Source organism: Papaver somniferum, chromosome 1, assembly GCF_003573695.1.
Source record: "Papaver somniferum cultivar HN1 chromosome 1, ASM357369v1, whole genome shotgun sequence".
Taxonomy (NCBI): domain Eukaryota; kingdom Viridiplantae; phylum Streptophyta; class Magnoliopsida; order Ranunculales; family Papaveraceae; genus Papaver; species Papaver somniferum.
Window position 1 is genome coordinate 240,923,916 of NC_039358.1, and position 72,089 is coordinate 240,996,004.

At 36.0% G+C, this 72,089-nt stretch overlaps 5 protein-coding genes and 1 pseudogene across 6 annotated transcripts; 3 read left to right on the top strand and 3 right to left on the bottom strand.

The window, feature by feature from the left end:
- LOC113274470 overlaps positions 1-2,228 on the bottom strand; it is a 2,738-nt pseudogene extending 510 nt beyond the window's left edge.
- A 14,145-nt stretch (positions 2,229-16,373) lies between these two features.
- LOC113339468 (pathogenesis-related protein 1C-like) lies at positions 16,374-17,212 on the top strand. Its single transcript, XM_026584736.1, has one exon. The coding sequence runs from the start codon at positions 16,438-16,440 to the stop codon at positions 17,068-17,070; it is 633 nt and encodes a 210-aa protein (XP_026440521.1). The 5' UTR covers positions 16,374-16,437; the 3' UTR covers positions 17,071-17,212.
- Positions 17,213-18,839: 1,627 nt separating this feature from the next.
- LOC113274476 (zinc finger MYM-type protein 1-like) lies at positions 18,840-19,463 on the top strand. The gene has a single exon (XM_026523857.1). It carries the CDS (start codon positions 18,840-18,842, stop codon positions 19,461-19,463), a length of 624 nt encoding a protein of 207 aa, XP_026379642.1.
- Positions 19,464-19,522: 59 nt separating this feature from the next.
- Positions 19,523-20,065, top strand: LOC113274482. The gene has a single exon (XM_026523863.1). It carries the CDS (start codon positions 19,523-19,525, stop codon positions 20,063-20,065), a length of 543 nt encoding a protein of 180 aa, XP_026379648.1.
- A 1,044-nt stretch (positions 20,066-21,109) lies between these two features.
- Positions 21,110-32,458, bottom strand: LOC113321550. 2 transcript variants are annotated; one of them, XM_026569447.1, is made up of 35 exons: positions 32,073-32,458; positions 31,663-31,756; positions 31,390-31,481; positions 30,766-31,289; positions 30,465-30,666; positions 30,058-30,363; positions 29,787-29,937; positions 29,525-29,662; positions 29,282-29,363; positions 28,909-29,156; positions 28,681-28,794; positions 28,291-28,550; positions 27,879-28,118; positions 27,617-27,772; positions 27,215-27,352; positions 26,887-27,126; positions 26,434-26,561; positions 26,142-26,265; positions 25,502-25,666; positions 25,185-25,332; positions 24,967-25,067; positions 24,600-24,749; positions 24,188-24,235; positions 23,953-24,060; positions 23,768-23,842; positions 23,466-23,516; positions 23,235-23,381; positions 23,005-23,135; positions 22,833-22,920; positions 22,649-22,708; positions 22,397-22,580; positions 22,085-22,236; positions 21,940-22,010; positions 21,677-21,833; positions 21,110-21,485 (listed from the first exon to the last, which is right to left on the bottom strand). In XM_026569447.1, exons 1-35 carry the CDS (start codon positions 32,292-32,294, stop codon positions 21,309-21,311), a joined length of 5,472 nt encoding a protein of 1,823 aa, XP_026425232.1. In that variant the 5' UTR covers positions 32,295-32,458; the 3' UTR covers positions 21,110-21,308. The 2 variants fall into 2 exon arrangements, with proteins under 2 accessions (XP_026425232.1, XP_026425238.1); XM_026569453.1 differs by lacking the exons at positions 31,663-31,756; positions 32,073-32,458 and having other exon boundaries at positions 30,766-31,282; positions 31,390-31,475.
- A 13,357-nt stretch (positions 32,459-45,815) lies between these two features.
- LOC113274504 lies at positions 45,816-47,111 on the bottom strand. Its single transcript, XM_026523881.1, has one exon. The coding sequence runs from the start codon at positions 47,109-47,111 to the stop codon at positions 45,816-45,818; it is 1,296 nt and encodes a 431-aa protein (XP_026379666.1).
- Between the last annotated feature and the right edge of the window lie 24,978 nt (positions 47,112-72,089).

The following is a 72,089-nucleotide window of genomic DNA, read 5'->3' on the forward strand; positions in this document are numbered from 1 at the left end:
CAAGACATTCGAGAAACTGATGGAAAAACTGGTGCATACAGCCAAATCAATCACTAATAAACAAGACCCATATACTAGTTTATCAAAATAACAGAAGAGCTGGTTAAGACAATTTATCAAATAGCTAGCTGGTACGCAGCAATCCTCTTTCTCAAATTTCAGCAAGCCAATGTATCCACAATTCATATAATACACGATAGAAACATAGCAGAGAGTGATAATAAAAGCGAGGTACTCCTCTTTCCTGAAAATTTTAACTTCCCGTCACCGGTGCAAAACATATTTGCAAGCAAATCTAGCCAAGATATAACAATACCTGACTATCTGAATCATGAGCTACGTCGAGATTCAGTAGTCGAAGTATTTAGAGTGCCATGCGAGAATATGATCACTCAGAAACCCTCGTCGATCGGCATCTTCTGAAACCCTAACCTCTTTCTATATTTCTATACTCTACTTACAACATATTCTTAGTCCATCCTCAATAATACGCATGGACAATTTTTGTGCACGACATTTACTGTCCGTACGTGTTGCAGAACTTTCTAGGTTTCACGTGGAATGAACAAAAAAGGTTAATAATTAATGATGAGTTTCAAAAATGCATGACAAGATCTCTCCGTGGCATTAAAGCAATAGGCCAAACCCATGATTGTGGTTTCCGAATGGATGCCTACACACGACATGATGTTCCGTTTGTCTAAGGTTGAAAGCCTCGCCTGAATAAAATAATACTGTATCGGCAAACAAACGAACAACAAGAAAATAAATATAATACTCCAGGAAACAAATAATAAACAAAACAGGGAATGGGGTAATGCCACAAACATATAGAAACTTTTAATAAAGTGAGCTTATGAATTCCTCATCTGAAACCAGTGAGGACATAGTTTCAGGTGGAAGACAAATCTCTAAATCCACACTCCCTCCACCTTCACAACTTGGGTATGACCATATATTCCCACCGGAATCAAAAGCTGACCCGCTACGTAGAGCCAATGCCTTTCCCCAACCAAACTCGCACCCATACATATCAAATCTTGGTGAACTACCAATGGTGAGAACAGGCTGACCATAGAAACTTCCGATATGAAGAAACGAGGGATTCATTGACCAGTTATTCAGCCACTCACACACTTTATCATCTGTTCGACCAGCTACGGCCTCATGCAACAACCAAGCTGCCCATCCAAGCCCATGGTCAAGTAGCTCTCGCGTCTTGGTTGAACCCATCACTACTTCGGAAGAACAACCAAAGTAGTCCATGGACAAGGGTGGTTTCAGTCTTGACCTGTCGTTGATGAGCAGCCTGCAAGTCGTTTCCTGCTCTCCTGGCCCACAGCGTGCCCGTGTAACCGATCTCCAAACTAGCGCACTCAAGGCTTGTAGCGAAGAGATGTTATCAGTGCAGCATTCATTATTTGCTTTGGTTTTGAGTTGGGAGATGAACTGAGCTGAGAAATGAAATATCCTCTTATCAAGAAGTGGTGGCGTGATGTATCGGTCAATGAACTCATCATGGTGGGAATATGGAAGGTTGATGCCACAATACTCTGCTTGTTGATGTTTTTCCTCCGGAAACCAGCGGTTAATGATGGGAGGCCGTGTAATGGACTCGATGTTTCCGTTTGATTTACAAATTTTTCTGCCCATGAACTAAAGAAATGCCAGAAAGAGGTGCCGTCACCCACAACATGGTTAAAAGAACAACCAAGAAAAAAACCATCAACTAGCTCCGTAACCTGTACGACAAGCAAAGGCTCGGTGTGACCATCATGGTTTATGGAACCATTTAAAGCAAAGAAAGATTTCACAACTGGGGGTACATTGAGTGGGTTCAGAATATCTGCAACTGCGACACATTCTGCAATTGCGTAGATGAATTTAGCTCCTTGGGAGTTACTGCAATCTATAAAAACTTTATACGAAGGTGGATCATCTTGTTTTTTGGTTGCTAAACGGCCAGAAAGTGGATAGAAATGGTCAAGGGTGAGAGAAAGTGAGCTCTTGAGTTGATCAATGATTTTTCTCATAGGGTCATCTTCATGATCAGACAAAGGTGTGGGTTTGGCAAAGAGAAGACCCTTCTGCAATGAGTGGGAAGAAAGCATAGTTAGATCCCATGGAGATAAATGGATCTCTTTATGTGCTTCATCTGGAAGATGGTGCGGCTTTATCATGCATTTTGAGATAATACGAACAACTTCCTTTCTTGGACTATTACTCATTACTGAAACCAAATCTCAGCAGTTACAGGTCCAATTAGTTCCTGTTGTGAGTAGCAACAAAAAAGAGAAGGGCTTTTTTTCTTTCTTACAAACAAAGGGTAAAATTTTATTTAAAAACCGCGCATCTCGATTATAAATTAAGATAGAGACAAAGAGTAATCCTTGAACGTATCAAAATTGATAGTGATGTTATAGAGAGCACATTTACGTATCCTGAGATAGCCCAGGGAAAAAAAAGTATCTTGAGATCCGGAGATATGTAACCTATGGATTACTTAACCAAATAGTGTTTATATGAGACAGAAACTGCAACATCAGTATGCATCGGCAATTGCTATGGCGGGAATCATGGCAAGTCCCAAAAATGGAACATAGTCAAACGTAAAACCTGTATTGCACAAGTATTTTTCGCCCACAGTATTGCACAAGTATTTTTCGCCGTCAGCGGAACATGCGTGGCTAGAAATTAGTTCCTAAATGCAGACCAACAATCGAAGCCCTACGATTTGGGAAAGTGAACCTTTTGTGAGAACTCTATAAAAACTGAAGAAAATGATACCTTTTGATACCCCGAAATGCCAAACACAATCAAATGTTCAAGTTAAAAACTTAAGCAACTAGGAATTTTAGTCCACAAAAGTGTGTTAAATCAAAAATAAGTCAATGCCATTGTATGGATCTTAGAACAAATTTGCAGGCCGTCTTGTGGACAAGGCAGTCTAAGCATTCGCCTAGATCCCCAAACTGTTGGGGCCCAATTAATTTTTCAAGTGTTTTCTCAAACTTGGTCAAAAATTTTACAGTTTCAGTAGTACGTAACAACTACAAGCGTGACTGAATTTTTAGGTGTTGAAACCAAAAACCAATTTTTGGGGTACTTCATGACAAACTACCTGTTTAAAACCCAAAATCTAACCAAAGTTGCTGAAATTTTATTTTTGGCCTTCGCCCGCATAGCATAATACAAGTTGCCGCGCTAAAATCTAAAATCTTAGCTCTCACCCTGATTTGGTAACCCGTAAAAAGACCCTCGACTTTTGAGTTCGCAAACATGTAAGACGACCCAGATGATATGTTCTTATTTGACCTGTACAATGCATCTAAGCTCTTTAGAAAACTCCTAAAAGTCATACAGAGGAAAAAAACTGGTCACCGAATCATCACCTATTTACGTGCAAAGTAAGTCATTTTTTTCTCTTACAATTGGGTGTTGCATTTTTTTTTAAATATGCGCCTGCAGTAAGTGTGTTTAGCTAGCTAATCTGTTCTACCATGATTGATTACAGCAACTTATTTTGTTTTCTGTATTTCTTGCGTATTTATGTTGCTTTTGCTTTCACACCATTAAGATGTTATGTTGATCAGCACTACTAAGCGCTGGTAGATCTTGATTTCTCATGGTTTTCATTTTGAGATGATTGTAATTAATCAACTTGTGACCAGAACAACAATATTCACCCCACAGCATTCCACAATTTCCACCGACTGGAACATGCGTTAGTAGTACATGTTAAGAACAACAACAATCTTCATAGAGCTTATTCAAATTAAGGTGATGCAGCATCATTATCCTGAATTCTATTTTTAATTCAGCTTGGCATATTGAATGTTCGAATAGTGCATATATACAGCTCGACATGGCGCTCATGGTTACAACTTACATCATGCATGACATTGCACTAAAATTAAGTATACTGGCACAACGACTTTCAACTGAGTCCTTGTATTTCTATACGTAGAGAGGAATCCGATTCTTTTTGTTCTTACTAATATTTGTAACATGTATTAGATTAAATTACCGAAAGCATCCGACTATTGCATCTTTCAAGACAAGGAATACTCGCAAGATATTCTTATATGGAAGATCAAGTCACTGCTGCTTTACTGGAATTCTACCGATGTAGTGAATAGGTTCCACTAACTTTTGTTTTAGTATTCTTTTGCTGTTGTTGTTCTCACCTTTGTGCAATATGTGGGGTTTGTTCTCCTTTTGCTAGGGTGTTGATTCCCTTGGAATCTCCTTGGCTATTTCTATATATTCTTCCTTTTATCAATAAAAAAAATTGGTGTATTGATCAAAAAAAAAACAACAAACATTTGACTATTGTCGACAACACGATCAAAATAATCCATGTAGCTACCAAAGTATAAGCCGACACGTGGCCATAGGTAGGCGCGGGAATCTGGTGAAAAGATCTTACTTCAAGCATCGAGATTCGTCGTCAGGGACTTGTCAAATCAAGTCAGAATTATCCTTATCCGCACGGCAGTGAAGTAAAGTTGGGGACGAGGTAACTCGCCAAAGGGGGCGTAAAGCGCGAAAAGAACCAGACGTCCATTACGACATAACCACGAAATAATGTGACTTGGCTTGGAAGAAAAGCTACCTTCATGAAGTAGATAAATTATCGGGCAAGAAAAAGGACAGGTGTCCCGACTAGACCACGTGAAATCAGCGAAAAGTGGGGGAAAACTTTATGGAATATGCTTCAGGTGAAGCATAAAGTAACCTCGGCGAGATGATATGAGATGTTTGCCACTAGGGTTGTTTAGGCCTATAAATAGAGACCTTTGGACAATGTAAAGGAGAGAGATCTTTGGGAGAGGGAAAGGTCTAGAATAGGAGAGAGAGAGAGAGTTGGGGTTTGCTTGTATTTCATGGGCTTGGAGAAGGGATTAGGGTTTCCTAGTAACTCACGAGTGTAACTTGTATTTCACTGGAGTTCAATAAATAAATTTAAGTTCTTGTGTTTATTATGTCTTAGATCTTACTTACTCTCCATTTGGATGTGTTGCTGGATTTCCAGTAACCACGATCCTGTTGATCAACTATTTGAAAAATTGTTATTAATTAATATCAGTGTCCGCTATCAAGTATCATCCAACCCGGCCGTCATGTTTAACTAGAATAACTAACAACCAAAGGAAACTTCATTTTAATTTTCTTATCTCGTGTTTATAATTAGCACAGCATCTTAATCCAAGCTATATTATTTTCTACCAAAGGTGCCCGTAATTCAAAGGCATATGAAATGAATACTTCGTTGTATATTTAGCTAACATACCGTATAATGGTTAAGCGATCAAGACAACGAGATACGCAACTGTTATGAGACTTTGTTATTTTCCCGTCGGCTAACATTCGTACCTTTGTTTGGCCAACCGTATGAAAAATTTCTTCTGTTTGACTACCGATCCATATAGTCCTGGGACTCCTGGCACCACCTAACTTGGTTAACAAAATAATTTGTAGAAATTGACGTTTAGTCCCAGATTTGTTGGGCTTTGGACGCTCTAGTCCAACCCTCTCAGGCCTACTACCGGCTAGTCCTAATTTACGAAATTATGAACGGGTTAATCCTTTATCAAACGATTTAGTCCAAAACATACATTTTCGATGGGAAAACTGCCCATCAGCTTTTCATGAATTAGCTTAGGTTCTTTTCTTCAGTCCTCAGTCGATAAACATCTTCATTTCTCTACTTCTCATCCCCGATAAACTTATCTCTGCCTCTTTCGATCTGTTGAAGGAGACGGTGGAGTTTATTAGCGGAGGTATCAGCAATCATCGGAGGTATTGAAAACTCTAATTTCATCCCAAATTTCTTTTATGATTCGCAACCAGTATTTCGATATTTAATCTTGGGATTATTCTCATCATTTTGAGTTGAAAATCATGAAAAAAATTCTTTGTAGAAGCTTTGTAGGGCTCTTAATTGAATTTCGAGCTATCATTTTTTTCCTTAGTTTCAATCTAAAATTTAATTTTGGATCTGTAGTCAGCACAACTTAGTTCTATTACCCATGTAATCTTTTCAAAAATGATTTAGATTGGACTTTCGATCTAATATTAACCATCAAGCTAGTGTCAATGTCAACTACTTATTGAGTCTAAATTTTGAACACATATTATATAGATGAGTTTCTAACAACTCTCTGCAATAAGGCTAAGCAATGAACAAGACCACTCCAATCGCAAAAACCGTAATTGCTACTGTTAATGGAAGCATCGGAATGGAGCATAAGTGTATTGATGGTTGTAATTATGGCATTTTTCTTCTATAAGAGTACCAATTTGATGTTGTTTTCGTTAAAGAAAGAAAATGAGATGTACTACTGACTCCAAATGAATTTGTTAGATGTTGTTTTTTGTTGTTAATAGTCATCTCGCTCTCCCAATTAAGCTGCACTGTAATAACCAGCCCCCCATTGGCTTTTTGTTGTTGTATTGCTTGTTTTTGTTCCCTTTCAAATGAAAATTTTGCTCAATTGTTAGAATATGATTGATCCCTGTACAAACTACAACAATATTAAAGGGTTACAAAACCTTTATTTTGTTCCCTATTATAAATGATTGGTGTCTGTAATTAATTTTTCAGCTCTTGTTCATTGCTTAGCTTAGTAATATAAGACGACCACTCCACCAATCATCTAGAGAAAGAAATGATAACAATCGGGGAGTAGGAGGAGGAGATAGAGTTTCTAATAATAATCATAATACTCATAGAGAGGTAAATGCTATTTTCTCATTTTCTTTATAGTTTTTGATAAATTTTCATTTTGGGATGTCCTTTATTTTGCCATACTTGTGTTTGTTTGTTAATTTAAGAAATGGGCTTTTTTTTTTTATTCTGTTGTCTTTTTTAATGGGTTAGTCATGGATTTACCTCATTAAAGCTTTGTACCTTGTTTTATTTTGCATCCCATTTTGATAATTAACTCTTTTCTGCAGAATGTCTTGTTGTTCTTGGTAATAAGTATTTATAGTTTTAATGAATTAATTTAACATTTTGTAGTTTTAATTGGGAATTTATTTGCTTAGATTTGTTGTTCTGCAAGTAGTACTCTTTCTTTGCCTCTATGTCTCCTCTATAATGGGTTCGGAGGGATTCGCATTTCGAATTATTGTTTAGGATTTATGGATCTCGCCGTACATCATGTCATGTCAGAACTACAAACTGCAGAAATGCAATCTTGCGGCCATCTTTTCATATACAGTTGACAGACCATTTGAACTCCGGTTTTATATTTTCAAACTCCATACAGAAGATGAGAACTTATAATTTCCAGATTGGTCTGAAATTGGAATGTAGACATCTAAATAATTCCATAGTGTCCGTCAAATATAGGATGTCAGAAAATAAGTTTGATTATTAATTTGTACATACTCGTACACATGTTAATTGTTAATGTGTACATAGTTGTACACATGGTTCTCACTATATAAGAATCTTCTATTTTAGTTTTTTTTTTTTGAAATTCTTTGTCTGCATCTCTAATGTGATATGTGATGTTAACTCAAAAGAAAGATGGTGTTGATGACGACAGTGAGGTTATTGAGATCTCTAAATGCGAATGCATAATATGGCTTGCAAAGGGTAGTAATATTTTGTGAATGATACTTTCGCTAAATGTTGGTGTTAATGTTGCGCCAGATTACACTACTGCACCTGCACCAATTGAATCATTTACTTACAAAAGGAAACTATACGAGTTCTCCGCACTTACAATGAGAGGTATGTTTTATAATTATAATACGCAGGTCTCCTTGGTCTGATCTTAGTCAGTCTTACGTAATGCTCAGAGGAATAATATTGTGTAAGCCTTGTAGTCATTTTAAATGCAATAATGGATGCTTTTCTAGCAATGCATCGTTTGCAGAGTTGCTGATTTAGCTTGACACGGTCTCTTGACATTCATGTTACCATCCTTCTATAAGTGTACATGTTGGTGCACTTGTATTCAAGTGTACAAATTGGTGCACCTATAATACAAGTGTACGTATTGATGCACCTGTAACAAGATGAGTGCAGGTGGGTTTCACCGCCATTTTCATCCTAGAAACAAGCCTATTTAAGGAACTGAGGGGGTGGATGGAACTGAGATGCAGTTCATTGTGTCAATCCCTCTTCTTAAGCATATGTTTTCAGCCGAGGTTATCAAATGACACATCTAGCAGCACTCTGGTTCCCAATATACGTACCCCTCATAATATTGCCATATAATTGTGATGCATGTAAAATGAGATCATATCTTCATTACCTATGGTCCTAGATTTCCGCTGACATGTTTCGTCGGTGTTGTGTCTCTTCGGTAAATTTCACGACCTTGTCTCCTTTCTACTTTAAATTTCTCTCCTCAATTATTGAAATGATTTAATCTCTTATAGTTCTTTCACTTCTACTTTAATTCCATGGAAGTCGCATCAGTGATGCTATGAGCCACTAATTCTTGGTTACAACAGAAATTATACATGTGTACATATTGGTACACCTATAATGTAAGTGTACATTTTTGTACACATGTGACATAGATTACATGTTTTCTTAATAGCTCATGCTAGGACTCTTAATCAAATTTTAAGGACCAGTTTTTTTTCATTTCTTGAATTAGAATCAGTGATGCAATGAGCCACCAACTGTTGGTTATGATAGAAATTGTACATTTATACATATTGGCACACCTATAATATAAGTTGACATTGTTATACACATGTGACAAAAATTACACATATACATAAATAGATCCCAATAGGATTCTTAATCAAATCCTAGTGAATAATCTTTTTTTTTTCACTTTTTGGATGTCGAATCAATGACGCTATGAGGCATTAACTGTTGGTTAAGACAGAAATTACATGTGTACATAGTGGCACACCTATAACACAAACATTAGACTTGATAAGATCAATAGAAGACTTCTTTCATCATCCAGGACTTCAGATAAAACTTTAAAAGCAATATCTATTCCTTCCACGGTTTCTTTCGAAAGAGGAAAAGCCTCAGGTAGAGAAATGGCAGTGATAGAAGGTTGAGAAACATTCTCAATAGGAAGAGAAGAAGTTTCACTCATGGAAGGATCAACAAGGGGGATTTCAATCATTGAAAGTTCAGCTGAAGAAATGAAGTCTGAGGCAGCTTTTTCGCGAATGGGAGATAAAGGTTTATCTTGCGAAGATGTCGCAGGAGATTTAGAAGAGATGAGTAAGTGGAATGGAACGGAAGTTGGAACAGTTTTAAGGTGGCGAGATTTCTTGAGAGGTTTATTGACATCCTTATCACCCTGCGAATTATAATCCAGATAAGAAACAGAGGCAACAATATTGTTATTAGAAAAGGATAGTGTTTCTTACTACCTTCTCATTCGCAGACTTTCTTTTATGCGCAACAACCTTATGCTGCGATTTGGGAATATTAGGGTTCTGAACTGTAAATTTAGTATTGGAGGCGCTTTTGCTGAAATAACAAGAGTATGGGAATCACATAAACAACATCAAATAAGGCAATAAAAAAGATCAATTTCAGCAAAACCCATAAAGAAAAAAAAAAGAAAACTAACCTTGATGAATCCATGGAAAACAGTAGCAGGAAGATTATTTCGAAGAAAATTACGAACGATGAAGATCTGTAGAAGAAATAGTATGAAGATGAAGAAGAACTTAAAAAGATTGAAGAAGAAAGAAGAAAAATTGCAATAACGGATTTGAAGAAGAACGATGATGTTGCAGAGAAAATAAAAAGAAAGAAAAAGAGAGCGAGAAAGAATATATATATAGAGGGAATTTTTCCTCGAGAAGATAAACACGATTAATACGGAAAAATATAAACGGTTAAAAAACAGCGGTTACAAAAGACGTGTCAAGAAACAGGTGGAAGAAAGAGTACGTGTGACAAATGCAGAATATGAAGAAATGAACAGCTGCGGCATTTCTCACATCATTCTCTACTTCGCAGAAAATATATGAGAAGAGGCAAGATGTAGGATCAGAATCTCGCAACAGTAATATCTTAGCGAAATTATCAACAATACAACACAACAGCGTCGAAGAACAATTTCAGAAATGATATAATAAACGACGTCAGCTAAAATCATGAGAAAGATGTGATGGTCCTGCGAAAATTAGAGAGTTTGCGAGATTAACATTTGTAAGGTTGGGAGAATGTCGCAAGCCATATTCAAAAATAAAGGACAGATTAGCTGTCATCCACTATGTACTTCCCTATAAATAGTCGTTCAGTTGTAAAGGAAGAGGAGGAACATTTTTGAGTAAATAGGAGAGAGAAAGTCTAGAGCAGAGGTCATTCTTGATTCCTTTATCTTTTCTTGTAAGAACATTCCAAGATTGATCAATAAAATTAAGAGTGTAAATCTAAAAATGAGTTGAGTAATAATGAAATCATATGAGGGGTGTAGTGTAGGATTTCCTGCAACTACATAATCAGGCCTTAAATAGGGATATCTTAATGGTCCAGTGATGTCTTCAAAAGAAAGACAATTTCTGTTAACATTCATCCGTTCACATAAGTGTATACTAAACATGGATAGAAAAATAATTCAGAACGACATTAATAAGATCTCAAGAAGTGTTCATAAATAAGCACATAAATTAGCTGAATTCAATAATCAATTACTCCCACAGACCCAAGATTTTAATCTTTTCTTAAAAGGTCTTAAAAGGTAATTGTTCAATAAGTGCATCTCCGATGAAATTGTTCTTAAGTAATACATGAACAACTATTGTTTCTGGATTGCTTGATTCACGCATATATACTCAAGGTTCATGTGTTTTGTTCCTTTGGTGTCATATCGTGCTTTAATGCTGGGAAGCTAAGACAGTAAATTTCAGCAATGTGGAGACGAAACTTAAGGCCACAAGTCTCGCAGACATATATAAATATTCAAACTTAATTTTGGGACTAGTAGTAATGGATTCTTTCTTTATAGAATTCGTAAATCCACCAAAATTGAGGTGTGAAAATTCAATCAACTCTAATTGGATAGGATAAATAATTCAATCAACTCTAATTGGATAGGCTAAATAATTTTAAGACATAATTCAAGATTAGTATCTCAAGATTCTTGATAACTTTCCCATAATTTATTCTTCATTTCTGGCATTTAGTTAACATATCAACATCTTCTTATATGTTCCATATTAGAATTATAAGACATAATGAAAATTAAATTTATATCTTGTATCCAACATGAAACAAAATTTGTTAAATATGTTATTATCTCTAAATTCTTTAAATATTTGATATGTGTTTTATATGAGAGCTTAAGTAATCCATATGATATGTATTATCACATGGTAAGCTCCACGATATCTTTTAGAAATATGCATAAATTCAGGGTCACTACTCGTAAGTAGTATGTCTTAACATACAAGACCAAGAGTATGAATTTCTCCCACTGATCTTGAGGTATATGCATAAATCTGTAATAATTTCATCCAAAACTAGAAACATTTATAGTTTTGTTGAATTTCATATACCATTAACGGAAGCTGCTTAAATTTCATACTTTGATTTCTAAAATTTGTAGACTAAAATTTATCATTAATAAAGACCATTTTCACATTTAGTTAATGCAACTCTTAGGTACTGAGCTACAAATAACACTATGACAATTCTGAATAAATCTTTCCTTGACATGAGAGAAAAACTTATTTATAATCAATGAATCATTTCAGAGTATTGGCTACAAGTCTTGCTTTATACCATTTAACATTGCTATTACAGTCGTGTTAGGTCAGAAATACCCACTTTCATACAACTGATTTTTCCTTCGAGCAATTAAACAATATCCGAGACTTGACTTTCAACCATTGATTTTCGCTCACATAAATCAATCCATTAATCAAAATTATTACACATAATATTTGTGAACCGGAAACCGAGTCTTTTCCATTCCATATCAAAATGAAATAATTCTTATAAGAAAATTACTGAAACAAAACTTCATTTCAATCTCTTTTGAGACCTTCTTGATGCCGGTTAATGTTGTTATCAAAAAATTTCTTTATTGGAAGTAGTTATATTATGGAGTATTGGATCAGTAATTTGTGGTCTTTCATTATCTATCATTTCGACAATGAGAAGATTCACAACATCTGTAAAAGTCTTAGATAAAGGGATTATTATCGTGGCTTCTCAAACAGATATATCCATGTACTCCCACATATTAATGCCATCACTAATGAATTTACATTTTCGGTTTCAATAAATCTCATCATACTATGGATAAAACATTAAAATATACCCTTGGGTTATTTAGGAAAACCAATGAACTAGTAATAGTTTTAAAATCCATTCTTGAGAATGTAAGCCCTCAACTCCAACCGAACAATCATAACTTATAGGTAGTTTGAACTAGGTTTCCATCCTTTCACAGTCCAAAGTGTGTCTTTGAAACTGCTTTACTGGAAATCTATCTAAATTACACAGTTGTCGAAAGAACAAACATTCATAAATGTATAGCCGTTATGCATGGCTCATCATGATTTAGCCTGTTGATATACACCATTATGCCAAGGATATGTTGGCCCTGTGTATTGAGCAATAATTCCAAACTTTTGGAGATACTATGCAAAAGATTTAGGATATTATCCTGTTTTGGCATACCTTTCACAATATTCACCACCTTTATCAGACTTTATGATTTTAACTTTATCTATAATTTCCTCTCAATTTCAATAATGAATGTTCGAGAAAACATCCACGAATTGAGATTCATAATGCAGTCGGTAGATTTACACAGTAACGCGAAAAATCATCAGGTGATAAATTAACAATTTTATCTTCCAAAATTTGGACCATTAAAAGTCTACAAAATAATTATAATCAACAATTAATAAGAACAAAAGATGAAATGTATAATAGAGATAAATGACAATTAAGCTTACAACAGTTTCATACCTTCAATAGGATTCTCATGTGGGTAAAACCTTATCAAGGAACAATGTGAGACATGAGAAAACATCAGTATATATTTTACCTTCTCATCCACACAACATTATGTTTGTTTAATACCACAACTAGAGTCACCTGTGGGTGAATCACGTTCTAAAATGTATTAACAAACTCAAATAATTCTAAATATGTTCATCCTAATATAATGTGAATTGTAGTCACCTGTGGGTGGCTATTATTTCACATGTATTTGAAACATTTAGATAACTTTAATGTTTAATGAAACGTGTGAACCAAGACCACTTGTGAGCAGCATTGTTCTAATCGTTAATTCAAACTAAAAGGACTCAAAATACACACACTTACATGATAAAAGTTTAGTATCACTGTGGTGATAACTAAACAATCCAGCAAAGATATACAATTGCAAATACCACACTAACTTTTCTTGTGATATTGCACAGTCCCACTCAATGTATGTGCATACTTGATCTGATCATAAATTTAGTCGATCATAGACAATTATGAGTATCCCTAAAACATTAATCACAACCATTTATTCAAAAGCATGTCATGTATAAATTATGAAAACATCAACACCCCTTAATTGAAAATATCCAAACATAGCGAACCTTTCTTAACCCAAAATCAAGTATTAAGCAAGTCTATAAGTATGTTTCAATAATGAAATCTCATTGAAGAAAAAGAAATTCTTTAATGCATCACTAGTTCAAATGCAAGTTTGAAAAACAAATCGTGATGAATATGGGATATAGTGTGGATTAAAATACAATGAACATCATACAGTTTCACAAATATGAAGGAATTTATCCAAAAATAAAACCTCAATTTTTTATAGAGGATGCAATAAGTTTTAGATAAAACGACATAATAAAATATTCATGAAAATATGAAAAATACATAATGGGTTACTCAACTCGATAATGAGTTAGTAAATTTTCTTTTATGCATTTTATAATAAATAATAAAGAATTATGCAATATTTACTTAATCTTGATCTTTACTTTTATCTCTAGTATATGCAATCAACACTATAGCATTCAAGTTAGAAAATGATGAGAAATGACACTAGATGCTCATTAAGGCATAAAGTGATTCAGATCCATAATGTATAACCAAAAATCATATCCTTTAGTGTCTTCTTAAACATGTGAACTCGAATCACCTGTGGGCAATTTTTGTTCTAATGTATTTAAGCAAAGCAATATTATAAGCACTTAGGATATGGGTAAAAAAAGTTATTTGAAATCACTGTGTTGATTGTCAAATTACTTAAAAATAATTCCATTAATATAATAATTCAATGATCGCTAAACCTTACCTTTATAGTTCGGCGAATTCGTGCTTACAATAACATTATGATTATTGTTAAGATAAAAATACTCAAGAATCATTGTGGTGATAGCTAAAGAGTGTCGACATAATAATCTTAAGCACAATAATTTTATAATCAAACAACCAACATCAAGGAAGAATAATGAAATATGTGAACACATAAACCATTTCATAATGCACACACAAATTTAGTGATGTAAAAAAAAAAATTGATCATAAATTTTCTCATTAAATCATTCAATAACAAATCGTCTTAGATTGCGCATTAATATTTTCAATAAGGCGGAAGCATATTAATTATTGGTTTCACTTGTGATAATGTGGTTTTATAAAAAAATTTAATAAAAAATCGTTTTAGAGTTTCGACAAAACGGAAGCATTATGGTCAATTTGACCCATTCAGATCACATTTAAACCAAAAATCAAGCCAACAGTCAAACAACAGAAGTCAAATGGACAGTCAAAGTCAACAGTCAAACAATCATCAGCAGAAGTCAAACAGATAGTGAAAGTCAACAAAAGTCAAATAGATAGTCAAACAGTCAAGAATTTTGAGAGTTTTGAAGTTTTCCACTTCATGTCAAACGGATGTTAAGCCTGACTTTTGAAAAATGTCTCAAGCATAATTATTTGGTCTGCATTAAGTTAATCCCAAGATCCATAAGACAAGAAAATTTTATGTAAGCCGTACCGTATACAATTGAAGATCAAGAAATGAAACTTGCATATTTTTACTTGCATGAATCAAATAAAAAAAAGTTATATTGATCATGAAACACTCACATCATATCACCATGTTAAGAATCAAATCATAACAAGTCATGTTATTTATTTATTTTAAGATCATGAATCATTCACGCATGTCATCAAAATTTAATACAAAAATGGTTTTTTTTTTTGCATCATTTCTTAATAATTCATGGTATATAAACATAAACATGATTATTAGAAATTAAAAACAGACATGGTGATGGATCCAAATCAACAAAGCAATTCCATACAATCATGATGGAAGATCATGGAGTTCTAAACCAAACTCTGATACCAAATATAAGTTTTTAATTTATAAATACATAATTTAGAATCTTGAACAACATGATAATCACTAGTATGTATGGTGGTATTAGAGATGTACCTTTGCCATTGATGTTGATTGCAAGTAATCCTCCAAAAACACCCGTATCACAGAATACCTTGTAGAGCTTCTTAGTTTCTCCCTCTTGGCCTTTTGTGTAATGAATCAGTAAAATTCATGAACCAATACCGATGGTTATTGAGTTCCTTTTATAGGTAGAAGGGGGACCAAGGCTCATAGATTTAGAATTAACATTCAATCTCGACCGTCCATCAAGGAAGAGGGAATATGAAAGGATCCTGAAATTGTAACCAACATATTTAGCAATATTCATAATTAACCAAGTTATCACATGGCCCAAGAGGATATTTCGATGTGTAGAAAATATTCTTACAAAAATTAGTATGGGTGAAATGGACATCAAAAAAAATAGCAAGGACGAAACTGGATTCATCCTGGCTTAAACTTAAAAAATAGCGAGGATGAAACTGGATGCATCCTGATGTAAATTAAAAATAAGAAAAAGTATTTGAAAATGGGTAGGATGAAACTGTTTACATCCTGGCTATTTTTACATTTTTGTCCATTTAAACAATAACAAATCTTACATGTCTTTTTCACCCAAAAATTATCATTATTGGGCTAATTGCCCAATTTTGTGATTTTTTTTTTAAAAACATACGGTATGTTGTAAGTTGCAAGTAGCATACTTTCAAAGGGGGAGAGGAGCCGAGCCAGTTAATGGCAGCCTCCTTTTTTTCTAAAATCTTTTTCTCTCTTACTTACGGTAAAAATGTAAGACGCAGGCCGGTAGTCTAGTCATGGTACAACATTACGGCATCTGTGATGTATGTCCGTTTCAACATTATTGCAGTATCTAGATGTACCATGGAAGGGACTCTAATGTCCCCACCAGAAAACAACCAAACAAAACTAAACCCAACTTTCATGGTTCACGGGACGTTGCCACACAAAAAGCCATACCCTCTTCACGAGCGGATAAAATTTCAATAACTCCAAATCTCTCTGGCTAACCATGTATTTGATCTCCTTCTCTGTGACTCAAAACACCTTAAAAAGATAAACCATGAAAATCATTCATTCTTCTCCATTATGTGTTTTGTGTCTATTCTCACTCATACTCGCTACAAGTTCTACTACACTACTTCCTCCAGCAGCCTTAGAATTGTCAAATTCGCGAAACACACAGGAAACTGTAATAACTGGCCGCCGGCCAAAGCCTGATAAAGAGGGGGTATATAATGTGTCCAAGGATTTATGCTGGGGCTGTATAGGTGAGTCTTTCCAGTATTTGTTTGCTCATAATTGGATAAGGGCGCAAAAGTGGGAGATGCCATTGATATGGGATTCACAACTTGAAAAGTATGCAAGATCGTGGGCGATTCAAAGGAAAAGTGACTGTAATTTACGACATTCATTCCCTGAGGGAAATTTCAAGTTAGGGGAAAATATTTATTGGGGAAGTGGTACAACTTGGGAACCGATGGATGCCGTAAATGCGTGGGCTGGTGAGGAGAAGTTTTATTCATACGCTACCAATACATGCCAAGCCGGTAAAGAGTGCGGGCATTATACACAAATTGTGTGGAGAAATACGAGAAGGATTGGATGTGCTCGAGTTGAGTGTGATGATGGTGATGTGTTTATGAATTGTAATTATGGTCCGCCTGGTAATATTATAGGCGAGAGACCATATTGATTATCTTGTTCATTCGGATTTATTGTGATAACAAATTCAAAAAGATAATTTAGTTTAGTTTATTTATTTATTTTGGTTACAGAAGTTGTTTGATTGTGTAAATTAGTTTCTGCATTATTATAAGGCTCAACGTGAATACATGATACACAACCAACCAGCTGGGAAACGCCCTTTGGAGAAGATGATTTCCACGACGGCTTCTAACGCACCAACAACCAGCTTAACTAGGTGACTAAGTTACGCATTTTTATTAAGCTCAACGTGAATACATGATTCCCATGAATCGGCAGATATCGATTCGTTGATCAAACTTTCACATGTAGACAGGGACGGAGCTATTAGTTAGTTGCCTGGGTCCATGGACCCACCCAAATTCTGAAACAAATCCCATTAGTATCGGATGTTTTACTATTGAACGTGTCACAGGGAAGAAATAGTCGTCGTATTGAAAGGAAAAGCTGGGAAAAAACGAAATAATTAGGGTTTTTCTTTTCCCTTTTATCGTAAGTACTGATCACTACCAATTTGTTATTTATTAGTTTAATCTGTAATCCTTTTGTTTTGATTGAATTTTGTTTGATTCAATTTATGTTCTATTATTATCTTAATATTAATCAATTGACTTTGAACATTAAAATTGCCAGTGAATAGTGATGACTTGATGGTGCATTTTGTTAATCGTTTGTGTTTTAGTATTATACTGTTATCTCGATTCTCGTTCCAATTAGATGTTTGTTTAATCTTTGGTATCTAAAATTTATTTTTCACACTTTTCTCAATGGGTATGGAGAGGTACTATAAAAGAATTAGAAGGGATGATTCGACTGAATCAACTCCCAAGTCTCTTATATTGATAAATGACAATGAAGTGTCTCCTAATCTTGAACCCGTAGTACACTCAAATAATCAAGCGCAATCCCAACCTGAATTCCAATCAAAAAATGTATTTGTTAATCGTGTTCAAATAGATTTGTCAAATCTCCCTTCTGATCCTGGTTTAATGATCAAGATGTTGTTCGAAGAGCTTATCTACTAAAAGGTCCTTGTCAGCCTATGAATCATGTGTATCCCAAAAAGATAATATCTGGAAGAAGTCGAGGGTTCAACAGTGGGAAATATTTTGATAAATATGGGAGTTGGTTAGAGTATAGCAAGTCCAAAGATGCGTTGTTTTGCTTATATTGCTATCTATTTCCACCGGTAATTGGACAAGGTGTTCATGATGCATTTGTAAATATTGGATTTAGTAGTTGGAATCATTGTAACAGGGTAAAAGATCATATTGGAAGCATAAAAAGTTCTCACAATATAGCTTATCAGAAGGGTCAAGATTTATTGAACCAAAGTCAGCACCTTGAGACAGTGCTTGAAAGACAATCTACTGAAGAAAAAAAACGGTACTGTCTGCGTCTACATTCATCACTTAAAATCATTCGATTTCTTCTACGCCGAGGATTATCTTTTCGTGTCCGTGATGAATCAAAAGATTCGGATGACCCTGGTAATTTTCTCGACTTGTTACAATTTTTAGCTGATAATAATGAGATTGTGAATAATGTTAATCTTGGAAATGCTCCTGCAAATCACAAGCTAACATCACCAGATATTCAAAAGGATCTTGTAAATGCTGATGTCGTGGAAACTGTTAATGAAATCATAAAAAATCTAGGAGACGAATTGTTTGCAATTTTAATTGATGAAGCTTGTGACGTATCAGTAAAAGAACAATGGGTGTTGTGATACGATACGTTAATAAGAAAGGATGTATTATGGAGCGTTTTATTTCAATGATACATGTTTCCAACACCACTGCTATTTCATTGAAAACAGCTATTGATAAATTATTTGCTAAGCATGGGTTGAGCATCACAAGGTTGCGTGGGCAAGGATATGATGGTGCCAGTAATATGCAAAGTGAGTACAATGGATTGAAATCGTTAATTTTGAAAGAGAACAAGAGTGCATATTATATACATTGTTTCGCACATCAACTTCAGTTAGCTCTTCTTCATGTTGTCGAGGATATTCCAGAAATTGCTGCATTTTTCACTCTAGGTTCAAGAGCAACAAAAACTGTAGGAGCTTCATGCAAGCTTCGTGATAATTTGCGAGCAAAAGAAGTTGAGAGAATACAAAGATTACTTGAGACTGGTGAATTATCAACTGGTCAAGGTCTTAATCAGGAAATCGGCGTCAAACGACCTTGTGATACACGTTGGAGTTCACATTATGGTACGCTTGTGAATTTAACAATCATGTTTTCTTCTGTCATTGAAGTTCTTGATGAGGTTATGGAAGATGCTACTAGTTCTAAAGAAAAGGGTGATGCCTTAGTTTTACTAAATAGTTCGCGTTCTTTCGATTTTGTCTTCAACTTGCATCTTATATACTAAGGATCAGTAATGATCTTTCAAAAGCTTTACAACGGAAAGATCAAGATATTGTAAACGCTATGACCTTGGTTAAATTGTCTAAAAAACGCTTGCAGAACATGAGAGATTCTAAATGGCCATCATTTCTTGAAGATGTTAACTCATTTTGTCGTAAGCACGATATATCGATCATTCAGATGGATGAGGATTATGTACCTCCAGGGAGATCACGGCGATACGGACAGGTAATAAAAAATTTACATCAATACCAAGTTGAATTATTTTATGTTTGCATAGATAAACAACTTGCTGAACTTAACAATCGCTTTGATGAAATGAATATGGAATTACTTGTTTGTATGTCGTGCCTAAACCCGAAGAATGATTTTGTTGCTTTTGATACCAAGAATTTGGTTCGTCTTGCCGAATTTTATCCTGATGACTTCTCAGAGCAAGAACGCATGGACCTTGAAAATCAACTCGAGGTTTATGAAATGGATATGAAATCCAATGATGCATTTAAAGAGTTAAATGGAATTAGCAGTCTAGCTAAGAAATTGGTTGAGACTGGGGAGGATGTTGTATATAATTGGGTGTATAAGCTTATAAAGTTATCTCACTAATCTTACCAGTTGCTACCGCTATGGTTGAAAGAACTTTTTCTGCAATGAACATTGTCAAATCTCGCCTACGGAATCGAATGGGGGATGAATGGTTAAATGATTGCTTAATCACATATATTGAGAGGGAGATTTTTAAGACCATAAAGGATGAGGTAATCATGAATGTTATGAATTCGTTTTTTGCTTTTTAGTTAGAGGTTTGTTATGTTTTCTTATGAATGTTAGCAGATTATTAGATTTTCTTTTTACCATTTAAAGTCTTTGTATCATTGCTACCGTGAACAATTGATTTTCTTAATGCAATTATTTTTCTATTATTATGAATGATGCAAGGCGTTATGGTTTGTGTACAAAAAAGAACAAAACTAGTCAAGGTACAATTTTTTACGTCCATAATGCACCACCCAATCAAAAATCCTAACTCCGTCACTGCATGTAGACATGGGAGACACAACTATTAAGGACAAGATGAAAATGCCGTCTGATTTTCAGATGGTGCAACTATATAAATTGATAGAGAAATAATAATAAGCTTCATTCAATAGTCATGGTGAAGATGAATGTCGCGAGTTTTTTACTTCTATTGGTTTTGGCTGTTTTAGTCTTTGTGAATTGTGTTGATGCAAATTATGCTAATGAGGGCGCAGGAAAACCTTCTGTGGTTGAGGGCGCAGCAAAACCTTGTAAGGCTGTGGGCGAAGCTTGTGAAGTCCTCTCCCCAGGCGACTGTTGTTCTCAGTTTTGCATGGGTTCCTCGAGTTGATTTAAATGTGCATCTCTAGACTAACCTGAAATGATCTGGGGTGTATCTGGAATTGCCGATTCTCCGGCCGTTTGTCAGAAGATCTGAGAACCGAATGATTTGGTTATATGCTTTTTCACCTGTATCTCATCTTTTCTAGCTTTTATTTCACTATAAAGTGAAATACATAATACTTTGATCCATCAAAGGGTGTGATCTTTTTTGTTTTTTGTGTTATCTGTTTTGTAACATGGTTGTTGTATATATAAGTCTAATCTTCACAAATGTTTTCTCAAAATTTGCATATCGCACGTGACGGGTGCATAATATGTGATGAATATATCACATTGGCATACATATGAATTATGAATGAATTTTGACGTCGTTAAACATTACGGGCTCCTATAGGCAAACAAAACTTCTTTTCTCTAATCTCGCTACACTATAATACCTGTGTTACAATATGGAGGTAACGCATCCGAAATAAATTTCTGATATGGATCAGGAGGACGAGGATTGAGATCGCTGTTGTCTAGTATACTCCCATAAAGCAATTGCTCCACTCACATGAACATTGAGAGACCTGACAACTCCCAGCTGTGGAATCTCAATACAACCATCTAAAACATGGATTATATCCACAGGTATACCTTCCTTTTCACGACCAAGAACCAGCACCTGTAAAAAATTATAGAGCATGATCAGTTTATGAAAAAAAACACCAGCTCGATTCGACTCTTTTTAAGCCCTAGATGTTCATACAAAGTTAAATTATGAATTCTAGTGGCTATAAATTTTTGAGATTGTAATCTGGAAGTGAAACAGTTGAAGAGATTTGGAATTATAACTTAAAAATTACAGTCTCTTACCATCTTCTTGGGGAACGTATACTGATCAAGGGCCAAACTATTGGCAGTTTGTTCTAAACCCAAGATAGAGAAACCCTCTTTCTTCTTCTTCTCTAAGTACACTTTGAGGCTGCTGACTGGGACCTCGATGATTGGTACCCACTTCTCAGCAGTCACACTAACAACAAAATAGAGTATTAATAGAGGGCACAAAGAAACAAGCCCGGGTGGCATAAAGGAAACGACTAATTTTCACAAAATTTCGCGATCTAACTATGACTGACCTGATGAGTTGGAACTGTTTATCGTTTACAACACTAACATCAGCAACTGCTAAACTAGCTGCTTTAAATACCTGCAATGTGAAGGATGTTAATAACAACATCAATAGAACAAATGATAAAGATTTGATGCCTTTTGTTTGGATACCTCACAGGTCCGGGCCAACCCTGCAAGATTAGGTATGCGATCAATTAGTGATGCAACAACGATACACTCCTGTCGACTTGCTTTTATCCTTTCCGAAGCTGCAATTCTTGATTGTAGAACTTCATTTAGAAGCTCATCTTCCTTCTCCATCTCTGGGTGAAATAAGCTTACTTAAATTAATAGTTACAAGGTCTATAAACAATTTAGTACTCTGTTATCCTACGAAAGTTCATAAGATGCCAAATTTTGGAATCAGAGTTCAAATTTTGACCTATATATGCCATTTGAATGAAATCGTGATTTAGTTAATACCTAAAAATGAGTTAAGATGAGAATCCCGTCTCTCATTTTCGGAGAGACTAATCTTCTTTTGGAAATCCAGCGACATGTCTCTAGAAACCTGAGTGTCGTTAACATTTTCCACAGTTACTAAGCTTTCATTCTTGATCATAGCCGCATCTTTTGCCATAGAACTCCGTAAGTCTTCCCTTACATCCTGTCACAGTGAACAATGAGATACGGACCACGGAGTAAAAAAGAACATGGAAGTCCTAGTGTACTCACGTTTAAAAATGTGATCACTTTCTCCAAGAGCGATGGTGGCACGCATTCGAACTCAAGTTCCTTCATCAATAAAAAGATAAGTCTCAGAAATGAACAAACAATGGACGCATAAATAAATAAATAAAAACAGCATGCCCGTTCAGAGTGCAAAGCACATGCAATCTGAATTCTTTCAGGTCCTAACCTTGCTCCTAATAGAAAATATTCCTGAAGGAGCAGAAGATGTTATGGGATGAAATGCATCAAGAAATCCTTCCATCGATTCCCTCAACCTGCAACAAAATAATCCAATTATGAGGAAACTGTGATAAATATCAGAAAAAGATAGCTATTCCATATGCAAAGAGAGGTTCTACCTAACACAGTCGGTATTTTCCGCCAAATACAATTTCAAGTTCTCAAAACACCGTCTCTCTAAGGGCGCAGATTCAGAAGTGTCAGAATCTAAAGGTGTAACCATCTTGAATACAACTTGGTAAACTAACAACTGGAAATTGGAAACAAGGAGTATTAATAGATTTTAAATAGAAAATTCATTAGCGTATCGAGTAGTAAGTTTGGCTTTAAAATCAAATACAAATCTTACCTGAGTAAAACCACGTAAACTGTGGTGGTGCGATGTTAATAACGGAATCATTGGTGGAAGTAACTGATTTAAGTGTTGGTACCGCACGTGCTCCTCAGTTGTATGAAGGATAACATTGGTTGCAATGAAAACATATGAAGAGAGTGCCTATATTTGATGAGTAAAAGTTATTGAAAGGATGAAACCCGAAAGAGCTGGAAACACAAATTTTTTATTAGACATATTCATTACCTGAGGCCTCATGTTAGTGTCTCGAAAAATAGGACCTAATTCGTCAGCAACCTGCCGGAAGAAAAGCATAAACGGACGTGAACGAGGATATTTGAAACAAACAATATCGAAGTAATAATGCAAAACAGTTTGAGTTATGCCTTCTAAGATTCCAACAAAGAAAAAAGAAAAAGATAAAATATCTTTTAATGTAAGTATGTACGAGTTCATGATGATAAGTACACTATGTATTGCAAACTAGTGATTTAAGTAAACATGGAACACATAAAATTGTTCTCCCAATTTCTTCTATGAGAGCTTACCAGTGATGGAAATTTCAAGTAAACTTGAATTGCAAAAGTCTCCAAGTACTGCCGAACAGCTGGCAAGTTGCTCCTCTAGAAGTAAAAACAATCGATAAGTTTGTTTCTAAAATTATTAGGTAAAATTATTAGCTCTAGTGGAGTGGACACTGAAGCTACTACATACGAAATTTTGGATTCCTTACATATAGGCACAGGTGCAGGTTAGATGTAACTTGCTTAACCACATCCTCACGAACAAATCGGGATAATATACATATCATTTGCCAACAACGGACTTTTCTCCTGTGGATCTGAAAATATCACAACCACTTATTAGATAACCTCCTCCTTTAGCAGCTCCACAAAAGTGAAAGAGTGGAAATGGATACATATTAAACGAAAAAAGGAAGCACCCTAGATAGAGTTAAACAAACTCACAGCACTATACTTCTTATACAGTTCTTTTGAGAGGTCTTTGTCATTAACCTGTATATCAGCTCAATGGTGTTAGTATAATCGAATCAAGACAAGGTACTATATTATTAGAGCTCTAATAACAAAAGGTTATTTATTATTTAAATAGCCAATGCAGACTATCTTAAGATATTTCACTTGATACGATCACGATCTACCGAAAACAGCAATAAGAACACTCATGTATAAAGCATATGTGAGCTTACTAAGTGCAAGATCCTAAAAATAGTCTATATTGCATTTTTACTATGTGTTAACATGGTTGTTGAGATGGGTAAAATGAATCATCTAAAACATATTTATATGTGATTTTGTAAAATAATACATACAAGGATAACTAACAGAAACACCCAATGCTACTTCCAAGAATTTATACCGCAGTGTCAAGGAGGTCTAACAGAAACAACTTTCCAGACTGGAGTGCAGCACTGCAATTTTCACTCTCTTCTATTGTACACATGTCCGCCAGCTTGTGAAAGAGAACTGCAACAGATACACGTGCATACAGCTCTGTGTTGATATATGCCTGGGAAATTAGCAATGCAATGTCAGAAACTTTTTAGCAATAGGATCTAATACAAGCTTGGAGTGAATGACGATCCAACTTTTACTCAATAATCCATCTCAAGAAAGTTATTAATGGCACATGAGTTATCAGATGGACAAGGCTGATTTTCAGCAAGACTTCCTTTCTAGCACACAATTCCAAACAATTACAATAAGATGTAAGACAATTGGCATACTTCAGTCAGTTCCGGATCTGGGCTTTTAGCCAGCAGCGAGACTTCCATTCTAGCATCATGACTTTCAGCTAATTCCGCCTCAAAATCCTCATCAAAAGCCACTGTGAAAGGAACGTAGAATAGGATTATGCGGTATAGAGTGTTAAGCATCCTTGTATATCAGGAAATTAAAAGCACATACAAGTTAAAACTTAACGAGTAAGGGTATGAGTAAATACCAGATCCATATAGAGATAGAAGCTTCAGCTCTTGGATGTAATACTTGATTATTTTTGGATTCGATAGCCACAACCCAGTTAAGTGCAAAGCTGCAAGACGAATAGTGCGGGGACTTTTTGTGCCTTCTTCAAGAATTTGTTCAACAAACTGCAAGAAAAAATATTGAACTACGATTTACAATTTCCACAATGGTTGGCCAGTGGAAACAATTCATGGAACTGCTTAGTTTTTTGTGGGTTTAAATTATAGAAGCATGAAACCAATACATGATACATTCTCAAAAGAAAAAAGAAAAAAATAAGATGCTGCAACTTACCAATTTCAACGGACCTTGAATGCCGTCAGCAGTTTCATGCATGGCCTCATCACTAAATATAGCAGGGTGCACTACAGAAGATAGAAGGGCAGCAATATGTGCAACCCTACGTTTCTTGCAGCTGACATGAAATATCCAAGATGAACGCATCAATTTTGACATCATCTGCAGGTAATACAAGGTCATGATATCAACAATTTTAGATTTTAAATTAAAGATAATTTAAACATTAGAACAGTACATACAACTCAAAACTTTAAAACAGAAGACGTCAAATTAGATGGTAAACATTAACGCTCGTTTAGCTGAAGTTCTGAAGGGCCGAACTGCGCTCTTATCGTTCTACGGAAAATAATGTACTTAATCTCAAATATTTCTATATATCTTTTCAGAATCAGCTCTTAATCTTTTCAAAATCAGTTCTTTCCACAGTCCACTATAATATGGTGGACAATAGCAACCTTCTCTACAGGCTTCTTAAATAAGCCAAAAAATAAATGAGGACTTTTCATGCATAACTTTGGTGAGTCGTGCAGCCTAACAAGTTATACAATTGTAAACACAGAAAAGTTCTAGTGCAACAAAATATAGATATTACTATTACTTTGAACTCATAGCAATATTAAGTGGTGGAGCAAACCTCAGCATCTAAGATATTGTTAGCGGAAACTTCTGAGACCATCGTTCCTGAAGTGAACAGCCCCAAAACCAATCTGACGGATCTTAATATGGGCAAAACAGAACTTTCCCCGGCATTTTCAAGGCTGCAAATATCATTTAGCCAGAAAGAAATCAGATAAGAAAATTGGAGCATTTAAAAAGTGCATTAGCACAAATATGCCTAAGCGTAAAAGCATGTTTGCCCACAAATGGTGCGACTTGAATAATGTTAACTGACAACAATCCAACATCTTGCTCATACTCTTACTTACTTCTCAACAAGATCAACGAAAATACTCTTTATAGCCGAACCGGAAAAGAATGCTGTAGTTCCTTCTGTATGAACTCCATTTTCAGGGACAGAAAATGGAATTGACAACAGTGAGACCAAACAAAGCCACTAAATCAAGAAAAATAAATTTGTTAATAAAGCTTAACAAAAAAGAAATTTTACACCAGCTGAAACTTTTTTTTGGATCGGTACACCAGTTGAAACAGTACAAAGGGCGAGGCTGCACTTGGTACCACAACAAAAGTTGCACATTGAGAACCTCCCTCAAAAGAATATCTTTTTCCATTAAGAAACATTTGTAACTGGCCAACCATTTGTGATGGAACACCAAGCACAAACAAATTTGACAATTGCAACCCGCTGCAAACATCTAAAATGGCATTCACAGAATGCCAACCAGGACTAGTTTTGGATTTTTGAACATAATAATTACCTTCCAATTCATTAAAACTGCACGTCGACTTCGCGTTAGAGCCCCAACTGAGATAACATCATTGATGTTCTGAAGAAAACTAAGAACAAAAGAATCTAACAGGGGTTTGCCTTCTACTTTTGGTAGCACTTGGTCATCGGCCAATATCAAGTCCAAAACCAGCGGAGATCTAGCAGAATTCATTGCTTTCAAGACAGGAGCCAGTGCTTCATAAGCTGCTAGGCGAACTTCTGCTCCAGCCTGCTCTATGGCACTCTAAGTAAGTCAATCATAAACACTTGTGATGAACAGTAAAGTATTTCAAACTTTTATGGTCAATTTCAATTACCTCTGTGTCAAAAGTGGGAGATAAGATAACCTTCCAAGAGAAATTCCACAAGAAAGCAAATGCTGAATCAAGCATGTTATCATCTTTTAAATGTGCACACCATGATGAGATATATGCTATAGTTCTCATCGATAGTATCTGTTCCATCACATGAGAAAAATATCAACATTTAAGAGCTACTAACAAAATAAGCTTCGGTGCAGCTTATACGAGTCTGTATCAATAGACAGAAAAATCATACAAGGGAAAATTCACTCAAATAGTATTCGAGGGTATGGATGGAACAATACATATATGAATTTGCACATGATGTAATACACCGTGAACTCAAATGTATGAGAAGAGAATCGAGATATTATGAACAACTAAACACAAGTAACACTGTATAAACAAGAAACATACAGCGTTCAATATGGCTGTTGCCATAGAAGAAGACAACCGCCGTCGACTTGGGCCACCAAGCTTTCCTGTAACAGCACAAGATAAAATCTCATCACCTGCCATAGGCTTGGCCCAGAATATGGAACATGATGATGTGGCGAACAGCACAAGCTCCTCCTGCACGTGACATTCAAGGATTCCATGACCATTCCATAACTTTCAACCAGTAAACATTCACCAAGTACAAAGGACAAAGAATTAGTTGTGTAAGATCACTTCTTACCAATATACGCGTAAAATGACTGTAAAACTTCTCAAATGGAACGGAAGCTTCTCTTTCACTTGATAGATCTGAGTTTTCTACCATGGCAACCTTCACGTGACTACCTATTGAATTAGTACATTTCCCTTGTATGATTGAGAGCTCTTGGATCAAACTTAGAAGAAAGATAAGAAACTTCGCTGAAACCCGTTTTATATGGTTGTTCTGTCTTAAGATACGAACTTCGTAGTCCTGGAGAAACTGTAAATTGAGGTTTAAAAGAAAAAATTAAAAACTTAATTTTTCCAGAAAATGCATCTGTGTACTGAAAAGAAGAGCCAATAGATAGAAAGGTGAGGAATTCTTGTTTTCAAACATGAATAGGCATGCATTAAATTGACAATAAAAAATATAGCTCCCAGAAAAAGCGAACCTTGACCAAAGGTTCCAATTGCAGTTCCTCTGTAATATTGAGGAAAAGCAGCCTTCCCCATCTTTGGGCTTCAAATCCCCATGCCTCCAAATCTTCATCATCGTAATCGACAGATGCCTCAGGCAAACTGTGATTCAGCACAAACTTTTGAGGGAAATCATAAAGACTCTCCAAAACGTGGAGTTTAGTTTTGGAGTCAGATTGCCAGTTTTTCTTCTCGCATTTAGACAACCATTTTTTCACTTTTTCTCTTAAGGAACCTAGATTTCAAAGTACAAAAACAACATATTAAACCTCCGCCTACAGCTATCTGTCTAAATAAGGAACAGAAAAATTTTATTAGCAATCAAACAAAATGGTAGTATTCCCCATTTCACCAATTCCACTTACCACCAAAATCAGTGAATTCCCTTGGCACTTTAGCAATGAAGTGCATAAGAGTTTCAACAGGCACGTCCGAGGTACACATCACAGAAGAGGCAGCTTCTAAGACTTTCTCACAAACTGATATACCACAAACCATAAAAAACGTGATTAAGATCTGATTAGTTAATTATTGAAAAGTGATATATATTGATGATAGATTGCTCAAATGTAAAATATTCACAAGTTAGAGACCTTGAAGACGATAATTTGGATTGAAGTGTTGTTTGCTGCTCTCAACGACGAGTCTCAGAATATCCAATAATAATGATTTGTCATTGCCTAAGGAACTTCCGTCAGCAGATAGTGATGAATCCATATCATGTGTTTCAGATCCACGAGCAGATGAAGCAATGCAGAAAGAAAGAGCCATCAATCCAGCTCGCCCAAATGACTCTCGCTTAACAAGGGACGCCAAACTGCTCAGAAATGCTATCCTCTCTCTGCAAAAGAACAGTTTTTAAACCTGTCATTTAATTTCAACATGTACAGCACCGAAATTTTGTATTTCTGATGCTGACCTTTTTGTTTTTGTATAAAGTGTCTACTTCTGTATTATTATATGTACCTCTCTGTGAAGTAACTACAGAAGTGGTGCAGGAAATTTGTTGCGCCTTCAATTGTTTGCGAAATGTACACTCCTTTGGAACCTAATACATTTTGAATGAAGTGGTCAGAAATGCAGAATAAATAGCTAAACTATAACAGGAAACTGATCATATTTATGTCCTAGGATGATCCGTATAGATTTGTATATTTGAGAATACTTTCATTAGATTGTAAGCATTATCAGCTTGATTGCAAAACTAACCAAAATCTCTGTGATGAACAGGATCATTCAACCCTTGCATGAAAGAACCAAGTACAAAACTTTGAGCCACTACTTTTGCACAATTTCCAAGATTCCTCCAGTCAATCCCCAAAATAGACTGCATAATTAAGCACCTAACTGTAAATATAAACACATAATGGATTTACGTTAAATTAAGGATCATCACCTGCTTAACAAAAAAAAAGAAAGAAAAGAAAGTGCTTGGTTTGAACATCATTCAGTTACGATATGGTAACTATACCCTGAGGATTTTCGTGACAGAGGCCTCGCTCCCATAGAACCGACAACCAGCGAAAAGTTCCTTGAACAGTTTCCAACTGCATTTGATGCACTTCAATAGCAGGATGTGTAGAAGAATCGATTTCCGAAGCAAATGTAAGCAACAGTGAAATCTGAAAGGAGTAATTATTACTTAAATTTTACTGGGAAATATTTGATAACAGTATATTTGGTTGTCGATAGTACATCAGGAAATGATCATAAGTTTTAAATTTAGGAAAAGATTAAGCTACCTGGTGATTCCATGCAGCTTCAACTAAGTGAGTACCGTACTCTTCAAGCATCTCGTACAGCAGTATGAATGCTTCCCATCGCTGCTGACCACTCAAACATGTATCATCTGGCTTGCATATTTGCCCAACTCCCATTGACTTGGCCTCCTTTTCTGCCCACTGCCCCCTCTTTGTGGTAGCATTTGCACTACTTTCGTCCAAAGTTGTCTCAGAAACACCAGTGCAGCATTGGCTCCCTCCACTTCGCCAAACTGCTGCTTTCAGTATATGTAATGACTGTTTTCTCACAAAGCCCTCCTTATCAACCTGAGTAGGAAAATGAAAAGTTAACTTATTAAGAAAATTCAGGAGCATTCTCAGACAGAGCAAAAGAAGGCCGACTGGAACCATTAAGTTTGAACGTTTACCAAGCCTTGCTTTATTTCATCCCAAAAAAAAATTTCAGCTCTTATATCGAATTCATCAATCCCGTTATCTACAACATCAACTTCAAATCCTTTGGCATGAGATAAGTACAAGGACAGTACACTATATGCGTCTTTCCTCCCAAGAGGTCCAAGAGAGAACATTTTTCGGCAGCATTTCCAGATTTTTGCCAAGAAATGCATCCTAGAAAACAAATTACAAGAAGTTGAAAATCCAAGTGACCAATGTGTATTGCATTATATAGATGTATACATCTAACAGAAAATAAATGCAATTCCCTACCTGGAATCCACAGGTTTATGCCCATGCTCAGAGATTTTAACGGAACAAGTCGAAGGAAATGCCATAAAAATGACCGGCAGGAGAAATCGAATAGCGCAGGATCGGTGTTCGGGCGTTTGAGAAAGCATTCGCACTGTCATATCACAGAGATCTGAATGTAACTTCATCGCAAAATCTACTGCATAACAACCATTCTCCCCCACTGGTTCCACTGTACTCTCCGTCTTTAATTGATTAGATCTCAGGGAAGCAGTGAGCAATGAAGTCAAAATATGACATGTGATAGCCTTGGACAAAGATACAGGCTGAGCTGGCAGAGGCTCAGTAAGTACGTCGGAAAGACTTAGCTTGCCATTTGACCCTTTAAAAGATGAGTGACTGTTTCTTTCATTCACTACTGATTCGTCATTTTCAAGCATGGTTGCAGAGAGACGGATTGACATAAAACAGGAAGGTACCAATGTCATTTCTATGACTGTCCATGAATTACTCTCAATCACAACGCTGCATAGCAGTCCTGTAATCTAAAATAAGGAGCATGTGAGTGATCAAAAACATGCAGATGCCACGTAATACATATAACCCATAAACAAAATACATTAGCTTAAAATAAACTATCTTTACCGCGTTGAGTAGTTCATGGTCATTTTCATTTATGATTTTAAGCACCGGAAGAAAGCCTCTCCAGATAAATGTTTGCAACACATTGGCATTGCCTGAAAGAATACGTCATTATAAGTCAACCAAAACCACGCTTGAATATTCTGAAACGAACACTTTTCTAGCGTATTTCTTTTACTCGGAAAAGAAGTTCCTATCTGCATACATCTAGAAATAAGACAAATAGATAACCAACAAAATTATTACTCTTCCTCTGAAACCATGTAAACAACTCACCAGACTTCTTGACAAGGTGGCAAAGTGCAGCTACGAAGGATGTGATATAACTATACTGACTCGAATCCACTCCCTCTTCTTCCTCCGCAATGCCCTGCAAGATAAAACAAAAAGTGCATGATGTGAAAGCTAATACATATCTCGATAAGTGCCTCCCTACTTCGGTTTCACCTACATCGAGGCCAAATCTAGTGTATTTGCTAGCATTTCCTTACAAAATTTGGGTATGAACCAACCAAATACCAATCCTGACCTACAATGTGATACATAAATCACAAATTTGCAACTAATTTCAAACTTAAAACACAAATTTCCAACATCCTAAGCATGAATCAAATGTTAATTTTATGCACTTCCGATATCAATTTCAATCAATGAAGACAAACAGATCTGAAATTTAATGAGTTTACCTTAGTGAAAAGAGAGAACGAGTTGAGAAGTGAATTGAAGAGAGACAAAGTAGAAATCGAAGTTGATGATGAAGTTAAAATACAATCAATAATTGCTGGAATTGCTTCTGAAGGAACTAAACCGAAACTAGATGTTAAGGAACAAGTGACGGCTGTGATGTTGTTGTTGTTCATATCCTCCGCCACCTCTACTGGTTGTTGTTGGGGGTGTTGTGCTGACATTGCTTATAATGGTGGCAGCGGTGGTGCTCAGGTTTGTTGAATCCAGAATTAGTATTTTGCTTTGTTAAATTTCAAAATTAGGGTTTGAAATTGATGTTTTTTTTTCAGATTGGGAATGGCGCGAAGGTGCAGAGCATAAACCCTAGAAAAGAAAGAGGAATGGAGGCTGGGGTTTTAATTTTAGAGAGATTTTCATTAAGACTCCCGTTTTCTTTTCTTATGTTGAGCATCTCGTGTTTTTTCTTTTAGGGCCAGGCCCGGCGAGGGTATCAGGGCTCTAAAAATGCCGACCGACCTGCGGCCGATTAAGATCATGGACCTCCTGATCCATCCCTAGCGGCCAGCAAAGTTGAAATATTTGTCATTTTTAGTAGGTTGGAACCTTAGTCCCACATTACCGGGATGTTTGGGCTTAATTGGGTAGTTTATAACTCAATGAGATACCTCATTTTGTAGATCGGTTTTAGAGTTTAGTTTTACTCAAGGGCTTATGATGAGTTAGTATAGGTAGGTACCTAAACATAATCCCTTAATCATTTTCGTAATAGTTAACACCGCGGAGACCTGAGCTGACGGTAGCGCGTTTGGATATCAGAAGCAGAAGTCAGAACCAAAAGTCAGAAACACGCTTATTTTCCTTCACAAGAAGTAAACTCTTTGACTTTAAAAATTCTTTTGAAATTCTTCGCTCAAACTAAATTCTTGCTTTTTAAGTTTCTAAAATCAAAAAATTACACCCCAAAGACCTGAGATGATGGTAGCGCGTTTGGATACCAGAAGCAGAAGTCAGAACCAAAAGTCAGAAACAAATCCATTTTGCTTCACAGGAACTAAACTCTTTGACTTGTGATTTTAAATTCCTATTTAATCATGAATTTAATTTTTCTTCACCCAAATTAAATTCTTGCTTTTAAAATTTTAGAAATCAAAAAATTACTTGTGAACACCCTACCAAACGCACTATTAAGTTTTTTTTTAAGGTTATGGGACGGATGAATTCTTTTTCACTATGTTGAGAAAACAAGTATTATGGCTCGGAATTCAATTTTGTTTTAGAATCCCTTAGTCTTGAATTTAAAACAAAGGTAAGTCTGATTTTATACCATTCACTTCATTAATTTTGATGGATTAAATAGCATAACTAACTTAATTTGGTTGAAGTTAAGCCTGAGTTTGAGTCAATTCTGAAGTTTGTAGATTCCTTCTTAAATCTTGTATCTCTCCTCTGTGTATGTATAAAATCCCTATTTAATCATGAATTAAGTTTTTGAATATTTATTAATCTTGATTTTACCCTTTTGATATGTATTTATTTCCGATATGATGAGTTGTTTTGCGGGTTCTGTTACATTCGTCACTTATTTTCTTGTGTTGGGCATTTGTTAATGGGTTTAGTATTGATTGTTGATTGCATCTTAATGATGGATACACGGTAATGGAACATTGGGTTTGAATGGTGATGTTTTGAAGATGAAGATACGGAGAGAATTTGGCCTTGTTAGCATTGATTTATTTTGAAGTTGTTGTTTGAGTCTTGGTATCATAAGTATATGAAGATTTACTTATGTGAATTTTAACATTTTTAATAAGAATTTTTATGATTTAACCATGTTTTCAACAAGTTCTTTTAGGACAATTTGATGTCTCAAATGCATTTCTACATGGCTATTTGGATGAAGATGTCTATATGGAAAAGCCACATGGTTTTGCTTCTTCTGAACATCCTTATTATGTGTTCCACTTGAATATATCTTTATGTGGATTGAAACAGGCTCCCAGAGCATAGTTTGACAGATTTAACACTTTTGTTGTCATTTATGGTTTTACAAAGTCAGAAGTGGACAACTCAATGTCATTACAAAAAATCTATCTTGAAGATGATATTTTTGGATTATGTAGATGATATTATCTTAGTTGCCTCAACTGACGTTTTACTTCAATCCTTAATAGTTGCACTGAGTTCTGAGTTTGCCATGAAGGAATTACGACAATTGAACTATTTTCTCGGCATTGAAGCAGTCTTAAACTTCTCTCTCAAAATAAGTACTCTCTGGAGTTACTTAAGAAAGATGATATGAATGACTATAACCATGCAGAACTCAAGTTGCTTAAGGACCAAGAGTATCTATTCTTGATGGGACTGCTTTACCATATGCTAGTTGCTACATAAGTTCGGTAGGTAGTCTTCAATATCTCACTCTGACAAGTCCAAACATCAGTTGTGTTATAAACTATGTCTCACAGTTCATGCAATCACCAATTGATGTTCATCTGCAGTTAGTTAAACGCTTTCTGGGATACTTAAAAGGTTTTTTGGGTTCAGGTATTGTTATTGGCCCAAGTCCTTGCAGTACAATTAAGGCATTATCTGACAGACATTGGGCTGGTTGTCCAAATTCTCGCAAGTAAACTACATTTTATTGTGTATTTTTGGGTGATAATTTGGTTAACTCGTCCTCTAAGAAGCAGCCGACAATTTTTCGATCTTTCATTGAAGCAAAGTACAAGGCTTTGGAAGTTGCTTCTTCTGAATTTTGTGGGTTACATATCTGTTAACAAAATTTAAGGTACTCTTTTACTCACTCCTTTCACTATCTTTCGTGATAATTTAGCGGTTATTACCAAACATGTGGAGATTGACTATAGTGCTTAGTAAGTCTCTGTTTTCCAAGCTACAAATAAAACTGATGCACTATCATAATGCTTAGATTGAGGGGATTGTAAGAGCTAACTAGCTCACTCTTTATTACTTTTTTGTGTCAAATGTCCTTATGATATTACTCCCTCTGACAGCTCTTTTCCTTTACAGATTGTAATTGTCGAGTCCTTTTATGAGACTATAAGTATCAGTCCTTCTCTTTTTTTCCTCTTTATCTGATTGAATAACAACCTATTACGAATCAATTTTCTTTTAATACAACTTATTGTTTTTCATTACAGCTCATTTTCAGATCTTTCAGGGAGAGAACTCTTTTAATTAGAAATAACTAGTCTCAAGTTGTACTAAACCAACAAAATAACAGAAGATCGGTTAGTTTAGTTACAACCTTAACCGCGGAGATGAAAGAAAAAAATGGTTCAAAAATAATGGTTTTCTTCCTATCTACTTAAGTCCTTGGTTACAGGTCTAGAGAGGGTTTATAGGATAACTAGATGAACTAAGTGATTTCTTCTGGTTTTTTTCTAGCAGTTTTGATGGTGAAGACGAAGAAGATGGAGAAGAGAGGCGAAACAAAGATATATAGCTAGGTTATTAAAACGATAATGACCCTTCATATCCAGTAGTTCATGCAGCTAAGGTGAATCTTGGCTATAGAAATGCAAATTATAACTGCACAAAACTAGGTTCAGCAGACGCGGAATGGGTAGTTAAATGAGGGATAAAATTATAAATTTTGCGCGACTGTCTCGATTTATCCAAGGTCAATTGACTGTAATCGAAGAGTGACAAATATGAATAGTAGCTTCTCCACTTTTCACTGGTGCGATGCTCCTAGATACAGTGGTATTCTCAATTTTTATTGTGGACAGATGGTGCTAATCCGATTTCAGAATGAAAATGGATAAAGTAATGCTCTACATTTTACATGTAAATATATATTTCAATATTTTGAATTATATAAACAAAAATAACATAGTTGAAAAAAAAATTATCGCATAAAGTTTGTATAAGATAAACAGAGCTAGAAAAAATGAAATTTATTGACTAATTTCAGATAACTCTCAGAAAGAGTAGTACAAAGGTATTAATTCAAAACACCTGAAACAGACAGGCTGTAACAGCTATAAAGACAGTTACAGGACTCAATCTATTTACACACTAGACAAAGATAAGGGCACCTTCACTCTATAACTAGAACTGAAAAATACATTACATACAGTTACTCTTATACTCCCCCTCAAGCTTAGAATGGGTTAAATACATAAGCTTGGAAACCAGAGTAACAAATAAATCTGAAGCAACACCCTTCGTGAATATATCAGCGAGTTGAAGAAGAGAAGGAACAAACTTGATAATCAAGAACTTAAACTGAACTAAGTCTCTAATGAAATGGTAATCTATTTCTATGTGCTTTGTTCTTGCATGAAAAATAGGATTGCAGGCAAGACTACTGGCACTAAGATTATCACAAAGAAGAGTAAAAGGTCTAGTAGAAGAAATACCTAATTCCTTGAGCAAATAAGATAACCACAACATCTCAGAAGAAGTATTAGCAAGTATTTGTATTTAGATTCAGCCGAAGACCTTGAAACTGTGGGTTGCTTCTTTGAAATCCAAGAAATAAGTGAAGAGCCCAAGAAAACAACATAATCAGAGGTACTTCTTCTTGAATCAGCACAACTAGCCCAATCAGAATCTGAATATGCTGTAACTGTAGAAATATCTGAAGAACCAAGAACAATTCCAGATCCTAAACTGCCTTTAAGAAACCTTAAAATCCTCTTAAGTAACTGCAAATGAGTAGTAGTAGGTAGATGCATAAATTGTGACACATAAGAGACTGCAAATGCAATGTCAGGTCTTGTCATTGTATGATACAGCAATCCCCCAACAAGGTTTCTATAATATAAAGGATCTTGTAGTGGATCACCATCAAAAAGAGAGCACCTTGGACCTTTGGCAACATGAGTACTACAAGGCTTATAATCTACCATATCAGCCTTAACAAAAAGCTCAAGATAATACTTCTTTTGAGTAAGCAACACAGACTTAGTATCATAATTTCTATGAACCTCAATGTCCAATAAATAATGAAGAGGTCCTAAATCCTTCATTTTAAATGATGTACTTAATGCAGAAATAATTGAATTTAACAAAGTACCTGAGCTGCCAGCTAAAATGATATCATCCACATTCTAGAGGAGATACATAACACCCTTGTCAGAGTTGTAGAGGAACAAAGAATGATCACACTTAGACTCCTGAAATCCATATTGAAGAAGAAATCCACCGAATCTTTGAAACCAAGCCCTTGGTGCTTGTTTCAAGCCATATAAGGATTTTTTCAAATGACAAACATAATCTTCTTTGCCTTCAACTACAATCCTGCTGGCTGCTTCATAAACACACATACATTCAACTGTCCATGCAAAAATGCATTAGACACATCTAATGTTGAATTTTCCATCCTTTTGAAGCTTCAATAGTAAGAATAGTTCTAATAGTAGGTGCTTTCACTACTGGACTGAAAGTATCAGTATAGTCAACTCCATCTAACTAATTGTATCCCTTAGCAACCAACCTACTCTTAAACCTCTCAATTTTGCCATCAGGTTTTAACTTGAGTTTGTAAACCCACTTATAACCCAGAACATTCATACCCTTTTGAAACTTTACCAAATCATAAGTATCTGCATCCTTTAAGGCCTGACATTCTTCTTGCATTGAAACTACCCAGTTAGGATTTTTCATTGTCTCCTTGAAAGTTTTAGGCTCTATTGGTTGAAGTAGAGAACTAAAAGCTGTAGAAACAGGATGTTTTACAACATTGTTAGTCATGAAATCAGGTAAAAGCTTGGGTTTATGGATACCAGATTGAGATTTGGTAACATAAGTAGAGGAAGGGACTATATTTGGTGCTGGAGAACTGATTTGTTGTCCTGAAGTAGAAGACATCAACTGAGTTGATCAATGAATGAGTGTTGAAGTAGTATTACTGAGAGAAGAAGCATCAAGTAAGGACAATGAAGGAGATGACTCAGTGGAACAAGGAACAACAATACTGGAGTAAGGAAAACAATTTTCATCAAAAACAAAATGTCTTGATGTATAAATTTTCCCCGTGGACTTTTCATAACATCTATAGCCTCTGTGAAGAGGACTATAGCCAATAAAAACACATAAAAAACACTTAGGTGACAATTTGTCCTTCCTATAAGCTCCTAAAGATGGATAGCATGATGAACCAAAGACTTTAAGAAAAGAAAAATCAGGAGGTTTATGGAAGAACACTTCAAAAGGAGAGTGAAAGTTCAGCAGTTTAGTAGGTAATCTATTTATCAGGAAAGTGGCAGTATGGAAAGCATCATACCAAATTTTTTTTGGTAAATGAGCCTGAAAAAGGAGAGTAAGACCTACTTCAGTGATATGTCTTTATTTCCTCTCAGCTAAACCATTTTGCTGAGAGGTATAAAGACAGTTACATGGCTCAATCTATTTACACACTAGACAAAGATAAGGGCACCTTCACTCTATAACTAGAACTGAAAAATACATTACATACCGTTACTCTTATAGTTTGAATGGGGATAGTGATAGATTAACCGGTTTTTGCCAACAAAACTAGTCATAAAAACCCAAGGTGACCAAACTTGTGGTACAAAAACCCCCAAATGTTGGGATCCATTAAAACTCCGTCGTAAACAAAATTGATACAAAACCCCCAAATTTTTAAAAATTAACACAAAAACCCCAAATTTAAATGTTGGTTTCATCAAATTGATGAAACCAAAATAAAATTTGATGAAACCAACATTTAAATTTGGGGTTTTTGTGTTAATTTTGTTTTGATGGGATTTTTGTGTTACTTTTGTTTTGATGGGGTTTTTGTGGAAAGATGGTGACACCTCTGGGGTTATAACTCGCAGACCGTTTTGCCAATGGTTCGTTTTCTGCCTTAGAAAAAGTTCGAAAACCGATATCCATTAGATTCCTAGTGAACAGAGAGTCCTGCAGAAATCACCTTTTTAGGCCACGGTTTCTGGGTTTTTGAGTCTGGGAAGCTCTTGGGAAGAGCTTTAAGAGTTAAGAGCTAAAAAGTCGTATGCGTGCTAGTGGACTCGTCGATCGACTCGGATTCTTATATGCATGGTAATAGGAAAAGAGGGCTTGAGTGGGCTTCACGTTTTGTGATTGAAGACGGAATATTAATTTCGAGGTATAAATACATTGAAAGTTTGGGTTTAAAACTAGACATCTGATTTGTTCATGATCAGTGTACCTATTGTTTTAAAACTAGACACTTTTAGTAAATAGTTTTCGGTAGAAATCATTTTTGGGCGTTGACCACTCAATGATGATGATTCTTGGCAAAAAAATTCCCAACACTGGGATCTTGACCATTACGCTGACATCTTCACTGCACGAGTTTGAATTCTCTTGTAGACTAGATGACCAAGCAACGGTAGCCGGTAGGGGCTGGCGGAACATTCGACCGGATTTGGTGTTCATCCAATAGGATTATAAGGAATTTTCCGCAAACTATAGTGAATTTGTTGTGAAATTGGAAGATTTATGAGAAATTATGAAGAAATACAGTTTACATTTGGAAAAATCATTAGAAAGTGGAGCCAATTAAAAAGAAATTCGTGACATTTTGTATTTTCTTCTAATCTATTGATCATCAAAAGAAAATGTAGTGCTACTTGAATAATTAGAGTTTACTTTTTCGTTTTAAAAGTAACATTTGGGGAAAAATATGCAAGGACTCAAAATCGGATCATCAAGAAGCAGAATTGGGAATTAGTTACCCAAAAAAATAAAAAGATAGTCAACAGCTATAGAGCAAACAGGCTTGCACCACTAAGCACCTAGTTAGCAATTCGGTGAGCAGCAAAAATTCGTATCAGGCAAGGACTACATGCCACGTCTTTTTTTTTTTTTTTTGAAAAGGGAAGGATATATTGAAGAGAAAAAATATTTATAAATGTAAAATTGAGCAATCAGCTCATCCTCAAAACTCAAACAAGAGAACAGATTACAAACCAACTATAGTTTCCCACTGAAATAATACTTGATTGACTGATAAGTTCGCAAAAGTGTCAGTGCCCAAACTCCACAAGAAAATGGTTTCCTTTTTACTTCCTCAATGGTTTTCATACTTCCTCCATGGACGGTAGAAATTCTTTCCTTCCAAATCTCCCAAAAAAGAACATATGGAATGATCTGCCAAATGAAAGCTTGTTTTTTCCCCATCCTTGGTAACGTCCATCTTAGTAAAAGATGATTGAAAGTACCAGGAATTGAAAAACTAACCTGAAAAGAATGAATGAAGTAATTCCAAAAAGATGCAGCCCAACTGCAATGCAAGAAAAGTTGATCCATGTCTTCACCAGCCGAGTTACAAAGAACACAACTAGTTGATTCAATCTCCACTCCTCGATTATGCAGCATTGTCCTGGTTGGAATAGACTTGTGCATCGCTGCCCAACATAAAAACTTGACTTTAGGAGGAACATGTTTACACTTGTTTAGCATTGAGAAATCAACAGTCTGATCCGAAACTGTTATCAATCGCCTGTAACAATCCTTAATAGTAAAATTACCCGTGACAATATCTTCCACCCCATTAGTCAAGACTACAGCCTTTGTGTCGTTCCTTATTTCTATAAAATCAATCCTCTCTGCAGGGTTTAGCTCTCTACTGAAAAACAGTTAACCCCCAGAATATCCGCCACAGAAGCGTCCTTTTGAGTACTCAGCTTAAACAGACGAGGATATTCATCGTTTAGGGAAATCTTACCTGTCCACCAATCCCACCAAAAACGCACTCTCCTCCAATCTCCTATTTGGATAGAAGAAACGTCATAGAAATCTCGAGATTTTTCTATCTCCAACCACATACTTCTCCCTGTGACATCGTTAGTACACAAAGGAACTAAGCACTCTTCATCAGCACCTGTTTTTTCACAAGCTATCCTTCTCCACAATGCTTGCTTCTCCCTAGCATAACGCCAATGCCATTTAGCCAACAAAACTTTATTAACCAGTATCAAATTCCGAATACCCAATCCACCATTCTCTTTTAAGTTACATATCTTTAACCAAGAGACCCAGCTCATCTTTCTTTGATCACCGTCTTCGCCCCATAAGAAACCTCTCATAATTGTGATCAATTCCTTCTCAAAAGCCACCGGAAGAATCAACAGAGACATAAAATAAGTGGTTATGCTCTCCAAAGCACTCCAAATCAGGGTTATTCTACCCGCTTTGTTAAGAAAAACTCTCTTCCAAGGTGCAAGTTTCTTCTTCATCTTCTGAATTACAGCATCCCAAACTGCCTTGTTTCTCCTCAAAGCTCCGATTGGCATCCCTAGATAGGTAATAGGAAGTTCATCAACCTTGCAACCTAACTCTAACGCCAAGTGGCCCATCACATCATCTGCACCTATGCTAGTGATTGAATTTTTGTCTAAATTCAATTTAGGGAAAATTGGGAAAATGCCCCAATATGGGGTGCAATGTTGGAAATCTGCCCCAATATTTAAAAGTTCGGAAAAATGCCCCATTCCGTCAAAAACTCAGTTAAGTCACATGTGTGAGGCCACACACGCGAATAAAAAGACAAATACGTCCTTCAAAATTCACTGTTAAGGGTTCAAAATCCAGGATTGAGGGTTTAGGGTTCATGTTTAAGGTTCTGGTGGTGGAAGCGGCGGTATTAATGGTAGTTCTGGTGGTGATGGTGGCTTTACGCAAGTGACTTAACTGTGTTGGATGTCAAAGTTAACGAAATTGGGCATTTTTCCAACTATTTTTAACGTTGGGGCAGATTTCCAACATTGCATCTCATATTGAGGCATTTTTCCAATTTTTCCTTCAATTTAAGTCCAGGAAGAACCTCAAAAATCATTAGGAGAACGAGCAAATTTCTAACCTCTTTTTTGGAAGCATTAAGCATTAAAATTGTGTCGTCTGCAAATTGTAGATGAGTTACCATAGTTCCGTCTTCCTTCACTTGGAACCCAGTTATTAAAACCTTCTGCTTAGCATCATTAACTAACAAAGATAACACTTCGACCACCAACAAAAACAAGAATGGTGATAAACGATCACCCTGTCGAACCCCCTTAGATGGCTTAATTCTATCAGTAGCTGCTCCATTAACCAACACCGAGAATTGAGCTTCAGTTACGCACCACCTAATCCATCTTTCACCAAAGCTATTTTTCTGCAAAATAGTAAATAAAGAAGGCCAATTGACATTATCAAACGCCTTTTCCATGTCAATTTTACACAAAATACCCGACTTTTTCAGTTTGATTCTACTATCAATGCATTCATTCGCCACCAGAGTACCATCTAGAATCTGTTTCTGCCTCACAAAAGCACCCTAAGAACTAGAAATAAGTTGCGACATAACAACTTTCATCCTTTCAGCCAACACCTTAGAAATTACTCTATAAAAACTACTGATTAGGCTAATAGGCCTGTAATCTTTTGTAGTTAAAACATCTTCTTTCTTAGGAATTAATCTGATGAAAGATGTATTCAATCTCCAATCCTCCCTACCTTCAGAATGAAAAGTTTTTATCGCCAGCATTAGATCACCCTTCAAAATATCCCAGCATCACTTGTAAAACTCCATATTAAAACCATCCGGACCAGGTGCTTTATTTGCACCACAACATTTGATAGCTTTAAGCACCTCATCCTCCTCGAAGTCACGTTCCATCCATACTTTCTCTGCATCATCAATAGTTTTAAAATCAAAATTATCAAAACTAAGAGACACTGAAGAAGAAGCAGTGAAAAGATTAAAATAATACTGCTTGATTTCATTTTTTATAGTGTCCTGATTGAAAACATCAACTCCTCCAATCACCAATTTCGAAATACAATTTCTCCTCGTTTTAGCTGATGTAATATTATGAAAGTAGCCTGTATTCTTGTCACCCTCCATAAAACCCATCGCTTTCGCTGCTTGATACGCCTGCCTAGCTCTTGTAATCTTCAGCTCATTTAAAAGTCTCAAGTCTTTTGTTCTCTCATCTATCTCAATATCCGTTAAAGGATTAGATTCTTCCAAAAGATTCAATCTATTAACATTATTGTTCATCTCCTCCTCCCTCCTTCTCGTACCACCAAACGTAGCTTTACTCCAACTCTTCAAGAAAAATTTTAAGTTTTGCAACTTTCTAAAGAAAACATAACTGGGAGTTCTTGTATATACCATTGAGTTCTACCATAATTCCACATTTTTGTAAAAGTCCGGATGATTTAACCAATGATTCTCAACTTTGAAAGAAGATTGAACCCTGAAATTTGGACTTAAATCCAACAGAATTGAATTATGATCTGATATAGTACGAACCAAAACAATTTGTAAAGCCGCACTGTATTTAGCATCAAAAAGAGAGCATATCAAAAATCTATCCAGACGACAAAGAAAAGGATCAGCCTTCTTATTAGACCACGTAAAAGCACCACCATTAAGGGGTAGATCAACCAATTCCTGCACATTGATAAAATCATTAATGAAACCCATATTCCTTTTTTTTTTGATTGGAAAAGAGGAATTTTATTAGATTAAAAAGAATGTACAGAAAAGCTACAAGCTGTAGCAGTGACAGAGAACAAGAATATAATCAATGGAAAATTGTATCCCAATTAAGCACCGTGTAAGAGAAATTGGAGTGAATTCTCTTCCCAGCAGCAGCTGCCCAAGAAAGAACTAAGACTTTTGCAATATCGCACAACTCTGTGTCTGTTTTGAATGCATAGTCGTCAACAAAAGTGCGACTATTTCTCTCATTCCAGAGAGTCCAAATGATGGCAGCAGGGATTAGGTTCCAAATATCTTTTCCTGCGTTACTGGAGATGTGATTGGTTGACCAAGAGACCGAAAGCGCATACATAGTTGCAGGAAAGACCCAGGACCAGTCTGTGTTCGGAGTTAGAGAAGTCCATACACAATGTGCGACTTTACAGTGCATAAAGATGTGATCTTGTGTCTCAGTACTATCACCACAAACAATGCAAGAGTTATACACGTCCATACCTTTACGGTTCAACATATCTAGAGAGTTAAGTCTTCCATGAACTGCGCACCACATGAGAAAACGATTTTTGGAGGAATGCAAGCTTGCCATATAAACTTCCATGGAAAATTAGTCACTCCAGCATCAGCCACTAGGTTTCCATAAAGAGATTTCACAGTGTACACACCAGAGGGTTCAATAGCCCATCTTCTTGTATCTGGCAAGTTGTCTAATATTGGTGGTGCAGAACCGATAACAAGAAACATTGCAGCAAGTTGATTAACTTCATCATTCAGCAGAACTCTTTTGTAATCAAACTTCCATGCTCCATCTTCTGAAATATGTGCAGCAATACTGTCATTTTTCAAAAAATCAAGTTTGTACAGTAAGGGAAACTGCACATCCAAACTAGAGCGACTAACCCACTTGTCATGCCAAAAAATTTGTAATCCAGAGTGAACACAGAAATTGCAGTTAGAAGTGATCCAATTATTCATTTCAGCAATTGTCCTCCAACAAGAAACGCCATGAGCTGAAATTACCTTACCAGGGACCCAAATAGAGAATGAAGCACCATACTTTTCAACAATGATTTTGTACCACAAATGGTTTTTTTCTACACCAAATCTCCAACACCATTTTGCAAGAAGAGCCTGATTCATTAGTTTTAGATTTAAGACAAAACCACCTTTCTCTTTAGAAGAGCAAACTAAATTCCAGTTTATAAGGTGAGAAGTTGTTGAACCCGACTTATGCTCCCACAAAAAATTCCTCATCTTCCTTTCTAAAATTTTGATAACAGAAATCGGGGCCTTGAAAAGAGAGAAATAATACGTGGGAAGGGAGCTTAAAATACACTTGAGTAGAGCCAGCTTACCACCTTTAGATAAATTACCTTGTCTCCACATTGAGAGTTTGGCCTCAAATTTTTCAATAATGGGAACCCAAATAGTTTTTGAGTTAGCTTTTGCTCCCAAAGGCATGCCTAAGTACATGAAAGGAATTGAATCAGTTGCACAACCCAATTCAATTGCCCATTCCTCAATAAGAGGTACATCTCCTACTGCAATAAGTCTTGTTTTTGAAGTGTTGACCTTTAAGCCTGCAATATATTCAAAACAATGAAGAAGGGAGAAGAGATTGACCAACTCTTCTTTCTTGTCATCTACAAAGAAGATAGTATCGTCAGCATAATGTAAATGGCTCACCACTAAGCCATTTTGAGTTACATTGAAGCCACTAAAGAGATTCAAACCTGTGCTCTGTCCAAATACCTTGAGAAGCCTTCCATTGCAATATTAAAAAGCAAAGGTGAAAGTGGACAGCCTTGCCTAACACCTCTAGTACTGCCAAAATAGCCAAAGGAGGACCCATTTATTAACACCGAGAAGGATGCAGTTGAATAACAGAATTTCAACCAACTACGCCATTTCCTACTAAACCCCATCTGCTGTAAGATATCCTCCAAATACTTCCAATTTACTCTGTCAAAGGCCTTCTCTAGGTCAATTTTCAAATCACACACACCAGCAAGCCCAGATTTAAATCTTGAATCGACCAACTCATTAGCAATGAGAGTGCCATCTATTATCTGTCTACCTTCAATGTAGGCACATTGAACAGGAGAGATGAGCTTTGGCATAACTAGTTTCATTCTAGAGGCAAGTACCTTTGCAATTATCTTGTACATGCTGGTAAGAAGACTAATTGGTCTACAATCCTTCACTGTTTCAATATAATCCTTTTTGGGTATTAATGTAATAAAAGTGGCATTATGCTTTGGATCGATCTTACCAGACTCACAGAATTCCATAATAGTCTTCATGATGTCCCCTTAATAAACTCCAACCACCTTGAGAAAAACATGATAGGGTAGCCATCAGGCCCTGGTGCCTTGTCTTGTCCTAGGTCTTTGATAGCCTGAAATACTTCATCTTCATTGAAATTTGCATCTAATATTTCAGATTCAATGTTATTGATAGTGTCAAAAGTAATACCTTCCAAAGCCGGTCTGATAACTTCTTCTTCAGCAAACAAGTCCTTGTAGAAATTCACAATATATTCTTGCAGTTTGAACCTGTCAGAGACCAATTCACCCTCAATGTATAGATGTCTAATCCTGTTATATATTCTTCTAGCAGTGGCTTGACGCATGAAAAAAGAAGTATTTCTATCCCCTTCTTGTAACCATTTGTTTTTGGACTTTATCCTCCATGCTAGTTCATACATTTTAGTAACTTTCTCAAACTCAGACTTGGAATTAAGTTTATCTGCCAACTGAGATTCATCTAGGATGTTGTCTTCTGCCAAAAGATCAAAGAACTGTATCTCTTCCAGTAAGTGCTTGAGTTTGGTATTAGTGTGACCAAAAGTATCCCTATTCCACACCTTCAACTTCTTCTTTAAAGCCTTCAATTTCAACCACAATATTGTACTTGGACTACCTGCAAAAGAAAAAGACAACCACCATTCTTCTAAAAGTTTCAAAAAACCATTCTCCAAAAACCACATGATTTCAAACCTGAAAGGACTAGGTCCCCATGAAGGATCAGAGATATCTAGGAGGATAGGAATGTGATCTGATGTTGGCCTATCTTTAGCAAGTTGAGTTGCCAAGGGGAATTGAAGTTCAAAGGAAGGAGAAATGAGGAATCTATCAAGTCTGCTCATTACAGGATTGGTCTGCCCATTAGACCAAGTATATCTATCTCCTTTTAAAGGTAAATCAATAAGGTTGTGTTGAGAGATGAATTCAGCAAAGTCCTTCATACTCTTGGTGATTGTATTACAATTCTTCTTCTCATCACAACACTTAATGGTGTTGAAATCTCCACCCAAACACCAAGGTAAATCCCAGTATCCACAGATGTTATCCAACTCCTCCCAAAAATCTGCCCTCTGATGAGGTTTATTAGGTCCATAAATATTGGTAAGAACCCAAACAAAACCATCATGCTTATTGACACAATAGATAGATAATGAATAATCACCTACTAAAGATTCTTTAACCTCAAGAAAATCTTTATCCCATAAGATGATCATCCCACTAGAAATTACCAACTGACTGTTGAAAAGTCCATCCAAAATTTGAGTGTCCACAAATTTGTTGGATGTCATGATCACTACAATGCATCATCTTTGTTTCTTGTAGGATTACGATAAGTGCTTGAAGAAGACCAATCATTTTCTTTACAATCAGCCTCCTATCATTCGAACATAATCCCCTCACATTCCATGAAAGTATCTTGAGACTCATTTAACACACGCGTATCCCTTTTTTTGTTTTGTCAATCTTTTAGACTTGACACCAGAAGTATTAGCTTCCTGAACTGTAATATCAAGACGCCTACATTCTGCAATGTATCTTTTTGAATAGACCTCCTGAGTTTGTGAGACATGCTCTGAGCTACCATCATCTATAATTTCCACCATATCAGGTTCAAATCCAGGTGGATAAATAGGAGTGGAGGATTGTGACGCAGCTGAAGTGTCTTCATCAACTAGAAGCATAATAAAAGTATCTTCAAGACCTTTTAATGACATTGTCTTATCCTTGGGCTCATGCACAGAGACTTCTCTAGTTCCGTCTAGTGTGATAATGGATTGAACTACAAAATCTTTCACTAAAGAGGGAGCTGGTAAAACAACAGGAGTAGAGGATTTAAGTATCGGACCCTGAGAAGTAGTTTTGGAATATAGAAACCGTTTTGAGTGATTAGGCATATTATTAAAAGTGATGCCTAAGTGAACACCTAACTCAAATAATCTCAGCACCTTATTAACAATGTATGCTGGAACCTTTATATTACTACTAGAATTTGAAGGTTTGAAGTACGTAACAACAGATTTCAGGGAGACTGGAATATTGGTGATAATTACTGGAGGAGTTTGTAGGATGGGTGTGTTAATGGTAATGGGTATGGGTGTTGGTTTTAGGATTGGCAAAGAGACGATGGTGGAAATAGGTCTTGGGATGGGGTCGATGAAATAATTTTTTTTTTATGATTTTCTTAGTGATATAAGTGTACATGTATGGAGGTTTAGAATGGATAGGTTTAGGATCTGCTGGAGATAACATATCAGAAACTTCAAGGGCTTCGAGACTCATCTTGAAAGCAGAAGTAAAATCAATCTCCATGTCTGTTGCTTCATCAATACTCACAGGAGTTTCACGGGATAATAAAGATATCTTCTCTACCTTTTTCCATATTGTGTTGGATTTTTTTTTATTTTTCCTGGGCTTATGTCGTCTTTTCCTTCTCTTACCGGATCCTTGATTTTGAACTTTTCGGATATCTGTTGAAAGTTTCCTTGCTGGAGACGTTATAAAAATATCGGTAGAAGACGGCTGAAAATATTTTGTAATTAATGAGTCCATAGAGTTACCATAATTTGCTATAGTCTTCCACCTCTCGTGCTGATGATCCACCAAATTCGGAGATATCCATTGACTGAAATTCAAATTCGAACGAGATCTTGAGGATATTGTGTTTCCGGCAATGAAGATGTGAGCTGTAAATTCACCCATATCTGAAAATATACTCACACTTCTAGGAATGGAATTAATTCCTTTATTGTTACGGATCTTTAGCCTGATTGCAGTCAAATCCTCCAGCTTGAGAGTTGCAGGGTCGATTAGCAAAATATCACCACATAACTTACCAATTTGATGTATGACTTTAGATGACCAAAATTGATAAGGTACCCCTAAAACTTCAACATGAAAGATTGTCGATGATGAACATGATGACTTCCAGAATTTCTCATCCAATCTGAACACTGAGAAATTTACATTGTTAAAAGTAAAAACAAACTCAAATCTGCCTTGGATAATTCCTTGTCTGCATGAAATAAAGCCTGATATGAATTCATAGGATATAGCATACAAGATGAGTTGCATTGTAATTCAACCCATATTCCTTACATCATCTTCTCCTTTGTTACGCTCTGCATCACACCTGACAGCGTTAAAATATCCCATCACGCACCACGCAACATCCCTCCAATTCCTGATATCAGCAACATCTCTCCAAAACTCCTCCCTAAAATTGTAATCACACGGAGAATAAATATTCGTGACAATAAAAGAAAACCCTGTAACCTTACATCTCAAGAAAACTGAGATAGAGTTGTATCCCATCCTGATATCCAACTTATCAAACTTGGTTGTATCCTAGATAGTTAGAAAACCACCACTATTACCATTTACAGCTTGGGACAGAAGAAAAGCCCAATCAAACTCCGAGTTAAACCAGAATTTCCGCACAAACCACTGAGTCATGTTACTGATTTTTGTTTCCTGAATATAACAAATAGCGCATATATAAACATTGATTATGTCTCCGACATCAATTTTCTTCTCATATGAGTTAATTAGACCTCGAATATTCCAAGATATAAAGTTAGTCCCTATTAGTACCGTTGGCTTCCCTTCGTTCTAGCTCATCTTCATCTCCATTGGGTCTCAATATCTCACCTGAACTTACATCCTCCAAATCTTCATTGATATCCTTAGAAGAATCTGAAACATTAGATTCACATCTATCCTGTGCCTTGTTCCCCTCTGCGATTGCTCTATATCTGGCTCTGTATTTACATAATATTTCTTCAATAACTCCCTTTTCCTAGGGTTCATCCTTTCCAGTAATACCACCAAGTTTGCAGCAGAGTTCAAAAACCATCTTAGAGGTAGAAAAGATGACTTCACTAGAGTCCACATTCTTCCCCTGAAGTTCACCCAAATAAATTACAATTTGGTCTTCAATGACATTGCAAAGGTCAGGACGTGAAACCACTTTCATGGAAGAAGACTCATGAACCAAACCTGGGGAACAACCATTTACACACTGAAAATTTCCCACCGTAGAATCAACCTGACTGTCACGCTCAACCAATTTCAGGTCATCAGCCGCAACTGAGGAAATAAACCTTTGGTTTGCGTTAGAGTCCACAAGCTCTCCTGTAAAAATGAGTACATCACCTTTACTTCCATTCTGACAAGGAGATGATCTGACAGCAGATTTTGATAAATCCTCAACATGACTGGGTACCCCATCTTCACATCCAATTACACGTTGAGTTCCATCAGCCTCTGCAGCCAGAAGACTATCAATCAACTCCAATCTAGATGATAAGGGAACTTCACCTACACATCCTTCATCATCTAGAATCTGAAATTTATTGACAGTAGAGACAATAAATCCGTCTTGAGAGCAAAATCCCCTACCATCGCTTTCAAACACAGAATTATTAATCCCTCTCTTTGAGATTTGAGTGAGCTCATCGTCATCCAAACCTCTAGAGCCACCAAATTTTTTTTCACCCCCTTGAAAATCTTGCTCTGGTGGCAAGTTGGCTGCAACCATCGGGTTAGCCTGTGAGGTAGGCTTGGTACCCAATCCAAGAATTGAGTCTGCACCGCTATGGAGCAAATTCAACTCGCATGTGACCAAATTATAAGCTGGCACCAAGTCATCCTTAGTTGAAGGATTACGTTTAGAAAACTGTTGTACATCAAAGTCATTAACCAACTTGATATACTCCTCCATTGGTGCGTGAGTCTTAGGATTAAATTTGAAATCCCATTCAATCGTAAATTCCCATTTATGGTGTCCTTCTTCCACCATTGAAACCACCGGAATATCAACGAAATTTCCTCTAACAGATATTCTGAAAAAATTTAAATTCCCAGGCTGCAGAGAACTAGTTGCGATCTCAATCAATCCACCTAACTGATCTCCAATGGACCTGAACATCTTTGAACTCCAGAACCTCCTTGGAATACCACGAATTTTTAACCATTTTCCAAGCTTAGCCATAGCCTGAATCGGAATAATAATATCGTGTGGTAAAGCAATCCTTTCTGACTTTAGTTCCTGTGTAGAAGCTGTCTTGTCAGAACTGAAGTCCTTCTTAGAAGAGATTTGATCCTTCTCACATCATTGTGAAATGTGAACAATAGTGTTGTCCACTAATATCCTCCTTGGCTTCCACAACTCGATCCAATACTCCTTGTCCAGTACCACTCTAGCATTCTGTGCATCAATAATTTGCAGATTGATAAAAGACTCCCATTTCATCTGAAATCTTATCTCCCTTGCTAACCTTTGCCATATGATGAAGCCATCAACTCTAATCCAGCCCACAAAAGGTTTATCATGAACCTCTTTCAAAGGTAATGCCGAAGAAAAGTCCGCGTTAACCGGAATTGGCTGTCCTTAGCAATTTTTCTTTCAATAAACTATGAATCTCCTTGCACAGCAATGCCCAGTGAAAACTGTTTTCTCCTCCCAGAATACATAAAGCATAAGATCGAGCATCGTCACCTCTTCTTACTCTTGAGATCCTCAAGTACCTTCCTGCTTCTTTCTCCCTTACTTCACACAAATATGATGATTCCCCTTCCCTTCTTGGCCATCTTCTCCTCTCACAAGATCGATCTCTAACTTCCTCCAGAACATCTACCAACCAGCAAGCAATATCTACAAATAAAAACTGCAGCCAAGATACAAATCTATTCCTTTTCTTCTCCTCCAATCTCAACCCTTTAGAACCCATGGAGAAAAGAAAATTTTTCCGCTCAAGGTAGAGCATTTTTCCCGGGCGTTCTCTCTCCATCTTTATGTAAAATATGAAATAAAAAATGAAACATGCCCCGTTTTGATATTTGGGAGATGCGTATGGACTATACAGGATGGAATCTCAAGTATTATGTTAATTAATCTTAGTCCATTTAACAACCGGACAGCGTACGAGATAATAATGTCTATCTTCATTTTGATTTGTATGTTCTGCTTATTGAAGAAGCGAAGATTCATCCAGATTGATATTATGGATAATGAGGGACAAGGTAATACTCCCTACGTCCCTAATTAGATGAGCTATTGTAGTTTGCACAAATTTTAAGGCAAGGAGGAAAGTGGAGTATATTTAAGTATTATTTATGATTATACCCTTATGGGCAATAATTAGTAAAATTTAGAAACGATTTATCTCTTAAACTATAGCATGATTTTTTATAAACTTTATACCGTTGAAAAGCATTTTAAAACACCTATGCAACGAATATAAACATGACTATCAAATTATACATATTTCATATAATAACAATAATCAATTAAAATGATAGTTTTACAAATACCCCTTGATTAGTGAAATAGCTCATCTAATTAGGGACGGAGCTATAATTTGACCTTAAAAAGAAGAGCTTTAAGAAAATATATGATATTGGTCCGGATGCTTGGATAGAAGGATTTGATTATATGGAAACACTTTGTAATGTTTGAAACTGCTTTGAAGCAGCCAAACACGTTATTTAAGTGTCATCACATTATCTTGTCTCAGAACATTTGCCCGTAAAGTCATGCGTTTTAACTATAAATGATCTTGTTGAAGGTTTCTGGGAGTTCTATCTATAATGTAATTAGATGTTTTAATGGAGTGTGAAAGGCGATATAGCCTTATTGTTTCTGGCACCCATTTTCGCAGAGTACCAAATGTGGGTTTGAAGCATGACTCTGCCTTGTCATACGTACTTACATAGTATATAGTAGTCATTTTCTTTCTTTTCTTTATAAAATTGATATGTAGGCATGTTCATTTAGATGTGAGATTTGCAAAATTCCTTCTCGCTTAGAAGCTAATAATATTTTATCTGAATAATAACCGTGATTTAATTTCTTGTTTTATTAATGGGGTCAGAAGTATTGTTGGTGCTGCAAGTACACCAACCGGTGGATTTCTTGGTAGCATATTATTACTGCCATCCACTAAGCTCGGATCTATAACTAGAGCCAATTTCAAGCCAGATTCCTGTTTGACAAGCATAATTAGGTGCAAGGTTAGCTGATACTGTAAAAGTGTAGTTGGACTATTGATGGTTGTTATCAGAAGCAATGGGGGTAAGGTTCAATTAACTTCTTGAAATTTTAGCTTAATACATTATTGATATTGATGGTTGTTAGTCGGTGATGCATGGAAACTAACAATCATGGTAAGCATTTCTAAGAGCATGAATTCACTGTTAGTTTACGTAATTGGTCTATTTGCGTGGGTATCACTACAAAAACTTACTTTTTAGGACTTGAATTCTTTTCTATACGATTTTGAACTAAATTCATGATTACAATTTAAATAGTCATTTTGTATAGATGAATCAGGTTATATTATCTGAATTTCATTTCAATTTCTATTTTCATTTGAATTTTGGTCAAATTTTATTGTGAATCAGATTTAATTCAGCCTAGTCAAAATGATTGCCATCAGTCAGCCAAATCTGATTCATTCTTTTTTTAATATTATATTGTTAATTAAATTTACGACATAATACAGCTGTGGTAACTAGCTGCAACTCGAAAGTATCGTCGTCATTTTCTTTTGCTACATCTAAAATTAGCTCACTGTTCACGAATTAGAAGCCATCAGATAAATTGGAAATGTAATGCCTTTTGTTGTGAAGAAAAATAAATAAATTTAGCATTATCGACTACATAAATAAGTTAGAGACATTTCGTCACACAGTTATCGATGAGCAATACATAAAAAATGCACAGAGACATTTTGAAGAAAAATGCATGTATGAGGTTTCTTCTAGACATTGTTAGTACATATCCAGGTCTAGATGTTTAGGTTATGTAGATAAGATGCGGTTTTAGCCTCGTCCAGATTGAGGCGGTTTTAGCCTCGTCCGTATTCAGTCCAATACATACATCTAATCCGACATAGAAGGGATATGCTGAAATATAATTTACCAGGGTCAGGTGGATGCAAAAGTTTTGGATGGGTAAAATCTTATGGGTGAGCATGGTCTCGATTAGACTGATTTAGCCTTATCCGCGGTCTAATACAAGACAGATTTCAAGTTTGACATCCACATCCAATCCAATATTTCAAATAAATACTCCTTCCGATTCTAGAAAAGAGATATTATAATCTTTTCATTTTAGCCTGAAAATACGACAAATAGAAAAAATGATAGCATCTCTGTTCCAGAAGCTAATGGAGTAAGAATTTAACAAAAATGAGTAGAAATCTCATATATGATATATAAAAACAACAATAAGTTTATAAATACTTATAATTCATAACCACAATAATAACAAAAGAAATTTTTACAATAAATGCAGTTATACATGTTTCCTCTCGGCATTCAAATTGATGCCCTAAAAATTGGATGTAAGTAGATTATGAAGAATCATATGTAAACATTATAACATCCCATATTTTATGAATATTTTATATACAAGCTTATTAGAGGGGCGACAATGTGATAGTAATGTCTCTTTAGTTGGTTAGGAGATGTCCAAAAGGGAATGTAAATTGACTAGATTACCCTTTTTTCTTTAAATGGACTTATTTGTCCTTTCTTTTTAAATTGAAAAGACAGAATTATCCTCCATCCATATTTAAACCTAATTATAACTGGTTAGAGAAAAATCAAAATTAGTTTTTTTTTTTCTTTCATCTTCTCTACTCCTTAATTGTAACCGTAAGAGAAGCTTCCACCATTAAAACTTCATCGAGTTTTTTTCGATTAATCAGCGATTCCCAACAGTACTAATCATTGATCAAAGTCTATAATAGAGATGACGACGAAGAAGAAAGTTGACGAAGATTCAACCGCCTCCAATCAACAAAATCCCTCAACCGGTGAAGAACCCCAATTCGAAACCCCTCAAGTTGAGAAATCAGGATCAGTGACTTATATGAGGTATGTAATCAAAAACCCAGTTAGTATTTTCTTTATTGTGCTCAATTTAAGTGTATGCTCCATCAAAAATTAGGGTTTTAGGTTAAAAATAAGAATTTGAAATCTGGAAATGGTGTATCTACGGTTGGTATTGTTTCAATTACCAACCTTATCTGAACTATTTGATGCTTCTACGGTTGGTATTAGACACCCTATTACGAACCGTTTTCCTTCCTGCATGTTAAATTTTTACCAGTCGGTGCGTATTTGAGTGTTTCTTACCAACCGTATGTAACTTACGGTATGTAAGTGTTAGCTAATTACAAACCGTAGAATACGCTGTGGCTCAAAGACAATTTTGTCGTACGGTTCATAATAGTTTCTCAATTATGAACCGTATGTTTTCTACGACTAGTAATGTTCATTTCGTCTCCAACCGAAAATTATCCTATGTCCCTAAACCAATTTTCAATTTATCATACGGTTGAAGACGAGACTAAAGTTAGCAAACGTAAAGACTACGGTTTGTAATTAGGGAAGAGTTACGTACCGTAACTTGTCTACGGTTTGTGTTGAGCATCACATTACAAACCGTAGGTTATTTTGGTCACAATATTTTGGGTTTATTTCTTTGTATCTTATTTGTTCAACCTTTAAGAAATCATACAAATGTATTTGAAAAAGCGGGGGTCTAACAACACCACCCAATATTTTGTTTAGCAATCTGTATGGACTAACTCCGAAATACTTTGCTAGAGAATCAACTAGACAGTCAGACTCATCTAGATTAAAGCTCAAGGAGTTAATATCTCTCACTTGTTTTGATTTACTCAAGCTAAACCAATAACGAGTCTTTAATGAAACACAAGGAATAACTTGGACGGTACCAAGACCAATGTCCAAGGATCAATCAATATCAATCAACAACCAAAGGTTGGATTTCCAATTGATTATATAAAACGTACAACCTGTATTATTTCTATTATATATCAAATATAATGCGGAAAGAAATAGCACAGACACCAGAGATTTTGTTAACGAGGAAACCGCAAATGCAGAAAAACCCCGGGACCTAGTCCAGATTGAACACACACTGTATTAAGCCGCTACAGACACTAGCCTACTACAAACTAACTTCGGACTGGCCTATAGTTGAACCCTTATCAATATCCCACTGATACAAGGTACAGTTATGCTCCTACGCCTCTGATCCCAGCAGGATGTTGCGCACTTGATTCCCTTAGCTGATCTCACCCACAACTAAGAGTTTCTACGAACACAATCGCAGGCTTAACAATAAACAAATCTGTCTCCCACAGAAAAGTCTATCAAAGAGGATAAATATGTCTCCCACAGATAAACCCTAAATCTGTTTCGGTTTTCGATTATAAAATCTAGGTGAATTAGAAACCAATTGATAATCCGGACTTATATTCCCGAAGAACAACCTAGATTAACCAATCACCTACTCAACAATCCTTCCTGACTACACAGGCGGTTTGTCGAGGAATCACAAACAGAGAGACGAAGATGTTTGTGATTACTTTATCTTGTCTATCGGAGGACTCTCACGATCTCAAGCCAATCAAAGATTGTACTCTTACGATATAAGATGCAAGATCAGATCACACAACTACGATAAAGTAGTATCGGTCTGGCTTCACAATCCCAATGAAGTCTTTAAGTCGTTAACTCGAGTTTAGAGAAGAAACTCAAGAGTTAATGGAGATCGACTCTAGCGAGCGCACTAGTAGCACACAAACGTGTGGGGATTAGTTTTTCCCATTGCTAGATGTCCCATATATATAGTCTTCAAATCAGGATTTTGCCTTAGTTACTAAACAATCCATATCCACCGTTAGATGAAAACCTGATTCATATTCAATCTAATATCTCTCAACCGTTAGATCGAAATATTTAGCTTTTCATACACAATACCATACACGTTTACTGGGTTTGTGAAAACCGTGCCCAAACATGTACGCGTATGTTGGTTCAATACCGTAACCAAAGGTTAACCATATGAGTGTTTCATACCAACCATTTTCTTCTTCACCATAACTAGTTCAAATGGCTCACATGAACTAGTTAAAAAGTCGTTCAATTATTATGAGATCTTATGTAACTACACAATACACAATTGAAATAAAGATGATTTGATTCGATTGTATCGGTTCATGAACATTGTAGCCACGGTTTGCATAAAACATTCCTTGATAATTTAATATCTATGTTCAGAAATAATCTTTAGATCATAACCAATGTAGTTAATATCGGATTTCGGTTTGTCTCGGTCAGAGACCGGTACACTGGTACAGTCTTGTATCGCGGAGATTTCAGTTCCAAATTTCGGTGCGATATCAGTTTAAAAATTTATACATATAACCATGTTTCAGTGACATTTCATACTCTTTCAGGTTTCAAATCACCAAATACCACTAATGCTAGGGAAAAGAAAAAAGAATAAAATCTCGGTCCACGTTGCACTTTCTCACCACTCGTTTACCAAGTGTCAAACCGAAGAAGCAAAGAAAATTTCTTAGAGTCTCATGTTTATCCGCTTATTTTTGTTCTTCACTGAGTGATCTCCTCACTTTCTATATCTACCCTTTCACCGCTAAAGATCTCTATTTAATTTGAAGATTAGGCACTTTTGTTTGGTTTGTATTTGTGGATAGTGATGAGACTTTTGGCTGGGGATTTTTGTAGATAGTGATGGGACTTCTATAATGGTTACTTATCGATCTTAATCATCATAAAAATTCAGTTTCAATTAGTTGATGGTGATTAATCACTGAGAGTTAAATTTCAGGAAGATTGAAACCATTGGTGATTTGGTTGGTAATTATTTCAGATTATTTAATAAGATCAATCATAATTTAAGCATCACTCTTATTCATTCTGTGAATCAAAGTACTAATAATCCTTTATTCATTCTTCTGTGGATGTGAATGACCAGTTTAATCTCTTCCATTAAGATTGAACTCTACTCTATTAATATTTTTTATACATTTAAGACCTAAAAATATCGGCCGATACAGACCGATTCTAGCCGAGACATACTATTCCGGCCGAAATAATCGGGAAAATCTCGTCTGGCGATATTATGAGTTCCGTCTCGCTCTAGGGACGAGATGCGGAATTTCGGCGAAATTTCGATTTTTTTTTTGTATTTATGTATATTTTATTAATCTGAGTTTAACAAAATATGTTTGTATTTTTTGTAAGGATCATACAAGGGCGAACAAATTGCTCAAGCGTCAAAGAGCTAGTTATTGGCCATTAGGTGAAGAATGTGGTGATGTTCGTACTCAAGTGGCAAGTTCAAGATTAGGTCCTAGAGTTATGAATTCCTAATCGGAGTATGATAGCGTTGTGGTATCTTCCTTCAGGGAACGATATTGGCTAGAAACCGATACATTTCATCTCCCATTTGGAGGGATGACAATAATACCGGACGATGTGAAGCAAATTCTTGACCTGGAAGTTGAAGGAAAATCTATGTATGAAGGTTTTGATAAAAACATGTCTTGGAATGATATTTACAGCCTTGTTGAAGAAACACTTGGGTGGGATAAAGACGAGACCGAGATGGAGTTTATGTTGGCTGGTGGTTATGATCCCTCGCAACCAAACAAGGTTTCCAAGGTAAAGAAGTTGTTGTTGAATAATTTGAAGATGAAGTTTGGAGACACCCTCAAAAAGAAATTGGCAGGTGAGGTGATAGATGAGACAAGGGATAGGCATACAACCACAACATATTTTTTGTATTATACTGGGACCGTATTCATGCCCGATGACTCGGTAAATTGGGTGAATGTTCATTACCTACAATTGTTGAAGGATTTGAAGAAGACCGGAGAGTATTCGTGGGGCACCGCCACGCTTGCATATTTACTTGAAAGTCTAAGAAAGGCTTCGAGGGTTGGAGATACTGAAATTGCTGGGAATGTTGCGCTTCTAATGGTAAGTTTGGCTACATTTTATCATTTTTTTTTATTTTATGATTGTTTGTTATATTTATATTTTGTATTCATGTCCCAATTGCTTAAATTGTTTTATATTTTTCTAGGCATGGGTGTATGACCACTTTCCGAGCCTGAGACCTTCTACTGAATAGGAAGAAGATGATGATAGACCTACATGAAAGAAGTTTATGTTCACTGGCAGACAAAAGAGGAACAAAGAAGCGAGGCTCATTCAAGTGAGGCAGGAAATAGATGCTTTCACTGTTGAAGATGTTATCTGTGATCCTTATTTGAAGATTCAAAATGGAGTTGATGTTCGTCGGTTCACACATACCTCAGGCCACAGGTTATGTTATGACCAATCCTCGTCAAACTCTACGCCAAATTGCTCATATTCAAGAAAAGGTCCTTAAGGAAAACTTCAAATTATCCAAGGATAGATCCGAGACAAAAGACCCTACTATTGTACTCAACTACCGCCCAACTCCGACGGTTGATGTTTGGAACAACCGCCATCAACAAAAATACCAACTCGAAGTGGGAGAGGCAACGGCTTGAAACAACACGAAAGAAGCCGTTGATGATTACATAGATTGGTATTATCATTTTGGTCATCCACATGTGATTAATAATCTTCCGGAGGCCCATCCACTTATTCGAAAGGAAATAGAAAAAAGGATGGCTGCCGAGGAGAGCAAAGATACAAAAGGGCTATCTGGTATGACTTAGAGGAAATTATATTTCATGGCGATACGTAAATTTGTTATCCTCATGACTTGAAATTTAGTTCTAATTTATATTATGTATTATGGAATAATCTCTTAAGAATCTTTTTTATGTGTGAATAGAAAGAGAGAGGACAAAAGTTGGCTAATAGTATGACTCCATGCATCCGTGCTAATGGTGTGATTGAAGCTCCTCAACAAAGGACCTTACAAGAGAAAATACGGAACATGCATGATCCAACCAGGAAATATTTGTACGATGGGTTGGTGATGGAAGAAAGAGGCTTAAAGAGGGGCAGAAAGTTCATTGGAGGTGCGAGTACTAGCTATAGTCAGCCGTTATCTAGCAGCGAAAAGACTCCTTTGGAAGAGGATGTGCATTGTGTGGGTACTAGACAAAGAAGTGGTCGCGGTGGTCGTAGAGGCGGTGGTCGTCGTGATGGTCCTCGCACTCGTGGTGGTGGTACCACCAACAAAAGAGGTCGTGGTCGTCGTGTTTAATTATGGTTGTGTGAAATTTGATAGCATGACAACTTTTTATTTCTTAGCTTTGTGTGGTTTGTTTTTAGTTTATGGATATTATCAAGAACTCATGGTTGTGTGATTTGTTTTTAGTTTATGGATTTTAGCTTATGAATTACTTGGAATGAATTAACACGTTATGAAATGTGTAGTTAGTTACTGGTTGACTGATCAAATAGAGATAGCTCTCAAGTTACGATTGGTATGAATTTTCAAGTTAGAAACCGTAGGTGTGCTACGGTTGGTATTGTTGTTACACTTATCAACCATATATTACACTGAAACTTTTGATCTATGGAGAGGACACACTGACAGTTGGTAAATAAATAACCTAATCAACCGTAACCCTGGTACAATTTTTTTTTTGCAAAGTTACGGTTGGTAATTGTAACTGAGTAGGGAACCGTATACTTGTATATTGATTTTTGATCAGAGTTACGGTGTGTAACTTTTAATCCACACCAACCGTATCAGCGATGAAAAATCAATTCTCAGAGATACGGTTTGCAACCAGTTTTAGTTACCAACCGTAACTTATCTATTTCCTGGGTATTCATGAGATTATCTACTTAGTTGTCTTTGTAACATTTGAAAATATATCCGTTGAAACCTTCAACGACTCTATTTTCAAGAAATAGATCCGTTACATAATAAAAAAAAAACTGAATTGTTATATATATTTGCTTATCCTCCTTACTAGAAGTTACACTTCCACATGAATCATCTCCTACCTTACCTTAAACTAGATTATGGATCCAAACCCTGAATTTACATTGGAAGAAGATTTATGTATTTGCCGCAACTATGTTCTATGCTATCCAAAAAGAGTAGAAGAACGACGTCGAGGTGGTTTTGTGAGTACAAGTTATTTGAGAATTATTTTTGAAAACTTTTGTTCCGAAACAGGTTACCTTAATCACCGCGATGAATTATGTTGTATGTTCGATATGGAACTATTCAGGATAACATTCAAGAATTTATGGCATTAGTTCGTATTATGGGTCAAATACGATTAAGGGGTGAAACTGACGCTGAAGTTTTAGAGAGCTCTATTCAGGAATGGAGACGATGAAAAAGGTCGAATTTTCAATACTTACTTCATTTCAACATCCTTAAACACTTCTATCGCACTCGTAGACCGGGATATTAGTATTCTTTTAATTCGCATGAATGAATTAGTTGTAATGTCATTTATATTTGTAATGGTTTAATGGTTGTAATGTTGATTTATTTCCTCCCATAATGCGATCCTTGCACCAAATCGATTGTACCAAGACTTGGGGAGTTCATCGTCACAACCAAATTCCCTCCATATTGGAGGTAATGGGCTTTCTTCTTGCAATCGGAGGCCGATGTAATGATTTCCTTGCACGTGCCAACTGTTTTTGTTGTTGATAAATCTTCTTAAAACGGTATTATTGTTGTTGCAAATGTATAGCTCATGTCTCCGGAAATTAAATGAATGAAGCAATTGAATGCGTTGGCGAGTAGTTGGCCACATATAGGCATGCGCATCCAATATTCGCTTGTCAAACATATTTCCGTTTAACCGCTTTTTCGTTCCCGCAAATCTCTCATTTAACACCTCATCAGTTTCGTCTCTTTCAACTCTCATAATTTGCTTCTAGAAGTCGCGGTGACCACGTAGTTCTATTAAGCATTTTTGCCTTACGTAAGTAACTTGGTCACAACCCCACCCTTTCGCGTCTTCAAAGGGTCCAAGTTGATCCACGAAGACGTGGTAACCACAATTCCGATCACCATGAACATCATTCGTGGCCTTGATATAATCATGAATATAGTCGGGGAAAAAAAGAAGGTAACTTTCATAGAGAATGTAATAGTTCCGGATATATCGACCATTCTTTCTAGGTGGTGGTTTATGATGTGACTCAATAATGTTGTAGTAAAAAGGTTCGTTGAGACTTGTGAAAGCAAAAGAATTTAGACTTAAAAATTAAAGAAAACTTAACTCAAAATTTGATTTCAAGATATGAGAAAATAACCAAGACACTGATTCCAATATTACACATGAATGAATGATGGTAAATAACCCAAAACTCTAATTATCTTTAAGTCCCTTATTTTCTTAACTCACAAATAATCAGGAAAATTCTAAAAAATTAATTGTATCCCCTAAGCATAGATTATCTAATCAAAGCATAACCTATCTAATTGAATCACAACTAATGAAGAAAATTATGCAAACAATTAAAACCTCTGCAAAAGCAGTGATTGAGCGAATTATAATTAAATATTAGAGAAAATATAATAGTTACCAAATTATTCATGCGTAAATAGCTTCCTCATTGCCCCAAGGATTGGGTTTAGCTCCTCATTATTACAAAGAAAACTAAATAGAAGAAATAAAAGAAAATTGTGAAACTGGCTACCGGCTCACCCGCCCCCTCTTGGTTGTGCTCTTTTGCTCTCTATTTATACACACAAACCCATTAATCAAATATATTCTTCCATAACTCCAAAATCTTCTTCTTTTTAATTAAAATATCTTCAAGAATTTTTCTTCTTCTTTATATTCTCTAAATTTCCTTGTTATACCCAAATCTTCTTTAATTCGCAGAATCAAATCCAAGAGAAAATCCTCTAAGATATCTTTCATGTTTAATAGAAGATAACTTCCTTTTTTTCAAAACTCCGGTAATTAATACTCATAGATTTCATGTTTATAAGGAAGAAGATATTCTTGTCTTAAAAATTGTAAATCCTTTACTGTTGAAACCCAAATTTCTCGCCAATATTTTGTTTGAAAATGAAGAAGAAGGTGGTGCCCCTATCCAAAGTGCAGGTGCCTTTATTAATTTTCTCAGAGAGGTGCAAGCATCACTGTTCGAGCAACGTTTTCCACACAAGTGTATTTCTCCAAGAACACCTACACAAACATAAAAACACCATAATAAGTACAAAATCAAGCACTAACAATAGAGACACTGAGGACAAATTAGACACATAAATGCGTCTATCAGTTTAGGATCTCCTTTCGAATCGTCTCCTTCTCACCACTTAATGGAATGTTTTCAACCATCAGACTATTTCCATTGTTCCTTGCGAATTGTTTAAGACCAACTTTACCAACAAGTTTTTTTTATTGAACTAGCTTGGGAGGAAACCTCGGAACCGACAAAAGAACCTTTGCCTTTAACTCCATCATCATTTTTTACATGTTCTTTGCAACCATTTCCTTTAACAACAACTTTTCTTCTTTGAAGTTGTTTGGAGTGAAATACCGGCCCTTTTCCTTTAACATCAATTTTGCTTGTTGAACTTTCTTGAGTAGGTAGCTCGATACATTTTTCTTGTACATTTCGACTGTTTAGTTCCGCTTGACCTCTTTTCCATTTGTTTGTACCTTGAATATCATCCTCTTCCATCTCATCCTCCGCTTCATATTCCTTTCTCAACCATTCATAACCCGGAGGATATCTTTTCTTTGATTCTTCCGCCAATTCCCTTGCGGTTTTATTTCGTACGTAACTTTTTTTTTTGGTAGGAGGCTTCCCCTTACTCTTCCCCTTTGGTGGTTCCTTGATATCAAACCTAAATTGTGGATATACAAAATCTCTCAAGTTACTCAACCATATTTGTCTTTGGCCCCAGCTTAGTGAAGCATATTTCTCGGATATAGCTCTTCCAAGTTACTCAACCTAGCTATCTACGCATAACCTTGGAAGGAACTAAAGAATCTCCTTGGTTGGCATACCTATTGACTACAGGAGGAAGTACCCTGATGCGAAATTCCAATTGTTGTACACGAGTTTGCACTCAAGCATTCTAAAATTCATATAAAGTGACAAAGCTCTACTCAGATAGTTTTTGTACATCATAACCGGAGTCAACCAATCACATGGAAAGATTAAGAAGATGGATAAATCAAAAGATGGTTTAAAGTGAACGGTGTTTCCCATATCTGTCTGAAGGCCTCTGCCAGGATGAACCTATCCCAATGGACTGAGATACCGGTCAGACTAATATCAACACAACTGGCATATACAAGGGGACCAGCGGCCGATAATCCTAACTCTAGGTCAACACAAATGGCATATACAAGGGCACCAACGTTCGACTTTATTGAATTTATTCCGGTTGGTCTGATGGTCTGGTCTTTATTTTTTTTATTTTTTTTTGTATTTTAACACTGAGCTTTGTGCTTTATGAATATACTCTTTAGATGTTTCCATCTAATCAGATTGGTTCCTCAACTCCAACAACCAAGATGTTCCCATCCACTTAGATTGGTTAGTGTCGACCTTAATAAGCATAAACTTCTAGGATCTGGAGTTTATTTATTGCAACAAAAAGTTTCTTCCCCACCCCCAAACTTAAATCTAACATTGTCCTCAATGTTCTAAAATTAAAAACGTGAACAAGGAGAAACTGTTACCACTTGAAGCAAAAGAGTTAAGGAAAGATATTACCGTGTTGCATGAGCATGGGTTACCTCCCAAGAAGTGCTAAGTTTAAAGTCTTCAGCTAGACATTGGAAGAATTAGTCACCTCGTAGAAACATATAGCAGTAGTCGGAATAATTTTGGGTCATCTGGATCAAAAAGTATTACCCACAAGAAGAGGAAAGTGCAATAGACCAAGAAGATACCGAACATACCCTCGATTAAGACAACTACATCTAGTTGTGGTTCAGGTTCAGGCTCTATAAAAGGGTCTAAATAAAAAGCTTTCATCGGTTGGATTTCCTCAAAGCTAAGATCCGGTTCAGGCATTAGAGTCTGGAAGAACTCAACTAAGAACTTAGAAGCACATAACAACAACCTGAATAATTGGGGATCCTCTAAATCAATTAGATTTGACTCACACAGCTGACCACAATTAAAGAGGTGGTCTTCCTTAAGAAAATGTGTCGACCCTAATATCCTAAAGTAATTAGGTTTAGTCTCAAAACTTAATAACCGACACATCTGAAAATCATAAGTTCCCACAATTGGTTGAAAAGTTTTTGGTGGGAAAACAAAATCAATCTTGGTATCATATCCTGGGTTAACCACATCAACCAGAGGATGGGTTTCTAACAACTGAGCTTCTCTATGGACATCATTAGGTTCGGGAAAACATGTATGAAGATAATCTTGTAAGATGGTTGAGGCATAAATTTCAAGTCCTACACGAGGGAACTTTCTAAGAGTTAAAGCACATGGAGAATGATAATCACCCCCAAACTTAGAGTTTTCTGTGTCTCTAGAAAGACTAGTCACAACTTCCCTAATTTCTAGGTCATCAGATTCCTGGAAATGGTCAATTGATTCTTCTAAGTTGGGTTCATCCTCACTCATTTCTACGAGTTTATCATCTTCTAAGACTAGTGTTTCTAAATCTCTAGATTCTAAAACAGTATTCTCAGGGTAAACTCTTTCCTCTAAACCATCATCACAATCATATAAAGGAATATCAGCGGAATTTTCTAGTAAAGGCTCATTAACTAAGGTGTTAATCATAATAACTTCCTCTGATTCACTGATAGGCACATCAAATAATGGATTATCCAACACACTGCAGACTAAAGGATCATGAACTGGATCTTCTAAAATGGTGGTATCTCTAGTCAAATCCTCATCCTTTTGAATAGGTGAATAATTATTAAAATTATTTGGATTTGAACTAGAAACAACACTATCATTATAAAGCTCAATTGGAGTAACAAATTTCTGATCACTATGCCTACACATTTCATGTTCTTCATCAATACTATCCTCATCATAATCATCACTATAATAACATGAAAATGATCGAACCTTATCAAAACAAGTAGTGTTACCAATTCTAACCTCGTCATCTTGATTATGTGAATAAAAACTATCATTATTTTTGAGGGTGGTATTGGGAAAAATACACTGGAAATTAAGACTATCCTGAGCAAGTTTTTCCACAATCCTATTTGTACTCTCAGTAAATTTCTTGAGGGTCTCATCTAGAGATATCTTAGTTGACCGCTCTACAGACTCTTCTGGGAGAAGAATATTATAAGTCTCTTTCATAAATAACTTCCGTGTTGACTCATTGAAACTCTTGAGAGACTCTTCTAGAGAAATAGAAGGATTGTTTTGCTCGTATGACCTGTGGGTATATGGATAGTAATTGGGCTCACAATGGTATGGACCATAACCTTCAAAAGTTTCACGTTCCCAATCACTATTCACACTATGGTCATAAAAAGGATAATGTACAAGCTGCTCAGTCGGATACTCATTGTATTGTCTATTATAATACCAGTTCGACATCCTAACCGCAAGGGAATTCTAAAAAAACACAAAGAAGGCTGACTCAACCACAACAAACCTATTTTATCTAGCAAACAAAAAGCATGATGGATCCACTTAGATTGTTTCTAGACCAGCTTCTAATCCTTCGAATGGGAATTCGTTACAATTTGATTAAAACCCTCTGGAATCAATCCGAGTCAAAGTAAGTTGAATAGAGGCGAGGGAAGATGCGTAAAGATTTCATACCCAAGGACTCACCGCATTCCAAGGGGGCGCAGTCACGCATTCAACTCACAGAAACCATCATGAACTTCGAAGTATGCTCAAAAGAGTAACCAATATTTTCCGAACGACTTTCCTATTAAGCTCGTTACCCTGTAGGTCTCGTTCTATTCCAAATTTTAGGTTTAGGTTCGCGTTTGATTTTGTTTTCCTAAGGCGGGCAAGAAGAGAACGGTGATGAAATCCGAACCCTTATCTTGTATGGCCAGTCCTTGCCCTTTACTAGGAAATTAAAGCAGCCGTTTTCAAGTCCTCAGCATATATGCAAACGAAGGAATACAGTAACTCGCTGACAGGGGATTCACGAGTGTTTCGAAAAACTTACCTCTCGTTCCAGACGGGGGATGAACCGCTAAATTCGACTCGGGCCACAACTCCAATGTCGTGTACGAACCCGAGGGGCAGAGGTGATATCGTAATCACCGTCCTTCTCTGCAAACAGTTTAATATTTAATACTACCCTTCCGTAGGGTTTAAAAATAAAAGAATGTCCAAATGTCCAAGTCCAAGTCCAAAAGAAAAGGAAAGTCTAAAAAAAATGTCTTTTTTTTTTCTCTCTCTTTTTTAATAATAAAAAAAAAATTCTTCTTTCGCTCCTTTCGCTTGTCTTTTACTCCAAGTTTTTAAGTATTCACCAAAGCTTTGGCAAAATTTTCTTTCGCTCCAAATTCCAAAATCTGTAAGGAAAAGACAAAAACCCAAAAACGTAAAGAAGAACAAATAAAATAAAAACAAATAAAAACCTAAAAAATCTAAAAACTCTAGCCTAAAGACAAGCCCGCGTTGGCGGCGCCCAAAATTGATGTGACTCAATAATGTTGTAGTAAAAAGGTTCGTTGAGACTTGTGAAAGTAAAAGAATTTAGACTTAAAAATTAAAGAAAACTTAACTCAAAATTTGATTTCAAGATATGAGAAAATAACCAAGACACTGATTCCACTATTACACATGAATGAATGATGGTAAATAACCCAAAACTCTAATTATCTTTAAGTCCCTTATTTTCTTAACTCACAAATAATCAGGCAAATTCTCAAAAATTAATTGTATCCCCTAAGCATAAATTATCTAATCAAAGCATAACCTATCTAATTGAATCACAACTAATGAAGAAAATTATGCAAACAATTAAAAACTCTGCAAAAGCAGTGATTGAGCGAATTATAATTAAATATTAGAGAAAATATAATAGTTACCATATTATTCATGCGTAAATAGCTTCCTCATTGCCCCAAGGATTGGGTTTAGCTCCTCATTATTACAAAGAAAACTAAATAGAAGAAATAAAAGAAAATTGTGAAACTGGCTACCGGCTCACCCGCCCCCTCTTGGTTGTGCTCTCTTGCTCTCTATTAATACACACAAACCCATTAATCAAATATATTCTTCCATAACTCCAAAATCTTCTTCTTTTTAATTAAAATATCTTCAAGAATTTTTCTTCTTCTTTATATTCTCTAAATTTCTTTATTATACCAAAAATTTTTTTAATTCGCAGAATCAAATCCAAGAGAAAATCCTCTAAGATATCTTTCATGTTTAATAGAAGATAACTTCCTTTTTTTCAAAACTCCGGTAATTAATACTCATAGATTTCCTGTTTATAAGGAAGAAGATATTCTTGTCTTAAAAATTGTAAATCCTTTACTGTTGAAACCCAAATTTCTCGCCAATATTTTGTTTGAAAATGAAGAAGAAGGTGGTGCCCCTATCCAAAGTGCAGGTGCCTTTATTAATTTTCTCAGAGAGGTGCAAGCATCACTATTCGAGCAACTTTTTCCACACAAGTGTATTTCTCCAAGAACACCTACAAAAACATAAAAACACCATAATAATTACAAAATCAAGCACTAACAATAGAGACACTGAGGACAAATTAGACACATAAATGCATCTATCAGTTTAGGCTCTCCTTTCGAATCGTCTCCTTCTCATTCTCACCACTTGATGGAATGTTTTCAACCATCAGACTATTTCCATTGTTCCTTACAAATTGTTTAAGACCAACTTTACCAACAAGTTTTTTTATTGAACTAGCTTGGGAGGAAACCTCGAAACCGACAAAAGAACCTTTGCCTTTAACTCCATCATCATTTTTTACATTTTCTTTGCAACCATTTCCTTTAACAACAACTTTTCTTCTTGGAAGTTGTTTGGAGTGAAATACCGGACCTTTTCCTTTAACATCAATTTTGCTTGTTGAACTTTCTTGAGTAGGTAGCTCGATACATTTTTCTTGTACATTTCGACGGTTTAGTTCCGCTTGACCTCTTTTCCATTTGTTTCTACCTTGAATATCATCCTCTTCCATCTCAGCCTCCGCTTCATATTCCTTTCTCAACTATTCATAACCCGAAGGATATCTTTTCTTTGATTCTTCCGCCAATTCCCTTGCGGTTTTATTTCGTATGTAACTCTTTTTTTTTTGGTAGGAGGCCTCCCCTTACTCTTCACTTTTGGTGGTTCCTTGATATCAAACCTAAATTGTGGATATACGAAATCTCTCAAGTTACTCAACCATATTTGTCTTTGGCCCCGGCTTAGTGAAGCATATTTCTCGGATATAGCTCTTCCAATCTCGGTATCGCCAAACGTTCCTCCAAAATCTCGATTAATTATTGTTTCACAGAATGATAATTTTTGCCAAAAGGGATACACATCTTGAATCGGGATCACTTTGTCTTGGTATGTGGCTATAACATGCCGACATGGGAGTCCCAAACTTGTCATGTTTGGACAAAAACACTCTTCTTCATAATCCCCCAATTCAAAATGTTGTACTTCATACATTATCTTATCAATTGCGCGGTGCAAAACTTGAAATGTAATTCCCCTTAGGCACGAATTGTCTAACCATTTGGTGTGTAGTTTACTTTTGATTTTTTCAAAAGACTCCGTAACTCTATCGTGAATAACGTAACTAACCCTCCATTACAACTATGAAGTTTCTTCTTCAATCGGTTGTGAGATGACTCCGCCGTGCTTTTAGCTTGGTTGTCAAAGTTCCTATATTGGTTAGTGAACGCCGCTACAAACTTCTCTTTGTACGGTTCCAACCAATTATCCAACAAATACTTCACAACACTTTGATAACTTCTTTTCCAATGAGCCACTAACATACGAGATCTATCCCCATATTCATCCACGGTGATAGAATGTATCAAGGCTCTCCACTCCATTTTCAAACTATCCCATTTTAGTTCCGCCAACTTGTCATCCTTCTTATATTTCTCCTTGGCTTCCTCTTGTTGATGTAACGGTAGTTTCTTTATTCTATCCATTTCTCTTTTTTTGGTTGGACGGACAATGCGCATGCACTTAGTTTCAATACTTTTCCACAAGTGGAACGTGCAAAGAAGGTTATGAGCTTCCGGGAAAACCCTATTTATTGCATTCAACAAAGCTTGTTCCTTGTCGGTAATAATCACCTTTGGAGTGTATCCCTCTTCCTAGAATAGCTTCACTTGGTTTAATGCCCACAAATAACTCTCTTCAAGCTCATTCTTCAAGAAGCAAAAACCAACACTAATAAGAGCATTTGTAGAAGTTTGCCTGACAATGTTAAACAACGACATCTCAAACTTGTTGGTTTTGTATGCGCAATCCATTAGAAGCACTTGATGAGAGCACCTAGCCAACTTTACAAACTCGGGATGAGCCAATACAAGATGTTTTATTCGTCCTTTCTCGTCTTCATCGTAGAAAACTGAGTAATTGTGCGCCTCCCCCAAATGCCTTAATTGTTGCATTTCGTTCCTTTGTTCCCATTTCTTAGCCTTCAATTTTGTTCTTGCGTTGTAGATGTTAGGCAAAGTAGAAGCATTTCGTGGGTTTCTTTCCTTTAAGTGAGCGAGGATATCAATGGGCTTCATACGAATTTCTGTGAAAGACTCTACGATCTTATCTTCTTCTTCACTAAGGCGTCCAGCTTAAGAGTGTGTTAGCAAACTATCTGGTATAGGGTGGTTATGACTACCGCATACAACTTTCTCCAAAAACCACTTTTTAGCCGCGTTCTTTTTAAATTGAAGCTTGAAGGGGCATCCGGTCTTCTTAGAGAAAGTAGTCATCTTCCTCTTTGTCTTTGCTTCGTACACGGTACCTTTTTTTGCGTGACTTTTATTTTTTCCACTACACTCGCAAACCATTTGAAAGGAAATATCACCAGCGGTATTACTACAAACTATGATACACATGACCAACTTGTCTCGTTCTCTAGCCCACTTATTTGCATCATCTTTCTCATCCCAAGTCTCCTCGGTTAAATAGTGAAAGCTAGAATCTTGGGTGAGAATTACATTTGCTAAAGGTTGTTTATCCATTATGGGAGGTACATCAACGACCTGGACAAAAATATACCAACATTAGTCTAAACGAGGAAACAAAACGAAAACAAATACAAAGATACGGTTGGTAATGTTACGGTTTATACAAACCGGAACAAACTTACAGTTTGTATCTCTAATACTTACTAACCGTACCACTCACACGGTTGGAAAGTTTCATCTTATAACAAGCCTTAAGTTAATCAAAAGAAAATTCAAACATACAGTGTAACTTACGGTTGGAGACGAAAATTAAAATATACACCGTAAAAAACGAACGGTTGGTAACTATTTACACGTTATCAACCGTAACTAGTGCACTAAATACTCCCATGCAAATGATTAGTTACGGTTGGTAACTACTACACGATGTGATCAACCATAATACTCCTACGGTTCCTAAGTGAACAAAATATACGAACCGTAACTGGTTTATTTCTGGATTTTCCCCAAAATTGAACCAGTTACGGTTAGTAATTGATACATTATGAACCGTAACCTAAGTTACGGTTGGTCCCGAGCTCAATTCCAACCGTATGTTCTTCTGAAATTTTTAAAAATTTGATTCTTTTACGTACTTTAGAAAACTTTGAGCAACAAAAATCTAATGGGAACTAGTTTAGAAGTATACCTTGTCATTTTCAGTGCTGGGTTCTTCACTTTGTTGGTTAATTTCTTCAATTGGTTGAGATTGACCTTCATCTTGGGTTAAAACATCTACACCATCTAACAAATACTCCATATCAGGATCTCCATCAAGAGGTATGTAGTACTTGTTTTCTCTATCATATAGAGATTCACCCACTTCAAGTTTGCAACTGGAATCACTCATTTTGGTTGAGTAAATCAAAATCTAGGGTTTCACAAATATCATATAAGTTTTTCTTTTTCTTTTCCTCTAAACTTTTTTTGTTTTTTAACTTTAAAAATCTGATTTTGGTTTTGATTTTGAGTTAATATAAGTGAAGTTAATCATTAAAACTAAACCTGATTATCATCACTAAACAAGATTATTAATTATGGGGGATTAATTTGTTATTTCCAGTTCTTTTTTGATAAGAAACACCTTGAATGATCATGTAATGACCCTTTTTATCTTATTAGAATGCCGCTCCTCTAATAAACCATGCTGCCCCTATAATAATAAGCTTGTCTGTATAAGCCTCGGTGCAGCAGGTGCGACTGTCCAACGAATTTTGAATACGACATCCATACATCCCACAGATTACAACCCCATCTAATCAATTAATGTACAGTTCTATCACTTGCCCACACAAAAAAACTGATGGGCCGGACTAGATCCCAAATGCTTACCCAGATAAGATGGGAAACATAAAATTAGAGTCTGTGATTTTT

Excerpts from the sequence above, each read along its gene's own strand:
- LOC113339468 (XM_026584736.1), top strand. The coding sequence starts at position 16,438 with ATGAAAATCATTCATTCTTCTCCATTATGTGTTTTGTGTCTATTCTCA.
- LOC113274476 (XM_026523857.1), top strand. The coding sequence starts at position 18,840 with ATGGAGCGTTTTATTTCAATGATACATGTTTCCAACACCACTGCTATT.
- LOC113274482 (XM_026523863.1), top strand. The coding sequence starts at position 19,523 with ATGACCTTGGTTAAATTGTCTAAAAAACGCTTGCAGAACATGAGAGAT.
- LOC113321550 (XM_026569447.1), bottom strand. The coding sequence starts at position 32,294 with ATGTCAGCACAACACCCCCAACAACAACCAGTAGAGGTGGCGGAGGAT. Across the intron at positions 21,834-21,939 it reads AAACAGTTCCAACTCATCAG|TGTGACTGCTGAGAAGTGGG; the intron begins GTCAGTCATAGT and ends TTTTGTTGTTAG. Across the intron at positions 21,486-21,676 it reads ATACGTTCCCCAAGAAGATG|GTGCTGGTTCTTGGTCGTGA; the intron begins GTAAGAGACTGT and ends AATTTTTTACAG.
- LOC113274504 (XM_026523881.1), bottom strand. The coding sequence starts at position 47,111 with ATGACATCCAACAAATTTGTGGACACTCAAATTTTGGATGGACTTTTC.